Raw genomic sequence first — 57,125 nt, forward strand, 5'->3', positions numbered from 1 at the left:
AACCCAAGTGCTCACTGATGGATGAATGGATAAAGAAGATGTCATATATGTGTACACACACACAAACACGCACACACACACAAAAAATACACAATGGAATACTACTCAGCCATAAAAAAGCCAAAATCTTGCCATTAGTGACAACATGGATGGATATTAAGGGTTTTATGTTAAGTGAAATAAGTCAGATGGAGAAAGACAAATACTGTATGATTTCACTCATGTGGAATAAAAAGAAAAATGAACAAACAAGACAAAACAAGACAAACACATAGATACAGAGAACAGGGTAGTGGGAGAGGGGAAGCACGGATACAGGCCCATTGCAATAGGCTCCAATATAGCTCATCACAGCACTGGTCAGAACCCTAAATTGTTGATAAAACGGGCAGGGCTGTCTCCTGAAAGAAGTAGGTAGAGGGGTTGGGCTGGGAAGTCAGGCTCTTCCTTCTGAGAGAGAGAGTAGCAGGTGACCCCCACAAGAGGGTCAGGCTCAAGAAGAAACAACTAAGGCTAATCTGGCATCAGCTACTAACGAATTAAACACACACATTCCCTTCAACCCACATATTCCCTTCCTTCGAATCTATTCCATAGACCTTTAAGGAACAAAGTGATTTAACTGACTGCTTCCTGGAACCTGAATGGGAAAAGGGATGTCCAGGGGGTCTCACCTGGGTGAAGATGACACCAAGGGAGATGAGAGAAGCTGTGTCTTGAACGCCCCAATTCACCATTTCTTACTTTTAATTTTTAACTGTAACTTTCAAATCCATTTCTGTATACATTTTAGAACTGTCTTTACATGCATTAAAGAGACATATCATCCAAGCTTTTTAAGCAAATTATTTTTTGTTTATCTGAAATTCAAATTTAAAAATACTTTGGGATGGGTATAAACAAAAACACAATATACCAAAACTTATGGGATACAGAGAAAGAACTGCTAAGAAGGAAATTTATAGCTGTAAATGCATTCATTAAAAAAGAAGAAAGATCTCAAGTAAATCACTTTACACCTTATGAAACTAAAAATGAAGAGCAAATTAAACCCAAAGTCAGCATAAGGAAAGAAATAATAAGGATTAGAACAGAGATAAAAGAAATAAAGATTATAAAAAAATAGAGAAAATCAACAAAACTAAAATTGGTTCTTTGAAAAGATCAATAAATTCAACAAAACTTTAAGCTAAACTGATTAAAAACAATGAGAGTGCTCACTTTAGCAGCACATATAATGTAATTAGAATGATACAGGGATTAGCATGGCACGTGTGAAAGAATAACATGCAAATTTGTGAATTGTTCCATATTTTTGCTATGAGTGTAGAGCTTTAATATTCTTACCATAACAACAGCAACAGCAAAATGGTAATTGTATGAGGTAGAGGATGTGCTAACTGATCTTATTGTGGTAAGCATTTCACAATATTTACATGTATCAGATCACCACATTGTACACCTTAAACTTACACCATGTTATATGTCAATTATATCTCAATAAAGCGGGAAAAAATGCCCCCAAAACCCCTAAATGTCATAGAAATGTATCATTTAATATGTATTATCCAGTTTACGTACAGAATGCTTTGGATATTAAAGGAAAGTATTTCGGCCTCAAAAAATAAAAGAGAAAAGTCTCAAATTACTAAAATCATAAATTAAATTAGGGATGTTACTACTGAATTTACAGAAATAAAGAAAAATATGAGAGAATATCCTGAACAATTGCATGCCAACAAATTAGACAGATGAAATGGACAAATTTCTAGAAACACACAAACTACCAAAAATGACTCAAGAAGGAATAAAACATTTGAACAGGCCTATAACAAGTAATCAAAAACTTCCCAACAAAGAAAAATCCATGACCAGATGGCTTCACTGGTGAATTCTGCTAAACATTTAAAGAATTAACAACAATCCTTCTCAAACTGTTCCAAATATTGAAGAGAATGGAACACTCCCAGCTCATTCTATGTGGTCACCGTTACCCTGATACCAAAGCCAGACCAGGACATCACGAAAAAACAAAACTGTAGATTAATATGCTTTATGAATATAGATGCAAAAATCCTCAACAATATAGTAGCCAACTGAATGCAGCAGCATATTAAGAGGATTATACACCATGGCCAAGTGGGATTTACCCTAGGAAAGTATGGATGGTTCAACATCTGAAAAATCAATCAATGTTATACACCATATTAATACAATTAATGAGAGGGAGTTCCCTGGTGGCCTAGTGGTTAGGATTCTGGGCTTTCACTACTGTGGCCCGGATTCAATCCCTGGTCAGGGAACTGAGATCCTGCAAGCTGTGTGGCATGGCCAAACAAAAAAGAAACAAAAAAATAAATAAAAAATAAATAAAATTAAGGAGAAAATAACATATAGTCATCTGCATCTCAACATGATTCAGAAAAAACATTTGATATAATCTAACACCCTTTCATCATAAAAGCACTCAACAAACTAGGAACAGACAGGAATGTCCTAAACGTGATAAAGGTCATTTGTAAAACAAAACAAAACAAAACTATAACATACTCAATGGAGAAAGACCAAAAGGTCTCCCCCTAAGATCAGGAACAGTACAAGGATGCCTGCTTTCACTACTTCTATTCAACACTGTAAGTTCTAAACAGGGCATTAGGCAAGAAAATAAAAGGCATCCAAATTGGAAAGGAATAAGTAAAACAATCTCTATTCAGAAATGACATGATCTTACATATATAAAATCCTAATGAATATACAAAATAAACCGTTAGACTTAATAAATGCATTCAGTTCTGTCTTGTACTCATTGAGTTGTGGTCAGTGAGCATGGCACCCTATACTTTACACTTTTGGGGGAAAGTAGAGCAAACAATACCAGCACATTCTCTTTCTCTGTTTTTCCTTCTCTTTGTTGGGGAAAAGGATGGGAAAGAAGAGGAATATACAAGGAAAGACTCAAAGGAATGAAACAACCTACATCTTGACTGGTTGTATTACTACAAATCAACTATTGTTTCTTGTTTATTTCCCTCAGCAAGTAACAACAACCAAAGAGAGTGTGGTCTTGTTTTCAGAGGCAGCAAGGAATGGGTGATCTGGGGAGAGAGTGTCCTACTCCATAGCCAGGCTTATGGAGATGATGTCAGCTATACAAGGAGAGGCAAAGCAGCTGAGGCCCTGGGCTTGCTGTAAGAAAGGATGGGACAGCTTAGGAACTTACTGAATGTTGTAGGGCACAGTACTAGGATTGAGTACCCCATACACAGTGAAGCCTTTATAGAGAGGGTTCCTGAAGTCTGGTTTCCTCTGAACCAAGAAAGGCCACACGGAATGGGTTTTCTCATAGATTCTGTCAGAAAAAAAAAAGCCAAAAAATTAAAAGCAGCAAGCAAGTAAAATCAACAGTCCTGTTGAACTTGATAATCATCCAAATTTTATTAACAATTAACCTAATTCAAGACAGAGGGACAGGGGGCTTCCCTGGTGGCGCAGTGGTTGAGAATCTGCCTGCTAATGCAGGGGACACGGGTTCGAGCCCTGGTCTGGGAGGATCCCACATGCCGTGGAGCAACTGGGCCCGTGAACCACAACTGCTGAGCCTGCGCGTCTGGAGCCTGTGCTCCTCAACAAGAGAGGCCGCAATAGTGAGAGGCCCGCGCACCGCGATGAAGAGTGGCCCCCACTTGCCGCAGCTAGAGAAAGCCCTAGCACAGAAACGAAGACCCAACATAGCAATCAATCAATCAATCAATCTTTAAAAAAAAAAAGACAGAGGGACAGGATATGATAGAAGGAAAGTGAAAATAAGTGGTAATGAACACTGATAGAGTAACAAATTATCTGGGCTTCAACTTACCAATCTTTAAATGAATTAGAGGTTAGAAAGACTTCCACATTGAAGAGCAACAGATGCTGAGTATAGTCTCTACCATGGAGTAGCTATGTAATCTGAGGAATGTCCCTAGCTCTTTCTGGGCCTATTTCCTCATTTGTAAAATATGACCTTTAAGGTCTCTTCCAAATCTCAGATTCTATGAACTAATGACCTTTCCAGTTTTAAAAAATCTAGAATTGCTTTTAAAAATCTGGTAAGTTAACAGAAAGACTAGAGGGTGAATTTCTGGCTTTTCTATATTTTATTTTATTTCAAGCCAGCTTCTCCTCCTCTCAGAAGGTATAAGACAGTGAAAGACAATTAGCAATTTATATTAGCAAATATTTGTGAGTTATCTAGGTGAGCAGCACAGACTGTGACATTTATATTGCAAGACTGATTCTTCTTATACCTTAGTTGAGTCCTTGGGGAGCCACTTAGTTAACACTGCAAAAAACATGGGATCCATTGTCCCAGTGAGAGCTGCTGCGTAACAATGCATGGGAAGTTCATTTACTCACACAGTGTCAAAGAAAGCTCAAGGAGGACAACAAAGAGAAGCAGTATGGGTTGTAGGACCTAAACACTGTAGTCTTGAAACTTTTAGAATCCTCAGACCATTTCAATGAGGTCAAAGGACTTGTATATCCATCTTTCTCATTTGTTTTTGGTTGAAAAAAGAAAAAAAATATTTCAGAGGTAAGGTAACTAGTATTTGTTGAGTATGTACTATGTGTGAAACACTGGTCCAGACTCTACCTAAAATACCTCATTAAATTTTCATAATAAAATCCTGTGAGATATTTTATCCCCAAAATAATAATGAGAAAATGAGACAAAAAAATAATTTGAAAAAAGTCACATAGCTAGTAGTTGACAGAGCCAAAATTTGAACCCAACTCTCTCTGACTCTAGAGTCCATGCCTTTTCTTTTATGGATGAATGATATTTCTGTTTATTTTATGCAATCACTATTTTAACATGTTAAAATTTTCAACTTTTGTACTTTTACATGGAGATTCAGATTTGTGTGGGGAATGGGTCTAGGATATATTAGCCTCATTTTAAGAGGGCGGAAAAAAGAATATGGAAAAGATCTTAGATTTTAATGCTAGAAGAGCAGGTCAGAGACAGAATGAATGTGTCTGAAAGCATCTGCGAAGAGGGTAAGAAAGGTCTAGTTGCAAAATGAAACAGAAATGTGCATAGAAGCTACCAAGTAAGCACAAATGTTAAAGCAGCAAGATCCATCTCTGTGTTGACAAGAAAACAGAATTAGAGATGTCATCCGATTCATCCAGGATACATCATAGAGGGGCCTGAGAACTTGAGCTAACCAACCAACAGCTATGAAACAAGAGTGGGTTGGGTTGTGTGACAGCTACTTCCCTCTCTATTTCTTTTTCTCTGACTCTAAAACAAGGAGAATACTATTCACAGAAACTCTATCTTGTCAAGTTCAAAAATTATTTACGTTTTATATATTGTGAGGATGTTAGAGTTTTAAGTCTGGTGCAAATTCAACCACCTATAGGAGCTGGGAAGATAACATTAGAAGTGCGCTGAGAATAAACTATAGAGAGGGGTGAGAACTGGCAAACGAGAGTGAGTTTGCTTCATTCAAGTGGAGCAGCTGTTATTCAGCTCTAGCTGATTACTGCCATTAGAAAATGCAGGTCAGGTATTGCCAGAGCTCCTGATTTTGCAGAATATCTTGGCACAACAGCTTTTTGATTTAGGAAAAAAATCCTAAAATAACTGGATTTTTGTGTGAAATATCGTGATATTTAAATGTTGACATCTTATTCACAGTTTAAAAAATACTCCACAGACTAAACAAAATATACCTGTTAAGCTAGATTTGGCCTATGAGCTGCCATTTGGTGATCTTTGACACAAATGATAAAGGACTGTAGCTATTGACTACTCACACATGATCTTTGACACAAATGATAAAGGACTGTAGCTATTGACTACTCACACCTGCACAGTAATTCATTCCTTACAAAGTCCTTGCACATCCATTGTTTTACTGGTTCCTCAGGATTGCTCTGAAAAGTAGGTATTATCCCTATTTCACAGATAAAGAATCTGAGGTTTTGAGGAATCTCCATGGAAACACTGAGTGATTTATGCTTCAAAAGTTATTTTTATAGTTGTCATCTCCTCCCCTTTCGTGAACTGCTGTCCCAAATTCAGGGTGGTGGGTAAATTTCTTTTACACTGATCCCCTCTCCCTATTCAGTGTTTTTTCACAAACTGAATTCACCTCAGATCTTCTCGATCCTTCTGGCAGTTTCCAAGGAAGTTCCCAAACTGGCAGGAGAAGACATGGTCATGAATTTCCAGCAAGAAATTTTCATTAAACTCAAAGGCACAAGGAAATTGTTCCATTAATTGCCAGATACAGTCTAGGAACTGTGTGAAGATAGGGGATACTTCTTTAGAGTCCCCATCCAGGTGGCCACACCTGAGAGATGCAAATAAAGGTAAAGAAAGACAATGATTAACATCAGGGATTACACTGTTTGGAATAGGCTATAGCAAGGTCACCTTTTGTCTCTGTTGGCATTGGTAAGGAAATGCCTAATGCCAAAATGCCACCCAGAATCTCAAAGTTAATTAATCCCAATGGACCTCTTAGCCACTAGCATCCTTCACTATTATCCAGATTGTAAGCCCTTGGTCATCTATTCTATTTCCTTTTACATCCTCTACAATAGAACTTTCTGCAATGATCAAAATGTTCCATATTTGTGCTGTCCAATATGGTAGTCACTAACTATTAAGCACTTGAAATGCAGCTAGTGTGACTAAGGAACTGAATTTTCAATTGTATTTAATTTTAATTAATTTAAACAGCTACCTTTAGCTTCATGTGAGCAAGGACCATATCTATCTTGTTTATTGGACAGTGCCTGGCATGAAAAGGGTATTTAATAAGTTTATTAAATGAATGAAAAAACCTCATCCCAGAATTGTTTAATGTTTCCTCTCCCATGATGTCCTCTTTCCCAACTCTACCATCCATTAGAAACCCTATTCCACTAGAAATAAACATGGCATCCTTAGCTTTTACACTGAATGTTCTACCTTTTGATTTAATTGAAATCCATCCCACCAACGACACTACTTCTTCTTGGGGCCCAAATCAAATGGAGAATGCTCATCATTCCACTCTCCATGTATAATAATCCTAAAACAGAGCAGAAGTGGGATCGGCTTTCTCCTTTCTACTACTCCTTTCACTCTCTTAAAAACACTTCCACTATGGGTCATGCTGTTGTTCACTTTCCTCAATGTTGTGTTCCACAATCTTTGGGTTACTTCTCTACATTTTCTGAAGAATCTGACTCCAGTCATAAGTACTTATCTTTGGAGTCGATGCAGATGACCTACACGTGGCTTAGCAGGTTCCTTAACTAACTCAAATCTAATTATCTTCACCGATCTTTACCTCTACTTCACATCAGCCTCTCGTATCCATGGCTGTTTCTTGATGTTAGCTAAAGGTCCTTCCTCCACTTTGAAACCTTAATCTCAATATCCTACTCTGATCACCATATATTATATTTCCAAAGGCTGCTCATCTTATCTCCTCCAGCCTCATCTCTGGACCTCTCACCTTTCCAGATTCCTACTAGCTTCCCTTTCTTCCTTACCCAGACTATATGCTATGGTCTGCCCCATCAACTATTCTCTCCCCATTTTCTTCAATTTTCTGGTCATTTTTTTGGTCATTATTCTCCTTCAAAATCCAACCATTGATGAGCCTAAGAAGCTATGTTCTCTACTCCCACATCCTGACTGATAAATGCTGCTTGAGAAAATTATAAAACCATGCAAATTGATATCATAAGTCTCCATACTCAGCTGGAACTTAATTGCTCCCAAATAACCTTTATGAATATCCTTAACACAGTTTTCCCATTAACCCTTACAGCTCTTGCAAATTTTAAGCTATCTTCTTAAACCCTAACCCATTTCACATTGACGTCTACAGTGTTAATGAAAAAGATCAAGGCTATCAAGTAAAAATATCTAACTTCTGCCTTGGACACTCACAAACTTAGTTCCTTCTCCTCCTGTCCTTCCATGTGGAGAAAAGGGAAACATCCTACACTGCTGGTGGGTATGTAAATTGGTGCAGCCACTGTGGAAAACATTATGGAGATGTCTCAAAAACTAAAAATAGAATCAACCTCATCTTCTTAATGTTCTAAAATGCCATCAGTTCTAGGAAGCTTTCTTTGCCCAGAATAGGTAAGGTTCCCTTGTATATGTTTACCTTTGACTTAGCACTTATCATACTATACTATCATCATTGATTTTATTTTCTATAAAAGAAGGGACAGAGACCATATCTGTTCTAATACAGTCTCCTTAAAACCTGGCATATTGCTTGGCCCAATGTTTGTTGACAAAGGAAGAATGAATGGATGGACCCAAATAGCTAGAGAGCGACAATCAAATGAAATTAAACGGATACACACAGATGCAGGAGAATAAGACCTGAATAGTAACCTCCTTGAGGGTAAAACTCACATTTTATGTGCCTTTGGCACCAGCTCAGTGTCTGATATAGTATACAGCATACTGTTAGGTGTTCGGTAAACATTTGTTATTGTTCTCATAACACACATAAAGTCTCAGTGAGGCTGCTTGGCTTATAGCAGCATTAGGTCACTAAATAAATGTAAGTCCTTGCATCCACCTCTTACCAAAGAACAGAAATCCGCACATGCCTTTTCTTCTTATACAAGGTTAAAAAGTACATTGTCTTAGATATTATTCCCTCTGCCTGAATGCCCACCGTTCTCTCTAGCAAACTCCTATTCATTCCCTAAAATTCACTTTTAAATACTGCCTATTCCTGGAAGGCTATCCTGTCTTCTTCAAAAACAGTTAAGCACTTTTTCCTCTGTAGCCCGTGATGTCTGTTCTTCCCTGAAATATTTAACAATTTGATATAATCATTTGCTCACTTTGAAGGCAGATATGATATTCTAGTCACCCTTGTAGCCCTAGTCCCTTAGCATAGTGTCTGGAATATGTGTTTCTTGATGAAAAGAGATTTATGCCATGTTCAACCTACTCTTCCTTCTTTCACAAGAACATATTGGGGTTTTTGATAAATCTCACCCTAATAAATTCTCCTTAGCCTCTACCTTTAAAGTAATATTTTTACCTTTGGGAGAACTTGTGGCCCATGGATATCCATTCCTTCTCTATCAGGATCTTCATTTTTATACAAAAAGAAAACTTTGCATTAGGAAAACCATAAAATTAATTAACCATACCTATAAAATATCAAAACACTTTGCTGAAGTGGACTTTGTACAAATTTGCGTTGAACTGATCATAAAGTTAATTTCCCAAATGATAAATAAGTAACTTGGATTTCATTTAAAAGCCTATACAGGCTGCCTTCAAATTTCAAAGCTCTCAGGAGAAATTATTCTGGATTTGTATCCATTGTCACATTTCTTTTGGCTTTTACATAATGTGTGATAAGCCATTTGAGCCATAACTAAACGCAATCTTGATAAACACATTACATTCAACCTATGAAAAAACAGGAATCCAAAGGCAGTACTTGAGTTTATATCAGGAACAAATCTTGATATAAACACATTTTCAACCATTAAAAAAAATAAAGCATTTCCAAAAGAAAAATGAGGATAAACTCCTACTGTGAGTTCTGTTTCATAGAAAGACAAACTAAGAAACCTTGGATTCAGCACCAGAAAAAAATCATGAGTCTGACATCCAGACAGCTGATGTTGAAGATGATGAGCCCATCAGTCTGCTTATTTAAGTCATCCATTCAACTTTGCAAACTTTTGGAGTCTTTCCTACCCCTTACATCAGCCTATTACATCCAACTTATCTTCTGATGGGTAAGAAACTATGTTGAGTGTGCAATGGAAAGTATATAGACTGTAAATGCCTAGTTTAGTAGAAAGAAGCTAAATTGAAAAACAGAGCTGTTTTTGTAGACCTCTTTCTTGTAGAAAACAAGTTGGCTGAGAGTTATTTTTGACCTATTCACAATCTCCCACTTGTGCAAAGTAAAATCCAATCACTTGTTCTCTTACCATGAGTCCTTTGAATGTCCTATAAAATGGATCTAGGAGGATGCTGGCCACAGAGCAGACCTGTGCTGTGCGGTCCCACCCATCAGAACAATGGACTAAGACATTGGTCTTTTCTACCTTCACTGCCTGTTAAGACAAGAGGCAAAAAGTAGCGTAGACAATTTTTCATAGTATGCCGGGTTAATAAATAGGGTTACCATCCCTACAGCAGAGAACTTGGTCTTACTGGGCTACATTAATTTCTTCTCAAAATATTAGCATCCTGTATGGGAATGACAAAGAAAATAAAGGAGTGTAACAGAAGGTGAGCTTACCTAATAAGGAAAAGAAAATCAAAATCAACACATGATACAGGGTAAAAAGAAAAACAAAAGGAGGTCTACATTCATAAAACTTCTGAAGAAGACATGGATCAATTCTCAATTCTCAGAGAGAGAGGTGGGCAAGAGGAAGAATTCATGCTCAAAAACAGACAGGACAGTTCTGCGTTCCAGTCCCAGACCTGACAATAATTTCCTCTGGAAGCTTTAGCCATTTAGCCTTACTAATACAAATCCTTCCAACTTAAGATGGAGAGGTTTATCTGTCTTAGGTCAGTTTCTATACAATCAGAACTATGTAAAAATATGGGCAGTTACTCAACCTGTGCAATTTTGGCAATGGTAGATATTGAGCATTCACTTATTCATTCTAACACTTAATTATGTATATACCTCTGTGCCAGGTATGTGTTAAGGATTAGAGATACAAAGATGAGACTCAGTTTCTGACTTCAATGAGCAAACTAGTCAGGGTGACCAAAGGTAAATAAATAAATACAATGCAGTGGAAAAACTGCTGCTATAGGGTAATGTGTAGTAATTATATCCTTTTGTAGGAGCCAGGGAAGCTTGAGCCTTGAAGAAAATGTAGGATTTTCTCAGGTGAGGAAGGAGAAGGAAATTTATTCACTCATTCATTCATCTACTCACCTAGCCAATAATTACTGAGTGACTACACAAGATGCACTATTGTGTGCACTAGGTACATAAAAAAAGACAAACATTTAAATGAATGACTACAAACCAATGATAACCAAAACAATAAAAGTTAATACCAGGTACAACAAAGGCACACAATAACTAAAGAAGAGGAGACAACTAAAGTGGGTCTTGTCAGATGAGTAGGCATTTGTCGGATGGACCAGGAGGAAAGGACATTCCAGGCAAGGGGCATAATATGACAACATGTACAAAGGCAAGGATGCGAGGCATAGGTGAGGAATTCTTAGCTAGCTTGGTGGTTGAGGCTAGGCTGGGAGTGAGGGAGTGAGGAGAGACAGGTCTGGCCAGGAGGGCAAGGGTCAGACTGACAAGTGTGCATTATATCTGGTGGCAACAGGGAGTCACTGGAGTGTTAAAAGCAGAGGAGTGCCATGATCAGATGTACTCACTGTGGTGACAGTAGGAGAATAGAGGACATAAATTTGGATTTAGGAAGACCAGTCAAAGAGTTACTAAAATTGTGAAATGCAACAAGGACCTGAACTAATGCAGTAGCAGTGGGGCTGAAAAGGAGAAGAGGGATGTTAAGAATGAAGATTTAACAGGACATAGTAAGAGAATGGATGTGGAATGAAGGAGAAGGAAAAGCCAAAGATGACTCTTAAATGTGTCACTTAGTAACTAGGTGGATTACAGTACCATTAGCCTGAACAGTGAACACAGAAGAAGAAACAAGTTTTAGTTGGTGTTGGGAGTAGATAAGATTTCATTTGGGGCCATGGAGATTCTGAGGTAGTTGAAGGACATCTAATGGAGCATCCAGTGGACAACTGCATATGTGGGTCTGGAGTTCAGGAGAAGGAGGAATCTGAGCCAGAGTATAGATTTGACCACTATATGAACAGAGATGGTAGTGGATACTGTGTATGGCTGGTGCTGTCCAGGCAGAGACCAAAGTGAGAAAAGGAAAGACCTTAGAAAGTAGTAACGTTTAAAGGGAAAGTAGAGGAAGGGGGGCGGGCTATTACAGGAGTCAGCTTATGAAAAAGAAGCCTGAAAGGTAGAAAGAGAACCAGGAAGTAGCAGTGGGATTAAGGTCAGAACTACAAAAATGGTTCAAAGAGAAAGGGGATAACAATGTCAAATGCAGCAGAGTGGTCAAAATAGAATAAAGATTAAAGAGTGACCCTGAGATTGACAAGTTAGGGGTCATTAGTGACCTCAGCAAGAACAGTAGTAATGGTATGTAAACTGGATCACAGTGAACTGAAGAGTGAAGGGAGGTGAGGAAGTAAGAATAGGGAAGGCCAATTACTTTCAAGAAAGCTCTAAGCAAGAGGAAAGAGAACAGTAACTAGAAGAGAATAAGAAAAGTTCTTTTTCTTAGGAATAAGAAAGTATTGAGCATATTTCTGAGGGATGAAGCCAGTGAAAGGAAATGTTTGAAAATGTAGGGGAAAGAGGCTCCTTGAAGAAGGAGGGGAAGGGATTAAGAATAGAGGTAAAGGGATTAGTCTTACACAGAAGATGAGGCACCATTTCCTCTGAGATAGCAAGAAAGGAGCAAAAAAAGTTGGTAAGAATAGTAGTGGGAAGATGAGAGATTACCTTTATTTTTCTATAAAGAAGAAGACATGTCTGAATATGTGCTTACAGAGAGGGGAGTAACAGTGGTGTAGCCAGCTTGAAAGTAAAATACAAATTAGGAATATCTGCTTGGTGGAACAGGGCTGGAACCAACCAGGGACACATAAAATGACTGTTAAGTGGTCCTAAGACTATAGGACTACAGTCAATATTAGAGACCATAAATCTGTAATTATACCAAGTAACATGGCTATGGGATTTATTTCTTTGTGGTAATGTTTAGTTTTCAGGGCATAAGAGCAGAGAAAGTAGAGAATGAATGGGATTAACAGGGCAGGTAGAGTGGAAGGATAAAGAGGCAAGGTGGAATAGATGAGGTGCTACACCACTAGGTTTTGGCTCGATAGGGAAGAAGGTAGGAAAAGGTGGAAAAAGTGGAGTTAAAAGTGTAGAGGTCTCCATGGGATAGAAGAACCAGGTTAGCTGGAGTAAGAGTGTAAGAACTGGAGTACAAAAGCTCAAAGAACTATCAGTGCAGAGTGTTTTATAGGTTGTACATGGACATTCAAATCTCCTGGGATTGAGAGGAAGAATCAGGATGGAGAGGAAACCACCTACCTAAAGCGGTTTCCAAAGTCCTTAATGGAGAAAGAAGAGTCACTAGGAGAGGTATAGAGTGGTATAGCTAACTGCAGTAGACCTAAAAGGAGGAAGGAGTTTTGTAAGGAGCAAGGGGAACACTGAACCTGTCATGGACCGTGCGGTTCATGGGGTGTGGGAAAATGAGTAACCTTTGTAGTAGAAGGTAAAAGAGAAATTATATTCCTAGAAGGATAGTTAGGTTGCGAGTAAGACAAGAGTTAGAGAGATCTGGAAAAAAGTTTCTCAACCTTTGAAACTCTTCAGTTAACCAGATACCTCAGATAGTATCAGAGGCCTAATAGTAGCGAGTATACTCTTTCCTTAGGACTCCAAATGGAGTGAAAAGTCACTGGTGAACAGGAAAAGATGCTCAATTTCACTAATGATTAAAGAAATGCAAAATAAACATGACATAAAATGCATAACCTATCAAATTGGCAAAGATTAAAAAGATGGATGATAACCATTGCTGGCTATGTGGAGAAAGAGGCATTGTTGGTGGGAATGGAAACTGGTGCATCCTATTTGAAGGGCAATTTGGCCACATCTAGTAAAGTCTGAAATATTCATACTCTTCAACTGAAAATCCACTTTTAAGAATGCCCACACATATAAAGATATATGTTCAAGGATATTTGATGCAACAATGTCTGCATTTGTGAAAAATGTGAATAACTGAATTGCCCATGAACAGGGACCATGATAAATTCACTTAATGGAATATTATACAGTCACTGAAAAGAATGAGGTCACACTGACTGAACTGACCTGGAAAATGTTCATCATACATTAAGTATAAAAAGTTAGTTGCAGAAAAATATGCACAACATAATCTCATTTTTACAAATTAGTAATAATATATGTAATTATATATATGTTGAAAAATTCTAGACCTGTACTGTCCAATATGGTAGTCACTAGCCACAAGTGGCTATTTAAATTTAAATTGATCAAAACTAAATAAAATTAAAAATTCAGTTCCTCACTCTCACTAGCCACATTTCAAATGTACAACTGCCACATGTGGCTAGTGGCTATTGTATTAGTACAGATCCAGAACATTTCCACCATCACAGAAAGTTCAAATAGTGCTGATCTAGCAGCATACATTAAACTATTAATAGTGTGTGTTGTGGGGCAAACTACAGGGAATATTTACATTTTATATTATATATTTCTGAAATGTTTACTTCTTAGATAACATACATGTATAACTTTTGTAATGAGAAAAAAATAAATAAAATAAAGATAATGAGAGACAAAGCAAGAGAGGGAGGGATACTATAGTGTTTTTGAGAGCAACAAGAATCTCACTAATTACCAGGGTCTTACGGGCAATGGGGAACCAATGGAGGATTTTGAGTTTAAAGTGACATTATCATATGTGCTCAAGAAATATGGCTTTAGAAGCAATCTGGTGGCCATACTGGGGGGAGCAACTACTAGAGACAAGTAAACCAGTCAGGAAGTTATTATAGTACTTAAGGCAGAGGTGGGGAAGAATGGATATTTGAGAAACGCTTTTGAGGAGAACTGACAGGATGAGGCAATTGCCAGATGGAGGGGAAGAGAGAGAATTCAAGGTTGACAGAGTTTTCAAGCTTGGGATACTGGATAGGTACTGATGGAGATGGGAAGCACAGGATAGTCGTGCAATCAAAAGCCTATCTTTTTCATCCACTCATTTAAATTCAACCAATATTTATGAGGTTGTACGGTCTATCAAATCTATCCCTCTTCTCCATTCTCACTCTCTTTGGTCTAATGAAGTCAGTTTCAGAAAGGAAATACAAATGTATGGGTATAGGGCATGCGAAAAAGGAACAGTATAAAGAATGGCTAGAACAGTGGGCTTGAAATGACCAAGAGGGTCACATAGTAAGCACTAATAATAAATTACAGTGAAAAATGTAGGCAACAGGACTAGGAAGTTGGAAAACAATAGGGCTGGATATTTAAGATAGTTAATTACACACGCTCTCTAAAAACCTTTTAAGCCAGAAGCTATAAATCTCATTATCTTCAACTGAAAAAATGACAGCAGAGAGGTGAAGAGTGATTCTCTCCTTTTCTTTACTTCTACCAAATAATAGGGGTGTGGTGAAAAGAGCAAGTTCTCATGTAGGAATGTATAAACAAAACTTCAAAATGAGAAAATGTACACTCCAAATTTCTTCTTCTGTTTTTTTTTTTTAAACATTACCTAACAAATGATACAGAAGCCAGGGTTCTGAAGGTCAGAAAATAAGTGAGTCAGCATAAATGAGTGATGAAGCCTACTTAGACTGCATTCAGAGGCAGACCTATACAAAGAAGTCAGAAAATTGTCGGCTTTATACTCAGAGCTCTGAAATCCCATAGAAACACAAGCTCTGCATTTATTTTACACCCAGTCTTACTTCCACTTGATACCTTAGAATCAACACAAAAATACATCAGAGTATTTGAGCTGGAAAGACCATGAGAATATTTGAGCTGGAAGGACCATGAGAGATTATCTAAGAGTTTTTAACTTGAGATCTGGGGTCTGTGTACCCCATGAAATTAAGGTCTATTTTCTGTATGTATAGCCATATGTACATTTTTCTAGGGGCAGAGGGTCAATCATATTCTCAAAGAGCTCAGTGGGCCCCCCAAAACTTATACCATTAGATTCTAGTAGAACCACCTTGTTTTACAGACAGAGAAACTGAGGCCCAGAGAAGGGAAGAGATTTTCCAAGGGCACGCAGTAAATTAGTGGCAGACCTGAATCTAGAAACCAGGTTTTTTTTCAATATTCTTTCTACCATGAATATACTGCTACCTCAAGAGATCCCATAATTAAGTCAGTACAAGTTCTTAAAAGTCCTGATTATTAACTGTGGTGGGGTGGGGATGGTGGTGTGCTGAATTGGGCGATTGGGATTGACATGTATACACTGATGTGTATAAAATTGATGCCTAATAAGAAAAAAAAAGTCCTGATTATTACCTTTGCAATGAAAATTCCAGCATCCATAATAGCTTTAATGTGTCTCAACCACCCTGAGCTCTCCAGGCCGCTAAGAAATTCACTCATTGTTGGAGTTTTCAATTCACAAACTAAGGTAGAAAAGGAAGCAGAGATTGAAATTCACAATTACCTCAGTTTATTCACCAAGAAAGGGGACAAAGTGGATCCCCATTTTGTAAATGAGGAAGCTGAGGCACAGAAAGGTTAAATGATTAGTTGGAAACCGCACAGTGAATCAGGGACAGGACTAGGGCTAGAGCCTACCGTATCTCCTAGCTCGGGTCTCTGCTTTCTTGACTTGTAGAACCCACCCCAAGCCCACAGAGATCTCTGAAGAACAGAGCCAGAAGACTGAGTCAGCATCCACAGGAAAATACTCACATCTCCTCTGATTAGAAAACACATTTGATTCCCATCTTAACTCCTCCTACTCAGCCTAACTTTGTAGACCCTTAGCATCTGTCTCTGCTTCCACATCCCCACCTACTCCCTTGCAGCCCTGTGCTGTCTCAACAGGTTGAAAAAAACATCAGTTAATTTTCATGCATTTTGCACTGGTTATCCAGCAGAGGGCAATCTTTTGCCTCAAAAAATCTGCAAAAAGTCCTCTTACACTCCTACTATAGAATATTCTGGGACAAAAAAGAAAGGAGGAAGAGACCCAAGGAAGAGGAACATTAATATCCTAAAAGGGCTGCAGACTGAGAAGACAGGATCTGGTAAGGGTTGTGTAAGGGAGAGGTCCTGGCAGAAAGCATAAGTGAACAATTGAAGAAAAGAGAGGAAGAACACGGAGTTCACTTAATGAGGGCAGGTTTTCCCTATGTGTGCCTGAGATGACATACCATATCATGGAATCCTGGGTAGTGGCTTTGGGAGAAATGTTCTAGACTCAAGAGTCCTGTAAAGCCCTGATCTCACCTTGCCCCCATTCTGATCCCAATTACATTGCGGTGATGACAGATGACCCAAATTGTCTGATAGCAGCTTTATTCCTTTGAAGTCTAAATTCGCCCCCTTCATCAGCACAGTGATGAAATTGGACTGACTCCTTACAGCAGATTAAATGAGGAAGATGAAATAAATCCCAATTCATTTGTATTTATTTTGACCTACCCACCCCTATACAGCAGTCTCTGTAATTCTATAGAGAGAAATTATTTCCATAGCCACTAAACCCAGATGAACTCCACAGAGTTATGAAAACTGAACATTGTAGTTCCTCTGTCAGACCAACACTGCTATAATTCAGTACTATCTATGCAAACTGGATTTATACTATAGTCAAAAATCTTATCACCTGTTGATTCTGCTCACCTGGTTGCTTTTATGTTTCACCACAAAATCAGGCATACTTTTTGCTTACATAATTATGCAAGCTATATAACCTCTGGCCAAGCCCAGGTGAAATCCCTGTACCTTCCAAGAGTTTCTGCAGGCTGCTCCGCATCACATGGATGTTCTCAATGCCCATGAACCTGAAGCGAATGTTGGAATAGTTGTCTTCTTTTTCATACCCCTTCCCAGCTGCTCGGTTGGCCATGGCATTTAACTGCAATATAAAGGACATAACAGAACAGATAGGGCAGATGATAAAAGAACATGGTTCATCAATCTCAATGCTTCATTCTAAACAGTTTTAAATCTTACCCATTTAAAAAGAAGTTAGATCACATAGGGCACATTCTGGAATGAAGAGAATCTCACTGGCATTTAGATCAGGTATCTTAAGTAACAGAGTAGTATAGGGAAAGAGAAGGAGATTTAGTGTTTTTATTTTATTACTAAAACCCTGCTTAAGAGATTGATTGAAGGATATGGCAGCTATGAGGATATCTGATCTGAAGAACTAAAATAATAATTTTGAGCTTCCTATCACAAACAAATGGGCTTTATACTGAGAAACATGTGAAAGTTCAAAAATCCTTATAACTGAAAAGCTCTAGAAAGAAGTCTAAGAACTTCAGGGCCAATTAATTATAAATAGCTACTCTAGAAAAATGTCTAAAACATGACTGCATAAGATAAATGACTTTCATTCACTGATAAAATTGAAATGGAGATACCAAGAGCTGTTTTAACACTATATTCAGCTTGTGGTAATCAGAATACTTCTAGGTCATATGAAGAATGTTGGGTGGGGTAGTGAGTAAATGAGACTTGCAGAGAGGAGATATTAATCCAAAAACTAGAAAGGGGCTTCCCTGGTGGCACAGTGGGTTGAGAATCCACCTGTCAATGCAGGGGACACGGGTTCGATCCCTGGTCTGGGAAGATCCCACATGCCACGGAGCAACTAAGACCGTGCGCCACAACTACTGAGCCGGTGTGCTGCAGCTACTGAAGCCTGCGTGCCTAGAGCCCGTGCTCCGCAACAAGAGAAGCCACCGCAATGAGAAGCCCGCGCACAGCAACGAAGAGTAGCTCCCGCTCGCTGCAACTAGAGAAAGCCCATGTGCAGCGACGAAGACCCAACACAGCGAAAAATAAATAAATAAAATAAATTTATATATATAAAAAAACTAGAAAGCAGCCAAGATATCTTCTATGATTATAACCATCTTACTAATTAAATGTTTTTCTGTTGTCTGGGCCTATTTTCTAATCTCCCATTGTTGTGCATTTCAGAAGGTAGGAGGAGAATGCATATGGATAGGGTGTAGTTTTTGTATTAATAAAAAAGAATGCCATTAAAAACCTCAAAAGCACAAACTATTCACATTAACACATGCAGGGAAGAAAAATCTACATGTCAACATATTCTATTTAGAATGCAGGATATTTGTTAAAGGGAGAAACATGATGGTAATTTTGATCTCTTATCACACAAAGAATGTCACTGAGCTTTCATTAAATTAAGGACAAATCAATGAGACACCTGAGGAGGTGTAAGCAACAGCCACCTAGTAACAAAAAAGTTTGTTATGACTGATGGATGCTTCAGCAAATGAAACAATAATTACAGCAGTCCCTACCCAGGTCTGGGCAGCAGTAGAAAGGCCAGCTACTACAGATAGCTAGCTACATCATACCAGTATACACTCTTTGGGAACAGGACTGGCATATCTGAGAAACTGCTACATATTAGCAGCCTAATGTTCAAGTAGGAAAGAACATATAATATTTACTGAGCCCCTAGTATGTATGTGCCAGACACTGTGCTAGATCCTTCACTTATATTATCTCATTTAATCCTCATGACAGCTCCTAAAGATAGGTACTATTATTATTCCCATAAGGAAACAAGTTCAGAGAGGTGAACCAATTTCAACCAGGATCATATGGATAAAAGCTGAAGGCAGGATCTGACCCCAGATTTGACTGACTCCTAAGAATGTAACTTTGTCACTACAATACAGTTTCTACTAAAAGTATATATCTAGCCATCCAGAAGAGGAGTGTTGCTAGATATTTCTAGGCTCTCTGAGAGAGGAAAAAGAGACCTATCAAAAAGGACTTTTTGGTCTTTCATTTGGACAAAGGGCATCAATCCTTTAGTTTTTCAAAAGCTTGGTACTTCTCTTTACCATTTTAAGACTAATACTGATGGAAGACACAGATTTGATTAAACTCCTTCTAATCCCAGAATGTCAAATGCAGTTATAGTTGAAGCCAGACAGCAAAGTTCTGAGAAACTGAAGGATGGTACCTGAGCAGAAAGGGAAATTATTTTCTCTATTGAGCCCAGTCAGTTCTAGGTAGCCCTGCAGAATAGTCAGTGAGAGATCCCCAAAATAGGCAGACATCTGTCTAAGACCACTATCTGGTTTCAAGCACAACCAATTGCTTAACTCTGAAGTCACAACCACCTGGTTTAGGCTTAGAATATAAATCACTGACTTAGCAATCCCTAGTTAGCAATGAAACCTCCTAATCATCCACAGTCAACATATCAAAGTATAAGCAAAATTATTTCTTTCTGGGGCTGTTTGTAAAAAGAACAGCCTTTAAGAAAAGGAAATCTGTCCTTTACTTGCCTTGTGGGGCACAATTAATTCCTCTACGATCCCTTATTAAAGCTAGACAAAATGTTGAGGGTCAAGGAATTAATGCAGAGAGTTTAGGTTGATCTGAGGACCCTCCTCTCTGTGACATTCACAGGCAGTGGCAAGACTAAGTTGTTCAAAGTACCTTCTCATAGTCTTGCTTGACAGTGACAGCTATGATAAAAGGAGTTCCAAATGGCTTACTCAAATGACTTTACACAGTTATGACATAATAAGCCCATATACACAAACCTAACTTTCCCATTAACACTGCAAAGCTCAACATGTGGGGAAGGCGATTATAACATGAGTAAAGTAGGAGTATTAGAGAGGTCATTGATACATAGATACCTTTGGTCTGGTGTCTACAACATACATAAACTGGCTCCCTGGGTTCGTCTGGCTAATAGCCTCTAGCAGGAGCTCATCATCTATGCAACGAGTATAAAATCCAGACAGAGGCTGGCTACAGCGGCAAATGGCAGCCTGTAAGGAAAAAATGTATCAGTTGAGTGGTCAAATGTACAGGTGGTCAAAAATCCTCCTTGATCCCATGTTCAGTGAGTAGAAGAAGAGGATGAAACAACTCAGGATAGTGAAGTAAAAAGAAATGTAGCTCTGAAGCCCAGGCATTCCAATGACGTTGGGCTCAGCCTCCTGCCTCCCTCCCCACTCCAGCATGTGGGCTGTATTACAACAAACTGTTGCTCAGATAGTCTTTTTTTCTTCTACATGGCTATGATTCCCAACCCAGTCTCGGCAAATCCAGACTACAAGAAAATCACACCCTGAGTGTTTCCTTAATAAAATTCTATCTATTTTCAATATGTATTAGGCTAGTATTTACCTGAAACTTTCTTGCTTTTTATAGTCCCAGTAATATCACCCATATAAACCAGAGGCTCACAGTGACAGCAGAATTCAAAGACCTAGAGTCTCTTAAGAGAACAGGGTTCATTCATTTCAGGAGTTAATGCCAAATCAGACGGCTGGTTTGTTTCAAGCCATTTCAATAGGAAAACAACATAGCTATTTAGCAGATACATCTGGTAATAATTTGTTAGTGAACTGCATTACACTTTGGTGTGTTTTTTATGGAGTCTGCTTACTTCAATAGTTTGACACAAAGACACCCACTTGTATTACTGTACTTTTTAGCACTTGATAGTTGCCTACCTGAGAACTTGACTGTTTGTGTAATTCCAGATCTCAGAGAGACCACAAGAGGCAAGAACTATTATCCCTTCCTATGGAAGGGGACTCAGAGGATTCAAGCGAAATTTTCCCCTACTACCTTAAATTGTATGAAAAATAGTGAGAAAGAATCAAGGACATCTGTGTTCCAGTGGGAGGCCACAGTCCCCAAATATCCTTTCATACAGCTGTTCTCTTTTATTCAACAACTTGCCATCAAGCAGGAGTCCACAGAGAAGAAAAGAAATAAATGAACACACTACAAATGTCACTTAACATCTGCACAACACTTTACAATTTACAAAGTACACATACATTTTTCTCTCATATTACACACTTAAAAACTCTCAGAAGTACTAAAGTTCAGAGAAGTAACTTGCTTGAGGTCACATAGCTAGTAAGTGGCAATGGTGTGACTTAAACCCAGGTCTTCTAGCACCAAGTTAAGTTCTCATGAGAGAAGTTTGCTCAACTCACATTGTTCTCTTTGTAGAGGTAGGAGAGCACAGGCACACGTTCTTTACTTCTGAACTTCGAACTTCCAACCACCGTTCCCAATGTAACAGATTTAGGAACCACAATGTCAGGAGGGTAGGTACTGCATATCTAAAACAAAATAAACTCAATTTTTTTTAAACTCAATTTTTTTTACATATTTTTACCTGCTAGCAACAGGTTAGAATAGTAATCACTCAAGAATTAGCTGTCTGTTATTTATCATCTAGAATCATCCATTCCTCAGAAATAAGAACAAACTTATCCTTGATGGGAGGACATTCAAGATGGCAGAGGAGTAAGACGTGGAGATCACCATCCTCCCTACAAATACATGAAAAATACATCTACATGTGGAAAAACTCCTACAGAACATCTACTGAACACTGGCAGAAGACCTCAGACTTCCCAAAAGGCAAGAAACTCCCCACTTACCAGGGTAGGGCAAAAGAAAAAAGAAAAAACAGAGACAAAAGAAAAGGGACAGGACCTGCACCTCTGGGAGGGAGCTGTGAAGGAGGAAAAGTTTCCACATACTGGGAAGCCCCTTCACTGGCAGAGATGAGGGTGGTGGGGGGGAAGCTTCGGTGCCACAGAGGAGAATGCAGCAATAGGGGTGCAGAGGGCAAAGCAGAGAGATTCCCGCACAGAGGATCAGTGCCGACCAGCACTCACCAGCCTGAGAGGCTTGTCTGCTCACCTATTGGGGCGGGTGGGGACTGGGAGCTGAGGCTTGGGCTTTGGAGTTCAGATCGCAGGGAGAGGACAGGGGTTGGCTGCGTGAACACAGCCTGAAGGGGGCTAGTGCGACACAGCTAGCTGTCAGGGAGTCTGGGAGAGAGTATGGAACTGCCTAACAGGCAAGAGACCATTGTTTCAGGGTGCGCAAGGAGAGGGGATTCGGAGCATCTCATAAATGAGTTCCAGAGATGGGCGCAACTGCGGCTATCAGCGTGGACAACAGAGACGGGCATGAAACGCTAAGGCTGCTGCTGCCGCCACCAAGAAGCCTGTGTGCAAGCACAGGTCACTATCCACACCTCCCCTCCCAAAAGCCTGGGCAGCACGCCACTGCCAGGGTCCCGTGATCCAGGGACAACTTCCCCGGGAGAACACATGGCACGCCTCAGGCTGTTGTGATGTCACCTTGGCCTCTGCCACTGCAGGCTCACCCCACATTCCGTACCCCTCCCTCCCCACGGACTGAGTGACCCAAGGCTCCCTAATCAACCACACCTTGAACCCCCTCCTGTCTGGGCAAAGACCAGATGCCAGAGGGGGACCTACATGCAGAGGTGGGGCCAAATCCAAAGCTGAACCCCAGGAGATGTGCGAACAAAGAAGAGAAAGGAAAATTTCTCTGGGCAGCTTCAGGAGCAGCAGATTAAATAGCAACAATCAACTTGATGTACCCTGCATATCTGGAATACCTGAATAGACAATGAATTATCCCAAAATTGAGGTACTGGACTTTGGGAGCAACTGTAGACTTGGGGTTTTTGCTGTATGTGACTGACTAATTTCTGATTTTATGTTTATCTTAGTATAGTTTTCAGCACTTGTTATAATTGGTGGCTTTGTTTATTGGTTTCGTTGCTCTCTTCTTTTTTCTTTAATTACTTTTTAAATATTTTTAATTTTAATATTTTTTCATTTTTTATTTTAATAACTTTTTATTTTATTTTATTTATTTACTTTTTCTTTCTCTTTTTTTCTCCCTTTTCTTCTGAGACGTGTGGCTGACTGGGTCTTAATGCTCTGGCCGGGTGTCAGGCCTGAGTCTCTGAAGTGGGAGAGCCAAGTTCAGGACATTGGACCACCAGAGATCTCCCGGCCCCATGTAGTATCAATCAGCGAGAGCTCTCCCAGAGATTTCCAACTCAACGCTAAGACCCAGCTCCATTCAAGAACCAGCAAGGTCCAGTGATGGACACCCCAGGACAAACAACAGCAAGACAGGAACACAACCCAATCCATTAGCAGAGAGGCTGCCTAAAATCATAATAAGGTCACAAACACCCCAAAACACACCACCAGACGTGGTCCTGTCCACTAGAAAGACAAGATCTAGCCTCATCCATCAGAACACAGGCACCAGTACCCTCCACCAGGAAGCCTACACAATGAACTGAACCAACCTTATCCACTGGGGGAGGACACCAAAAGCAAAAGGAACTACGAACCTGCAGCCTGCGAAAAGGAGACCCCAAACACAGTAAGTTAAACAAAATGAGAAGACAGAGAAATATGCAGTAGATGAACGAGCAAGGTAAAAACCTACTAGACCAAACAAATGAAGAGGAAATACGCAGTCTACCTGAAAAAGTATTCAGAGCAATGATAGTAAAAATGATCCAAAATCTCTGAAATAGAATGGAGAAAATAAAAGAAATATTTAACCTAGAAGAACTAAAGAGCAAACAATGAGGAACCACACAATAAATGAAATAAAAAATTCTATACGAGGAATCAACAGCAAATTAACTGAAGCAGAAGAACAGATAAGTGACCTGGAAGATGAAATAGTGGAAATAACTACCACAGAGAAGAATAAAGAAAAAAGAATAAAAAGAATCACGACAGTCTCAGAGACTTCTGGGACAACATTAAACACACCAACATTGGAATTACAGGGGTTCCAGAAGAAGAAGAGAAAAAGAAAGAGACTGACAAAATATTTGAAGTGATTATTGTTGAAAATTTCCCTAATATGGGAATGGAAATAGTCAATCAAATCCAGAAAGCACAGAGTCCCATACAGGATAAATCCAAGGAGAAACACGCCAAGACACATATTAATCAAAATATCAAAAATTAAATACAAAGAAAAAATATTAAAACCAGCAAGGGAAAAGCAACAAATAATATACAAGGGAATCCCCATAAGGTTAACAGCTGATATTTAGCAGAAACTCTGTAAGCAAGAAGGGAGTGGCAGGACACATTTAAAGTGATAAAACGGAAAAACCTACAACCAAGATTACTCTTAACGAGCAATGATCTCATTCAGATTCAACAGAAAAATTAAAATCTTTACACACAAGCAAATGCAAAGAGAATTCAGCACCACCCAACCAGCTTCACAACAAATGCTAAAGGAACTTCTCTACACAGGAAAGACAAGGGAAGGAAAAGACCTACAATAACAAATCCAAAGCAATTAAGAAAATGGTAATAGGAGCATACATATTGATCATTACTTTAAATGTAAATGGATTCAATACTCCAACCAAATACACAGATTGGCGGAATGGATACAAAAACAGGACCCGTATATATACTGTCTAGAAGAGACCCACCTCAGATCTAGGGACACATACAGACTGAAAGTGAGGGGATAGAAAAAGATATTCCATGCAAATGGAAATAAAAGAAAGCTAGAGTAGCAATTCTCATATCACACAAAATAGACTTTAAAATAAACACTATTACAACAGACAAGAAGGACACCACGTAATGATCAAGGAATCAATCCAAGAAGAAGATATAACAATTGTAAATATTTATGCACCCAATGTAGGAGTACATCAATACATAGGGCAAATGCTAACAGACATAAAAGGGGAAATTGATAGTTACACAATAATAGTAGGGGACTTTAACACCCCATTTTCACCAATGGACAGACCATCCAAAATGAAAATAAATAAGAAAACACAAGCTTGAAATGACACATTAAAAAAGATGGACTTAATTGAAACTTATAGGACATTCCATACAAAAACAACAGAATACACTTTCTTCTCAAGTGCTCATGGAACATTCTCCAGGATAGATCATATCATGGGTCACAAATCAAGCCTTGGTAAATTTAAGAAAATTGAAATTGTATCAAGTATCTTTCCTGACCACAACGCTATGAAACTAGATATCAATTACAGGAAGAAAACCATAAAAAACACAAACACATGGAGGATAAACAGTATGCTACTAAATAACAAAGAGATCACTAAAGAAATCAAAGAGGAAATCAAAAAATACCTAGAAACAAATGACAATGAAAACACAAAGAACCAAAAACTATGGGATGCAGCAAAAGCAGTTCCAAGAGGGAAGATTATAGCAATAGAATCCTACCTCAAGAAACAAGAAACATCTCAAATGAACAGCCTAACCTTACACCTAAAGCAATTATAAAAAGAAGAACCAAAAAAACCCAAAGTTACCAGAAGGAAAGAAACCATAAAAATCAGATCAGAAATAAATGAGGTCCTCTAGAGAAGATGGCGGAAGAGTAAGACGCGGAGATCACCTTCCTTCCCACAGATACAGTAGAAATACATCTACACGTGTAACTGCTCCTACAGAACACCCACTGAACGCTGGCAGAAAACATCAGACCTCCCAAAAGGCAAGAAACTCCCCCCGTACTTGGGTAGGGCAAAAGAAAAAAGAAATAACAGAGACAAAAGAATAGGGACGGCACCTGCACCAGTGGGAGGGAGCTGTGAAGGAGGAAAGATTTCCACGCACTAGGAGCCCCTTCGCGGGCAGAGACTGCGGGTGGCAGAGTGGGGAAGCTTCGGAGCCACGGAGGAGAGCGCAGCCACAGGGGTGCGGAGGGCAAAGCGGAGAGATTCCCGCACGGAGGATCAGTGCCGACCAGCACTCACCAGCCCGAGAGGCTTGTCTGCTCACCCGCCGGGGCGGGCGGGGCTGGGAGCTGAGGCTCGGGCTTCAGTCGGATCGGATCGCAGGGAGAGGACTGGGGTTGGCAGCGTGAACACAGCCTGAAGGGGTTAGTGCACCACAGCTAGCCGGGAGGGAGTCCGGGAAAAAGTCTGCAGCTGCTGAAGAGGCAAGAGACTTTTTCTTCCCTCTTTGTTTCCTGGTGCGCGAGGAGAGGGGATTCAGAGCGCCGCCTAAACGAACTTCAGAGACTGGCGCGAGCCGCGGCTATCAGCGCGGATCCCACAGCAACAGGGGCGCAGAGGAAAAAACGGAGAGATTCCCGCACAGAGGCTCGGCGCCGAGCAGCACTCAGCAACCCGAGAGGCTTGTCTGCTCACCCGCCGGGGCAGGCGGGGCTGGGAGCTGAGGCTCAGCTTGGGTCGGATCGCAGGGAGAGGTCTGGGGTTGGTGGCCTGAACACAGCCTGAAGGGGTTAGCGCACCACAGCTGGCTGGGAGGGAGACCGGGAAAAAGTCTGCAGCTGCCGAAGAGGCAAGAGACTTTTTCTTGCCTCTTTGTTTCGTGGCACGCAAGGAGAGGGGATTCAGAGCGCCACCTAAACGAACGCCAGAGACTGGCGCGAGCCGCGGCTATCAGTGTGGACCCCAGAGACGGGCGTGAGACGCTGGGGCTGCTGCTGCCGCCTCCAAAAATCCTGTGTGCGAGCACAGGTCACTCTCCACACCGCCGCTCCCGGGAGCCTGTGCAGCCCGCCACTGCCAGGGTCCCGTGATCCAGGGACAACTTCCCCGGGAGAACACACTGCAAGCCTCAGGCTGGTGCACCGTCACGCTGGCCTCTGATGCCGCAGGCTCGCCCCGCCTCCTCTGTACCCCTTCCTCCCCGCGGCCTGGGTGAGCCAGAGCCCCCGAAGCAGCTGCTCCTTTAACCCCGTCCTGTCTGGGCGGGGAACAGACGCCCTCAGGCGACCTACACGCAGAGGCGGGTCCAAATCCAAAGCTGATCTCCAGGAGCTGTGCGAACAGAGAAGAGAAGGGGAAATCTCTCCCAGCAGCCTCAGAAGCAGCGGATTAAAACTCCACAAACAACTTGATGTGCCTGCATCTGTTGAATACCTGAATAGACAACGAATCATCCCAAATTCAGGAGGTGGACTTTGGGAGCAGGATATATTAATTTTTCCCCTTTTCCTTTTTTTGTGAGTGTATATGTATAGGCTTCTGGGTGAGATTTTGTCTGTATAGCTTTGCTTTATAATAGCTTTATTTTACTTCACTATATTATAGCCTCTTTCTTTCTTTCTTTCTTTCTATTTTTTCTCCCTTTTACTCTGAGCCGTGTGGACGAAAGGCTCTTGGTGCTCCAGCCAGGCATCAGGGCCGTACCTCTGAGGTGGGAGAGCCAACTTCAGGACACTGGTCCACAAGAGACCTCCCAGCTCCACGTAATACCAAACGGCAAAAATCTCTCAGAGATCTCCATCTCAACATCAAGACCCAGCTTCACTCAACGACCAGCAAGCTACAGTGCTGGACACCCTATGCCAAACAACTAGCAAGACAGGAACACAGCCCCATCCATTAGCAGAGAGGCTGCCTAAAATCATAATAAGGCCACAGACACCCCAAAATACACCACCAGACGTGGACGTGCCCACCAGAAAGACAAGATCCAGCCTCATCCACCAGAACTCAGGCAGTAGTTCCCTCCACCAGGAAGCCTACACAACCCACTGAACCAACCTTAGCCACTGGGAACAGATACCAAAAACAACGGGAACTACGAACCTGCAGCCTGTGAAAAGGAGACCCCAAACACAGTAAGATAAGCAAAATGTGACGACAGAAAAACACACAGCAGATGAAGGAGCAGGGTCAAAACACACCAGACTTAACAAATGAAGAGGAAATAGGTAGTCTACCTGAAAAAGAATTCAGAATAATGATAGCAAGGATGATCCAAAATCTTAGAAATAGAATAGACAAAATGCAAGAAACATTTAACAAGGACGTAGAAGAACTAAAGAGGAACCAAGCAATGATGAAAAACACAATAAATGAAATTAAAAATACTCTAGATGGGATCAATAGCAGAATAACTGAGGCAGAAGAAAGGATAAGTAACCTGGAAGATAAAATGGTGGAAATAACTACTGCAGAGCAGGATAAAGAAAAAAGAATGAAAAGAACTGAGGACAGTCTCAGAGACCTCTGGGACAACATTAAACGCACGAACATTCGAATTATAGGGGTCCTAGAAGAAGAAGAGAAAAAGAAAGGGACTGAGAAAATATTTGAAGAGATTATAGTTGAAAACTTCCCTAATATGGGAAAGGAAATAGTTAATCAAGTCCTGGAAGCACAGAGAGTCCCATACAGGATAAACCCAAGGAGAAACACGCCAAGACACATATTAATCAAACTGTCAAAAATTAAATATAAGGAAAACATATTAAAGGCAGCAAGGGAAAAACAACAAATAACACACAAGGGAATCCCCATAAGGGTAACAGCTGATCTTTCAGCAGAAACTCTGCAAGCCAGAAGGGAGTGGCAGGATATACTTAAAGTGATGAAGGAGAAAAACCTACAACCAAGATTACTCTACCCAGCAAGGATCTCATTCAGATGTGATGGAGAAATTAAAACCTTTACAGACAAGCAAAAGCTGAGAGAGTTCAGCACCACCAAACCAGCTTTACAACAAATGCTAAAGGAAGTTCTCTAGGCAAGAAACACAAGAGAAGGAAAACACCTACAATAACAAACCCAAAACATTTAAGAAAATGGGAATAGGAACATACATATCGATAATTACCTTGAATGTAAATGGATTAAATGCTCCCACCAAAAGACTCAGGCTGGCTGAATGGATACAAAAACAAGACCCATATATATGCTGTCTACAAGAGACCCACTTCAGACCTAGAGACACATAAAGACTGAAAGTGAGGGGATGGAAAAAGATATTCCATGCAAATGGAAATCAAAAGAAAGCTGGAGTAGCAATTCTCATATCAGACAAAATAGACTTTAAAATAAAGACTATTACAAGAGACAAAGAAGGACACTATATAATGATCAAGGGATCGATCCAAGAGGAAGGTATAACAATTGTAAATATTTATGCACCCAACATAGGAGCACCTCAATACATAAGGCAAATACTAACAGCCATAAAAGGGGAAATCGACAGCAACACAAACATAGTAGGGGACTTTAACACCCCACTTTCACCAATGGACAGATCATCCAAAATGAAAATAAATAAGGAAACACAAGCTTTAAATGATACATTAAACAAGATGGACTTAATTGATATTTATAGGACATTCCACCCAAAAACAACAGAATACACATTTTTCTCAAGTGCTCATGGAACATTCTCCAGGATAGATCATATCTTGGGTCACAAATCAAGCCTTGGTAAATTTAAGAAAATTGATATCGTATCAAGTATCTTTTCCGACCACAACGCTATGAGACTAGATATCAATTACAGGAAAAGATCTGTAAAAAATACAAACACATGGAGGCTACACAATACACTACTTAATAACGAAGTGATCACTGAAGAAATCAAAGGGGAAATCAAAAAATACCTAGAAACAAATGACAATGGAGATACGACGACCCAAAACCTATGGGACGCAGCAAAAGCAGTGCTAAGAGGGAAGTTTATAGCAATACAAGCCTACCTCAAGAAACAGGAAACATCTCGAATAAACAACCTAACCTTGCACCTAAAGCAATTAGAGAAAGAAGAACAAAAAAACCCCAAAGCCAGCAGAAGGAAAGAAATCATAAAGATTAGGTCAGAAATAAATGAAAAAGAAATGAAGGAAACAATAGCAAAAATCAATGAAACTAAAAGCTGGTTCTTTGAGAAGATAAACAAAATTGATAAACCATTAGCCAGACTCATCAAGAGAAAAAGGGAGAAGACTCAAATCAATAGAATTAGAAATGAAAAAGGAGAAGTAACCACTGACACTGCAGAAATACAAAAGATCATGAGAGATTACTACAAGCAACTATATGCCAATAAAATGGACAACCTGGAAGAAATGGACAGATTCTTAGAAATGCACAAACTGCCGAGACTGAACCAGGAAGAAATAGAAAATATGAACAGACCAATCACAAGCACTGAAATTGAAACTGTGATTAAAAACCTTCCAACAAACAAAAGACCAGGACCAGATGGCTTCACAGGCAAATTCTATCAAACATTTAGAGAAGAGCTAACACCTATCCTTCTCAAACTCTTCCAAAATATTGCAGAGGGAGGAACACTCCCAAACTCAGTCTACGAGGCCACCATCACCCTGATACCAAAACCAGACAAAGATGTCACAAAGAAAGAAAACTACAGGCCAATATCACTGATGAACATAGATGCAAAAATCCTCAACAAAATACTAGCAAACAGAATCCAACAGCACATTAAAAGGATCATACACCATGATCAAGTGGGGTTTATCCTAGGAATGCAAGGATTCTTCAACATACGCAAATCAATCAATGTGATACACCATATTAACAAATTGAAGGAGAAAAACCATATGATCATCTCAATAGATGCAGAGAAAGCTTTCGACAAAATTCAACACCCATTTATGATAAATGCCCTGCAGAAAGTAGGCATAGAGGGAACTTTCCTCAACATAATAAAGGCCATATATGACAAACCCACAGCCAACATTGTTCTCAATGGTGAAAAACTGAAACCATTTCCACTAAGATCAGGAACAAGACAAGGTTGCCCACTCTCACCACTATTATTCAACATAGTTTTGGAAGTGTTAGCCACAGCAATCAGAGACGACAAAGAAATAAAAGGAATCCAAATCGGAAAAGAAGTAAAGCTGTCACTATTTGCAGATGACATGATACTATACATAGAGAATCCTAAAGATGCTACCAGAAAACTCCTAGAGCTAATCAATGAATTTGGTAAAGTAGCAGGATACAAAATTAATGCACAGAAATCGCTTGCATTTCTATACACTAATGACGAAAAATCTGAAAGTGAAATTAAGAAAACACTCCCGTTTACCATTGCAACAAAAAGAATAAAATATCTAGGAATAAACCTACCTAAGGAGACAAAAGACCTGTATGCAGAAAATTATGACACTGATGAAAGAAATTAAAGATGATACAAATAGATGGAGAGATATACCATGTTCCTGCATTGGAAGAATCAACATTGTGAAAATGACTCTACTACCCAAAGCAATCTACAGATTCAATGCAATCCCTATCAAACTACCACTGGCATTTTTCACAGAACTAGAACAAAAAATTTCACAATTTGTATGGAAACACAAAAGACCCCGAATAGCCAAAGCAATCTTGAGAACGAAAAATGGAGCTGGGGGAATCAGGCTCCCTGACTTCAGACTATACTACAAAGCTTCAGTAATCAAGACAGTTTGGTACTGGCACAAAAACAGAAATATAGATCAATGGAACAGGATAGAAAGCCCAGAGATAAACCCACACACATATGGTCACCTTATCTTTGATAAAGGAGGCAAGCATACACAGTGGATAAAAGACAGCCTCTTCAATAAGTGGTGCTGGGAAAATTGGACAGCTACATGTAAAAGTATGAAATTAGAACACTCCCTGACACCATGCACAAAAATAAACTCAAAATGGATTAAAGACCTAAGTGTAAGGGCAGACACTATCAAACTCTTAGAGGAAAACATAGGCAGAACACTGTATGACATACATCACAGCAAGATTCTTTTTGACCCAGCTCCCAGAGAAATGGAAATAAGAACACAAATAAACAAATGGGACCTAATGAAACTTAAAAGCTTTTGCACAGCAAAGGAAACCATAAACAAGACCAAAAGACAACCATCAGAATGGGAGAAAATATTTTCAAATGAAGCAACTGACAAAGGATTAATCTCCAAGATTTACAAGCAGCTCATGCAGCTCAGTAACAAAAAAACGAACAACCCAATCCAAAAATGGGCAGAAGACCTAAATAGACATTTCTCTAAAGAAGATATACAGATTGCCAACAGACACATGAAAGAATGCTCAACATCACTAATCATTAGAGAAATGCAAATCAAAACTACAATGAGATTTCATCTCACACCGGTCAGAATGGCCATCATCAAAAAATCTAGAAACAATAAATGCTGGAGAGGGTGTGGAGGAAAGGGAACACTCTTGCACTGTTGGTGGGAATGTAAATTGATACAGCCACTATGGAGAACAGTATGGAGGTTCCTTAAAAACTACAAATAGAACTACCATACGACCCAGCAATCCCACTACTGGGCATATACCCTGAGAAAACCATAGGTCAAAAAGAGTCATGTACCAAAATGTTCATTGCAGCTCTATTTACAATAGCCAGGACATGGAAGCAACCTAAATGTCCATCGACAGATGAATGGATAAAGAAGATGTGGCACATATATACCATGGAATATTACTCAGCCATAAAAAGAAATGAAATGGAGGTATTTGTAATGAGGTGGATGGAGTTAGAGTCTGTCATACAGAGTGAAGTAAGTCAGAAAGAGAAAAACAAATACAGTATGCTAACACAAATATACGGAATCTAAGGAAAAAAAAAAAAAGGCCATGAAGAACCTAGTGGCAAGACGGGAATAAAGACACAGACCTACTAGAGAATGGACTTGATGATATGGGGAGGGGGTGGGGTGAGATGTGACAGGGTAAGAGAGTGTCATGGACATATATACACTACCAAATGTAAAATAGATAGCTAGTGGGAAGCAGCCGCATAGCACAGGGAGATCAGCTCGGTGCTTTGTGACCACCTAGAGGGGTGGGATGGGGAGGGTGGGAGGGAGGGAGATGCAAGAGGGAAGAGAAATGGGAACATATTGTATATGTATAACTGATTCACTTTGTTATAAAGCAGAAGCTAACACACCATTGTAAGGCAATTATACTTCAATAAAGATGTTTAAAAAAATAAAGAAATAAATGAAAAAGAAATGAAGGAAACAATAGCAAAGATCAAAAAAACTAAAAGCTGGTTCTTTGAGAAGATAAACAAAATTGATAACCATTAGCCAGACTCATCAAGAAAAAAAGGGAGAAGACTCAAATCAACAGAATTACAAATGAAGAAGGAGAGGTAACAACTGACACTGCAGAAATGCAAAGGATCAGGAGAGATTACTACAAGAAACTCTATGCCAATAAAATGGACAGCCTGGAAGAAATGGACAAATTCTTAGAAAAGCACAGCCTTCTGAGACTGAACCAGGAAGAAATAGAAAATATAAACAGACCAGTCACAAGCACTGAAATTGAAACTGATTAAGAATCTTCAAACAAACAAAAGTCCACAACCTGATGGCTTCACAGGCGAATTCTAGCAAACATTCAGAGAAGAGCTAACACCTATCCTTCTCAAACTCTTCCAAAATATAGCAGAGGGAGGAACACTCCCAAACTCATTCTACGAGACCACCGTCACCCTGATAACAAAACCAGACAAAGATGGCACAGAAAAAGAAAACTACAGGCCGGTATCACTGATGAATATAGATGCAGAAATCCTCAACAAAATACTAGCAAACAGAATCCAACAGCACATTCAAAGGATCATACACCGTGATCAAGTGGAGTTTATCCCAGGAATGCAAGGATTCTTCAATATATGCAAATCAATCAATGCGATACACCATATTAACAAACTGAAGGATAAGAACCATATGATAATCTCAACAAATGCAGAAAAAGCTTCTGACAAAATTCAACACCCATTTATTATAAAAACCCTCCAGAAAGTAGGCAAACACGGAACGTATCTCAACATAAAATAGGCCATATATGAAAAACTCACAGCCAACATTGTTCTCAATGGTGAAAAAATGAAACCATTTCCTCTAAGATGAGGAACAAGACAAGGTTGCTCACTCTCAACACTATTATTCAACATAGCTTTGGAAGTTTTAGTGACAGAAACGAGAGAAGAAAAGAAATAAAAGGAATCCAAATCAGAAAAGAAGTAAAACTTTCACTGTTAGCAGATGACATGACACTATATATAGAGAATCCTAAAGATGCTACAAAAAACTACTACAGCTAATCAATGAGTTTGGTAAAGTAGCAGGATACAAAATTAAGGCAAAGAAATCTCTTGCATTCCTATACACTACTGATGAAAAATCTGAAAGAGAAATTAAGGAAACACTCCCATTTATCATTGCAACAAAACGAATATAATACTTGAGAATAAACCTAACGAAGGAGAAAAAAGACCTATATGCAGAAAACTGTAAGACAGTGACAAAAGAAACTAAAGATGATACAAATAGATGGAGAGATATACCATGCTCTTGGATTGGAAGAATCAACATTGTGAAAATGACTATACTACCCAAAGCAATCTACAGATTCAATGCAATCCCTATTAAACCACCAGTGGCATTTTTCACAAAACAAAAACAAAAAATTGCACAATTTGTATGGAAACACAAAAGACCCCAAATAGCCAAAGCAATCTTGAGAAAGAAAAACAGAGCTGGAGGATTCAGGCTCACTGACTTCGGACTATACTACAAAGCTACAGTAATCAACACAGTACAGTACTGTCACAAAAACAGAAATATAGGACAATGGAACAGGATAGAAAGCGCAGAGATAAACCCACCTACATATGGTCACCTTATCGTTGATAAAGGAGGCAAGAATATACAATGGAAAAATGACAGCCTCTTCAATAAGTGGTGCTGGGAAAACTGGACAGTTACATGTAAAAGAATTAAATTACAACACTTCCTAACATCATACACAAAAATAAACTCAAAATGGATTAAAGCCCTAAATGTAAGAACAGACACTATAAAACTCTTAGAGGAAAACATAGGCAGAACACTCTCTGACATAAATCACAGCAAGATCCTTTTTGACCCACCTCCTATAGAAATGGAAATAAAAATAAAAATAAACAAATGGAGCCTAATGAAACGTAAAAGCTTCTGCACAGCAAAGGAAACCATAAACAAGACGAAAAGACAACCCTCAGAATGGGAGAAAATATTTGCAAATGAAGAAAATGACAAAGGATTAATCTCCAAAGTTTACAAGCAGCTCATGCAACTGAATATCAATAAAACAAAGAACCCAATCCAAAAATGGGCAGAAGACCTAAATAGACATTTCTCCAAGGAAGATGTACAGATTGCCAACAAACACATGAAAGAATGCTCAACATCACTAATCATTAGAGAAATGCAAATCAAAACTACAATGAGGTATCACCTCACACCAATCAGAATGGCCCTCATCAAAAAATCTAGAAACAATAAATGCTGGAGAGGGTGTGGAGAAAAGGGAACCCTCTTGCACTGTTGGTGAGAATGTAAATTGATACAGCCACTATGGAGAACAATATGGAGGTTCCTTAAAGAACTAAAAATAGAACTACCATACGACCCAGCAATCCCACTACTGGGCATATACCCTGAGAAAACCGTAATTCAGAAAGAGTCATGTACCACAATGCTGACTGCAGCTCTATTTACAATAGCCAGGACATGGAAGCAACCTAAGTGTCCATCGACAGATGAATGGATAAAGAATATGTGGCACATATATACAATAGAATATTGCTCAGCTATAAAAGGAAACAAAATTGAGTTATTTGTAATGAAGTGGATGGACCTAGAGTCTGTCATACAGAGTGAAGTAAGTCAGAAAGAGAAAAACAAATATGCTAACACATATTTATGGAATCTGAAAAAAAAAGGGTTCTGAAGAACCTAACGGTAGGACAGGAATAAACACACAGACATAGAGAATGGACTTGAGGACACAGGGAGGGGGAAGGGTAAGCTGGGACGAAGTGAGAGTGGCATGGACATATATACACTATGAAACATAGCCAGTGGGAAGCACACGCATAGCAGAGGGAGATCAGCTCGGTGCTTTGTGACCACCTAGAGGGGTGGGATAGGGAGTGTGGGAGGGAGACGCAAGAGGGAGGGGATATAGGGATATATGTATACGTATAGCTGATTCACTCTGTTACACAGCAGAAAGTAACACAACGTTGTAAAGCATTTATACTCCAATAAAGATGTTAAAAAAATATCCTTGATGTAAAAAGCTCTTCCAAGTATGCTATTATTTTCTAGAAAGGAAGATATTGAGATATATAAGAACAAAATGTACCTTTACAATAACTAACTTTATAGGTAGAAATGAATGTATAATCTACCCTGAAACTCCTACACTTGCCTAACTGAGAAAACAATGTATATTATAAGCAAGTAAATTAAAACAAATAGACTCAAATGCAAGCCAGACAGGTAAAGAAGGGGGAAACATGATTTACCCTTTCTTAAAATGCCTACTAGGTTCGTAATATGCACGTCTTGAGGACCTTTAAAATCCTAGTCTTGGGGTAGAAGTATTGACATTTTAGGTAGGACTTACTCTATAAGACTGATAAACTATCTCTAATTTATCAGCTTTTAGTGGTTTCCAAAATATATTGTTCCAAAGAGACAGTGACAAAATATTATAACAGCACAGACCTGATATTGGCATATTAATTCTAATCCTTCCTCTAAGAATGGATCAAACAAATTAAAAAATGAATACGCAAAAGAAGTTCAAGGTGGAATAGATCAGGAATGGCTCTACGTAAATCGTTAAAGCCAGTGTCTCAGAATGCAGAACATTTGAAAGAGAAAAAGTTCTCTACCCATCCCCTTACCTAGATGTAGGCTTTGGATAAGCTGGTCATAAAAAGAGAAATAAATGTAGTTTCCCTTTCAACTCAGAAGGCTACACGTGTGAAAGGTGCCAAAGGAGCTATTTCAGACCTCATTTGGGGGATTTAGACACATATTTGAACTGGAAAGAATCCACCTCATCTCTTCTCATTCCTGTTAATTATGACTCTAACCAGCCACCTCACCCTGCTGAGTGATAGCTCATCAGTCCAATATCTAGTGGATATTCAAAACGTAATTACCAGAGAAGGACCTTCAAGATGACAGAGGAGTATGACGTGGAGATCACCTTCCTCCCCACAAGTACATCAAAAATACATCTACATGTGGAACAACTCCTACAGTACACCTACTGAAGGCTGGCAAAAGACCTCAGACTTCCCAAAAGGCAAGAAACTCCCCATGTACCTGGCTATGTGGCTGACAGGATCTTGGTGCTCCGGCCGGATGCTTGAATCTCTGAGGTGGGAGAGCCAAGTTCAGGACACTGGACCACCAGAGACCTCCCACCCCACGTAATATCAATCGGCGCGAGCTCTCCCAGAGGCCTCCGTCTCAATGCTAAGACCCAAATCCATTCAACGACCAGAAAGCTCCAGTGCTGGACACCCCATGCCAAACACCTAGCAAGACAGGAACACAACCCCACCCATTAGCAGAGAGGCTGCCTAAAATCATAATAAGGTCACAGACACCCCAAAGCACATAACCGGATGCTGTCCTGCCCACCAGAAAGACAAGATCCAGCCTCATCCATCAGAACACAGGCACCAATCCCCTCTACCAGGGAGCCTACAAAAACCACTGAACCAACATTACCCAATGGGGGCAGACACCAAAAACAACAGGAACTACAAACCTGCAGAGTGCAAAAAGAGGACGCCAAAAACAGTTAGTGCAGCAAAATGAGAAGACAGAGAAATACGCAGTAGATGAAGGAGCAAGGCAAAGACCCACCAGACCAAACAAATGAAGAGGAAATAGGCAGTCTACCTGAAAAAGTATTCAGAGTAATGATAGTAAAGATGATACAAAACCTTGGAAATAGAATGGAGAAAATACAAAAAACGTTTAACATAGAATAAATAAAGAGCAAACGATGAACAACACAATAAATGAAATAAAAAATTCTCTAGAAGGAATCAATAGGAGAACAACTGAGGCAGAAGAACGGATAAGTGACCTGGAAGATAAAAACGTGGAAATAACTACTACAGAGCATAATAAAGAAAAAGGAATGAAGAGAATCGATGACACTCTCAGAGACTTCTGGAAAAACATTAAACACACCAACATTCGAATTATAGGGGTCCCAGAAGAAAAACAGAAAAAGAAAGAGACTGAGAAAATATTTGAAGAGATTTTAGTTGAAAACTTCCCTAATATGGGAAAGGAAATAGTCAATCAAGTGTAGGAAGTGCAGAGTCCTATACAGGATAAATCCAAGGAGAAACATGCCAAGACACATATTAATCAAACTATCAAGAATTAAATACAAACAAAAAATGTTAAAAGCAGTAAGGGAAAAGCAGCAAATAACATACAAGGGAATCCCCATAAGGTTAACAGCTGACCTTTCAGCAGAAACTCTGTAAGCCAGAAGGAAGTGGCAGGACATATTTAAAGTGATGAAAGGGAAAAACCTACAACCAAGATTACTTTACCCAGCAAGGATCTCATTCACATTCGATGGAGAAATTAACATCTTTACACACAAGCAAATACTAAGAGAATACAGCACCACCAAACCAACTTCACAGCAAATGCTAAAGGAACTTCTCTACGCAGAAAAGACAAGAGAAGGAAAACACCTACAATAACAAATCCAAAGCAATTAAGAAATGGTAAGAGGAACATGCATATCGATAAATACTTTAAACAAAAATGGATTAAATGCTCCAACCAAAAGACACAGATTGGCTGAATGGATACAAAAACAGGACTCATATATATCCTGTCAACAAGAGACCCTCTGCAGACCTAGGGACACATACAGACTGAAAGTGAGAGGATGGAAAAAATTATTCCATGCAAATGGAAATCAAAAGAAAGCTGGAATAGAAATTCTCATATCATACAAAATAGACTTTAAAATAAACACTATTACAACAAAGAAGGACACTACATAATGATCAAAGAATCAATCCAAGAAAAAGATATAACAATTGTAAATATTTATGCAGCCAACATAGGAGTACGTCAATGTATAAGGCAAATGCTTAGAGCCTTAAAAGGGGAAATCGATAGTTACACAGTAATAATAGGGGACTTTAAACACCCCACTCTCAACAATGGAGACATCATCCAAAATGAAAAAAAATAAGGAAACACAACCTTTAAACGACACATTAAACAAAATGGACTTAATTCATATTTATAGGACATTCCATCCAAAAACAACAGAATACACTTTCTTCTCAAGTGCTCATGGAACATTCTCCAGGATAAATCCTATCTTGAGTCACAATTCAAGCGTTGGTAAATTTAAGAAAACTGAAATTGTATCAACTAACTTTTTTGACCACAACTATGATATCTCTAGCTAGGAGACTAGATATCAATTACAGGAAAAAAACTGTAAAAAAACACAAACACATGGAGGATAAACAATGTGCTACTAAATAACCAAGAGATCACTGAAGATATCAAAGAGGAGATCGAAAAATACCTAGAAACAAATGACAATGAAAACACGATGACCCAAAACCTATAGGATGCAGCAAAAGCTGTTCTAAGAGGGAAGTTTATAGCAATACAATCCTACCTCAAGAAACAAGAAAAATCTCAAATAAACAACCTAACATTCCACCTAAAGCAATTTAGAAAGAAAAACAAAAGAAACCCAAAGTTAGAAGAAGGAAAGAAACTATAAAAATCAGATCAGAATAACTAAAAAAAAATGAAGAATATGATAGCAAAGATCAATAAAACTAAAAGCTGGTTCTTTGAGAAGATAAACAAAATTGATAAACCATTAGCCAGACTCATCAAGAAAAAGAGTGAGAAGACTCAAATCAACAGAATTACAAATGAAAAAAAGGAACAAATGACACTGCAGAAATACAAAGGATCATGAGAAATTACTACAAGCAACTATATGCCAATAAAATGCACAACCTGGAAGAAATGGACAAATTCTTAGAAAAGCACAACCTTCTGATACTGAACCAGGAAGAAACAGAAAATATAAACAGGTGAATCAAAAGCACTGAAATTGAGACTGTGATTAAAAATCTTCCAACAAACAAAAGCCCACAACCTGATGGCTTCACAGGCGAATTCTATCAAGCATTTAGAGAAGAACTAACACCTAGCCTTCTCAAAATCTTCCAAAATATAACAGAGGGAGGAACACTCCCAAACTCATTCTATGAGGCCACCATCACCCTGATACCAAAACCAGACAAAGATGTCACAAAGAAAGAAAACTACAAGCCAATATCACTGATGAACATAGATGCAAAAATCCTCAACAAAATACTAGCAAACAGAATCCAACAGCACATTAAAAGGATCATACACAATGATCAAGTGGGGTTTATACCAGGAATGCAAGGATTCTTCAGTATATGCAAATAAATCAATGTGATATACCATATTAACAAACTGAAGGCTAAAAACCATATGATCATTTCAATAGATTCAGAAAAAGCTTTTGACAAAATTCAACACCCATTTATGATAAAAGGCCTCCAGAAAGTAGACATAAAGGGAATTTAACCTCAACATAATAAAGGCCATATATGACAAACCCACAGCCAACATTGTTCTCAATGGTGAAACTGAAACCATTTCCACTAAGATCATGAACAATACAAGTTTGCCCACTCTCACCACTATTATTCAATATAGTTTTGGAAGTTTTAGCCACAGCAATTTAGAGAAGAAAAATAAGTAAAAGGAGTTCAAATCGGAAAAGAATTAAAACTGTCACTGTTTGCAGATGACATGATACTATACATAGAGAATCCTAAAGATGACACCAGAAAACTACTAGAGCTAATCAATGGATTTGATAAAGTAGCAGGATACAAAATTAATGCACAGAAATCTCTTGCATTCCTATACACTAATGATGAACAAACTGAAGAGAAATTAAGGAAACACTCCCCTTTACCACTGCAACAAAAAAAATAAAATACCTAGGAATAAACCTACCTAAGGAGACAAAAGACCTGTATGCAGAAAACTATAAGATACTGATGAAAGAACTTAAAGATGATACAAATAGATGGAGAGATATACCATGTTCTTGGATTGGAAGAATCAACATTGTGAAAATGACTATACTACCCAAAGCAATCTACAAATTCATTGCAATCCCCATCAAACTACCAATGGCATTTTTCACAGAACTAGAACAAATAATTTCACAATTTGTATGGAAACACAAAAGACCCTGAACAGCCAAAGCAATCTTGGGAAAGAAAAATGGAGCTGAAGGAATCAGGCTCCCTGGCTTCAGACTATACTACAAAGCTACAGTAATCAAGACAGTATGGTACTGGCAGAAGAAAAGAAATAGAGATCAATGGAACAGGATAGAAAGCCCAGAGATAAACCCACCCACATTTGGTCACCTTATCTTTGATAAAGGAGGCATGAATATACAAAGGAGAAAAGACAGTCTCTTCAATATGTTGTGCTCGGAAAACTGGACAGCTATGTGTAAAAGAATGAAATTAGAACACTCCGTGACACCATACACAAAAATAAACTCAAAATGCATTAAATACCTAAATGTAAGTCCAGACACTATAAAACTCTTACAGTAAAACACAGGCAGAATACTCTATGACATAAATCACAGCAACATCCTTTTTGATCCACCTCCTAAAGAAATGGAATTAGAAACAAAAATAAACAAATGGGACCTAATGAAACTTAAAAGCTTTTGCACAGCAAAGGAATCCATAAACAAGACGAAAAGACAACCCTCAGAATGGGAGAAAATATTTGCAAACGGAGCAACTGACAAAGGATTAATCTGCAAAATATACAAGCAGCTCATGCAGCTCAATATTAAACAAACAAACAGCCCAATCCAAAAATGGGCAGAAGACCTAAACAGACATTTTCTAAAGAAGATATACAGATTGCCAACAAACACATGAAAGGATGCTCAACATCACTAATCGTTAGAGTAATGCAAATCAAAACTGTATTGAGGCATCCCCTCACACCAGTCAGAATGGCCATCATCAGAAAATCTACAAACAATAAATGCTGGAGAGGGTGTGGAGAAAAGGGAACCCTCTTGCACTGTTGTTGGGAATGCAAATTGATACAGCCACTATGGAGAACAGTGTGGAGGTTCCTTAAAAAACTAAAAATAGAACTACCATACGATGCAGCAATCCCACTACTGAGCATATACCCTGAGAAACCCTTAATTCAAAAAGAGTCATGTACCACAATGTTCACTGCAGCTCTATTTACAATAGCCCAGACACGGAAGCAACCTAAGTGTCCATCAACAGATGAATGGACACAGAAGATGTGGCACATATATACAATGGAATATTACTCAGCCATAAAAAGAAATGAAATTGAGTTTTTTGTAGTGAGGTGGAAGGACCTAGAGTCTGTCATACAGAGTGAAGTAAGCCAGAAAGAGAAAAACAAATACCGTATGCTAACACATATTTATGGAATCAAAAAAAAAGAAGGTTCTGAAGAACCTAGGGGCAGGGCAGGAATAAAGACACAGATGTAGAGAATGGACTTGAGGACACAGGGAGGGTGAAGGTTAAGCTGGGACGAAGTGAGAGAGTGGCATGGACTTACATATACTCCCAAATGTAAAATTGATTACATTTGATTACATTGATTTCACATAGCATACATGTGCTATGTTGGAAGCAGCCGCATAGCACAGAGAGATCAGCTCGTGCTTTGTGACCGCCTAGAGGGGTGGCATAGGGAGAATGGAAGGGAGATGCAAGAGGGAGGAGATATGGGGATATATGTATACGTATAGCTGATTCACTTTGTTATAAAGCAGAAACTAACACACCATTGTAAAGCAATTATACTCCAATAAAGATGTTAAAAAGAAAACAAAACTGAAATACCAGAAAGTCATTAAATTTACTGTCTTTTTATGATAGTAAAAAGCTGGAAATGAAGATCCAACAGTTCAGAAATACCACTTAAACACCCTATGCAGAAAAGTTATCATAGCAGGCCTGACTGCTGTCCTTGGAAAGGCCAACTTGCAAGGTTGCCCCTTGGCTGATGCCTGTGAGCTTGAATTTTGGAAAGGTTCCCTCCATTCCCTAACTGATAAGAGTGACTCACTGTGCCTAAACTGTACAAACAATGTGGTTTATGCTAAATACTTGCTTTCCTTGTGAGCATCTAGAACTTTGGTATACACCAGGCAGAGTGCTTATGTGACCAACCCCCAATAAAAATCCTGGCACTGATTCTCCAATGAGCTTCTCTAATAAAAAACGTTTTTCACATGTTGTCACAATTTGTTGCTAGAGGAGTTAAAGCACATCCTATGTGACTCCCCTGGGAGAGGGCTCTGAAGTTTGTGCCTGGTTTTCTCCAGACTTCACCCCTTTTCCCTTTGCTGATTTTGCTTTCTATCCTTTCACTGTAATAAATCACAGTCACAAGTATGACTATATGCCAGGTCCTGCGAGTCCTCCTAGTGAATCAATGTGCTTGAGGGATGGTCTTGGGGACCCCCAACACATTCCCAAGCTTCTATATTTGGCTCAGGGCTCTTTCTTGAGACCTAGACTCAAATGCTTGATAACAAATACCTGATATGTTTTTAATCACCTTGAATTCAAGTCTAAAACTGAAGACACTGTCTGTCCTTCTCCTTGTGCTCCTTATCTTGCTAACATATCCATAACCACTTGGGTCACCTAAGCCAGAAACCAGGAACCCTGGGATGCATACTAAACTTCTCCCTCTTTCTCCCAACCACATTAATGTGTCACCAGGTTCTTTTAATTCTACCACCTAAATATCTCTTAAAACCATCTCCTCCTCTCCATCCACAGTCATTGCCTTAGTTCAGGTTCTCATCACTTCTCATATCACTCTCCTGCATTCTTAGTTCCAGCAAACCAATTCTCCATACCAAAACCAAAGTCATCTTTCTAAAATAAAAAATATACTTACAGTCCTTTCCAGCTTAAAATAAATACTCTTGTGATTGCTCTCTTCAGGATAATGTTCAAATTCCTCAATCTAGCCATGAAGCCTTTCATGATCTGAGTTCACTTACTGACCTCTTTCCTTCTCTCTCTGTGTAGGTTAGGATAGAATTCGTTCTCCAGGCTATTACCCAAAGCATAAGGCTGTTTCTGGCTTCCCAGTCTGAATTCCATATTCTTCATCTATGCTCCCATAGCACCCTATGCTTTAGACTATGAGAACTCTGACTCGGTGTTTTGAGTGCACTAGTTATTTAAAAAAAGCTTGTTGAATTGCTGAATGTTGAATGAAAAGGAGAGATCATGAGTTGTTTTTTCCCTTTTCTTAAAAATTTGCTGGTATTCTTCTGTTTTAATTAAATGAACCAAAAGAAAGCAACAATGAAAAAATTACCTCATAGTTTCTGTTGGCGTCTGTTATGGTCCAGTACCTGTTAGGAAGTCCCATACGTCCAAAGTCTGATATTGGGTCAATCAGCTTCCATCCATTTTCCCTCATCTCTTTTGAGGATTTGGGATTGTAAGAAAAAGCATACAGATCTTCATGTAATGCTAGAGAAGAAAGATAGGCATGAAAACAAAGTAATAATGAGTGAAACTTAATACCAAATAGTGCAAAAAAGCCTAGATTTTCTTCTCTCTAAGGGAATGTTTGTCAACAGCCCCTGAAAAGGACAATAGTTTGTGTACAAGGTTGCCTTTATTTGTATACAAGGCATAAGAACTGAAATATTGCTTCAGAGTCTTCTTTTAAAAATATTTAAATTTATATGATCCCAATACAAAGCAGGAACATTCTGCCTGGTTTCCTGTGAATTGCTGGATAATGGACTGAACTCAAGCTTCCAGGTTTCATTCACATCCTAAGAAAGTGGTCCTTACCATAAGTTTTTAACTGAACTTCAATGTCCCAATTGCACTGTTTGTTGTAACATACTGCAAAACATTAACAGTGTTCTTGCATTCTACTCGTCAGGTCAATACCTGTTTCTGGCTGATAAATGGCCATTTCTTCTCTTCTTCCGGTCAACCCCACTTCCTCCCTTCACAAAGTTCAACATGTAATCAATAACTCATTTGACCAACTTATGTGGCAGTAACTTTTCCAGAGATGGATGGAGTCTTCCAGAGCCTTTTACAAAGTGTTGGGCCAGCTAACAGATAGCCTCTGTCAATAGAGCACCAGCAAATTCTAAGAAATTATTCTAGGGAAAGGGTAGAAGAAAATGGGGAGGGAAATGTAATTTTAATCCACAGACTAGGACATTAGTCCACAGACTAAAATCAGAGGAAGCTGATGGGTTAGCAACCTGGAGTTGGGGCTGGAAGATGAGAGGGTGAGGCTGGAGGAAGCAGGGATAACTGCATTAAGGACTCTGATAAACGTCCCTAGTTTGCTAGTTGGAACTAAAAGTAGGGGTAGGAACAATAGGCCAAACATAAAGCTTGCAGGACAACAGTAAACAAATTTTGCTCCAAAGCAGTCTTACTTCCAGAAGTGTTGAAAAATTTACAAGTTGATACTTAAGAGGAAAGAGGGAAAGAGAAGGAAATAACAGCTGTTAAACATCTACTATATACCAAGTACAGAGTAAAAATGCACACATGCATTTAAACCTCAAAACAACCACCACAGGGAGCTTATACTATCATTATTTTTACAGGTGAGGAAGCTGAGTTCAAAGGTTATGTATCTTGTCCAAATACCATGGAGCTGTAAGAGGCAAAGCCCAGATTCAAACTCTGCTCTATTTAACTCCATAACCAATGATCTTTCCATTATGCCATTCTGGGAGAAAAAATTACAATGGTTTTAGATAAAAATACTATCATAACTACCTGGCTGAGAAAGCTTTAACAGTGAAATGTAAACCTCATGGCACACAACGTCAGATTCTAAAACAAAGTGGGCCACCCGGAAGTTCTTACAGCGGAGGATCAGGGGACAACCCAGGCTAGTGATGGACAACTTCTCCACAGTGGCAATATGATGCAGTGCAATCTACAAAACAGAAAAGAACCAAAATAATTCACAGACATGCACTAGATCTATCACTCTCAGTGTGCCTGACTCTCAGTAACGGTAACAGCATGGCCAGAGATGTGATCACATCTACAGCCTACAACCATCCTTTGTAAGGTACAACTGGGTTTCTTTTAAACAGAAGTAAATAGTGGTAAAGCAATGAAAAGCAAATTACAATATTATAAAACTTCCCTCTCCTTAGGGATATAAGGTTAAGAGATTTACGGGGCAATTGTGATGAACTGGCTCAGAACAAATGGCTTCTAGCATGCTGTGGTGGAGTTTAAAAATCATAGTAGAATGATTGTCAGGAAAATAGAACTTCCTTTTTTTCTACCAAATTACTAATTAAAATGATTAATAATTGGTATTGTGCTTTACTGCTCATGAGGTAGTCCATGATCATTAACTATTTAATCCCTGTAACAACACTTTGACGTGTAATCATCCCATTTCAGGAATGAAGAAACCAAAGCTCTGAGAAGTGAAGTCTTCATCAGAGGCCACACAGCCAAAAAGTGGCACAAACAGGATTTGAACCATGGCAGTCTAACTTTGTTCAGGGTTATTTCTCTAGAAATTCTAAACTCTAGTCCTGGAATTAGGATTTAACTAGAAATATTACAGGGAAAATTTACCTTCCACATTTTAGACTCTAGTGACAGTGAAGCAAAGAATGAAATGGGGGAAATTTTTACCTAAGTGACTAAGGGAAAGAGTAGAGACTATAAGACTAAGGACTAAAGGAACTATACATAAGCACTGTACTGCAGTTAATAAAGTTGTTTCCCATGGCAGTACAGGTTAATAATTCTGATTTTTTTAAAAATGAAGGATTATTAAATTTTTAGTCTCATGATTCCTGCTCATGCTGATGCCAGCAAAACAGAAATGCATGGAAAGGGAACCGGTACAAGAAACTGTATACAAATAATACAAGTCTCTCTTTATAATTTCAAAAAGACATGGAATCATGGTTTTACATTTTAGTCTTTGATGTTCTCCTCCTATCTGTGTCTCTGATGTTTCCTACAACTAGAGCCTGAATGTACTCTTTTCATTCTCTGGACTCCCTGTCCTGTGCCTGGAATGGCCTTCTGATCATCATTGTCTTTTCTTTTCCTCCATCTCACACAGTCTATGCCCCAGTCCCCATTTATTTGGAAAAGAAATCTCTTCCTGGAAATCTTTCAATCATATCCATCATCTAAGAATGGGGTAGATGTAGGGACTATTCACATATTCTGAGAAGGAATTTTCCATCTTAATTTCTGTCTTAACTATTCTGTCAAACTCAATTCCTGTTATGGCAGTTTTGAAGGGCCATAAAAACTATTGATAATGTAACAGGAATTAATGTATCAAATTTCAAGAAAATCAAAGCCCTGTTGATCAATATGGGAGACCTGTGTTTGGGTAGTAAAACAGTGATCATCGAGATCAGGTGCCAGGCAAAAACTGGTGAATTGGAAAGAGGCAGAAAGTGAAGCAGACTAAGGATGGAAAGAGCTTCATTAATAGTACTAATTGGGTAAATATGCCTCCTTTGACATATAGAAATAATTAACATAAGTTCTCCCTTCCCAATCTAGTCCATTAGGTTTGAAATAATACCCAGTAGAAACAAATCTGGAGACATGTGCTGTCTGTAAATGCAGGTAGAAAGGGGAAAGGCTCATGACACAGTACTAAAGAACTGGTTCCCAAACTGTTAGAAATGGAAGAGTCCTTACTAATTATATAATCTAACAACCTCATTTTACATATGAGGAAACTGAAGCCCAGAGAGCAAGAGTCACTTACCCAAGGTCATATAGCCAGTTAGTGCACAACTGAGTCTAGCTAGAACCAACTCTCCTGATTCCTCTTTTCTCATTCCTTTCATCATAACAAAGTGAACAAGATACAATGTCATATGGGGAAAGCTCACAGTGTTTTTAAAAAGGAAGTATTAAAATGCTTCTTTCAAATGTATATTCTGTTTAATTCATTTTATACTTATATAATCATATCTATCATGTGCCAAACACCATTTTAAGCATTTACAACATTAACTTTTTTATTCCATAACCAGGTATTATTTCCTCTATTTTAGAGATGAGGGAAGTGAGCCTCAGAGAAGTTAAATAACTTGCCCAAGGTTACAAAGGTAGTAAATGTTGAAGCTGGGATTTCACCCTGAGCAGACTGGCTCTAGAGTCTGTGATCTTAATCACTATGCTATGCCATATACCAGAAGCATGTTTTACTTGTTACAGAGGGCTAAGCATAAGTCTGACTAATGATTAAGATTAAATGGTCCTACTTTAGGATGAGGTAGGCATAAAGTAACATTAGCGGTGCTAAACTAATTAGACAACATTGTTTAAAGGTATAACAAAACACACACACATACACACACACTCCCACACACACACACACCCCCACACACACACACACCACCCTGTCTTAGGTCAGAGTGTTGGTCAAAATTATTGATACTCAAAATGTAGTCCATGAGCCACCAGCATCACCTGAGAGCGCTTTAGAAATTTAAAATCTGAGGCCTGAGATTCTGCATTTTTAATAAGCTCCCAGGTGATACAGATGTTCTTGGTTTTTGGACCACACTTTATAGGTAGCAAGGCTTTAAATTACTTCGGGATGCTTACCAAGTAGGCTCAGAAAATGAGCAGAGACTACTTTACCTAAAAATATTGAGGAAAAGTCCCATGTAGCTTAAGATGACTATAGTCAACAACTTGAGGGACGAGAAATCATATGATTCAATCTCTGAAAAGACCCTCCCCCAGAATAGATTCTTTGAAGAAAAGGTTTTACAGCAATTTAACTGTTAACTGAAATTTAACCATGTTAGAAAGCATGTATACACAACTCTTCCAGACCCTTTGATATTTCTGCTCATGAACATACCCATGTCTCTTTTCGGGCTGCACCAGAAGCCTCCATATAGATCAGGTGGGTTGCAGTAAGATATAGACTCCCATTAGCTGGTTTCTTACCTACATAACGATCCAGTAATTTCACGTTTTCTACCTGTTATATGAGGGGGGAGAAAAATACAGATTAAGTTATCAACTCACCACCTGTGATTAAAGTGGTGTAATTCACAGCAAGATAAATGCTGTTAATTTGCTATAAAATTTCTTTGAGGCTTTCTAGGTCCTGTCAAAGTGGCAAACTGGTATGATCTGTGTTTCCTTTTCCAAAATCAGCCCTGAAGAAACTATAAAAGTGAGAGGGAAACGTGGATTCTTAGAAGGATTAAAATTCTAGATGATGTTACTATGATGGGGTAGATGTGTGTGGAAGATAAATAGGACATAAGAGCCTGCTGAGGTACTAATCTTGTTAGAGGGAAGTGGCAGTTACTGTATGTGGAAAAATCAATAGGTGTAAATAACGTGAGATTAGATCTTAAGTTAAAGGGCAAGAAAATAGAGTATATAACTTTCTAAAAAGCAGGAGAAAACTTGATCTATCCAGTGGAAAGTAGGAAAGAAAAAAAAAAGAAGCAAACAAAAAAACCCCAAAAAGAGTACCATAAATGGAAAGTATAAAATTAAATGCCAGAAATAAGTCCCAATATAAGAGAAACAACAAATGTACACAAATTAAACTTACCACTTAAAAGACAGACTTAGAGACTGAATTAAAACAAATACTCAACAATATTCAGTCTAGAAAATATATACCTAAAATAAAGAGATGTAAATAAGTTGAAAATAAAAAGATAGAAAAGATATACTAGACAAATATGAACAAAGCTTGAGTAGATTTAATATCTGACAAAATAGAATCAAGAGACAAAGAACAACAGGACAAGAAGATATATTGATCATAAATATATATGCATCTTACAAGACAGTTTCAAAATACATCTTGCTTGATGTACTTGCTTGTAGCAGAACTGCAGAGAGAAAAGAAACACTTGGATACTTTAACACTTTAGTTAGGAATTGATAGATCAAGCATACAAAAATAAAAAACAAAAATGAATAGAGATACAGTATACTTGCACAGTACAACTACAAAGTTCAAGCTATTAGACATACAGAGAACTCTATATCCAACAAATAAAGAACATAAAGTCATTCAAGACAACTAATAGAACATTTCTAAAAAGACATCATGATAATGGCTGTAAAGGAAGCCTCAATAAATTCTAAAGGTTCAATATCACACAGTCTACATTCTCCAACCATGACACAATGACATTAGAAATTAATAACAAAATAATAGGCAAAGTTAGCATATGTTTGGAAACAAAATAGCATACTATTAAATTAACCTTGGGTTAAAAGGAAATCATAAATAAAATTAATAAACATTTAGAAGTGAATAGTAATAAAAACACAACAAATGAAAATTTGTGGGGCACAGCTAAAGCAGAACTAAGAAGGAAATGTATACCTTTAAGTAAACTTATCATTAAAGAAGAAACGTTGATAAACTAGTTAAGCATTCAATGCAATGAAGAAAGCAAAAGAACAGAGAAACAAGGAAGAAAAAGGACAGAAATTAAGAAGCAGAGAATTGCCCCCCCCCACATACACACACACACCAAAAAAACCAACAGAAAAGATGAACAAAACTAGAATTTAATTATTTTAAAAGGTTAATAGACCTTTTTAAATTAATTTTTATTGGAATATGGTTGCTTTACAATGTTGTGTTAGCCTCCACTGCACAACAAAAGCCATACACATACAGATATCCCCTCCCTTTTGGACTTCCCTCCCATTTAGGTAGAGTTCCCTGTGCTATAGAGTATGTTCCCAACAGTTGTCTATTTTATACATAGTATCAATAATGTATATGTGTAAATCCCAGTCTCCCAATTCCTCCCACCACACCCCTTTCCCCCTAGGGATCCATACATTTGTTCTCTACGTCTGTGTCTCTATTTCTGCTTTGCAAATAAGATCATCTATACCATTCTTCTAGATTCCACATATATGCATTATTAAATGATATTTGCTTTTCTCTTTCTGACTTACTTCACTCTGTATTACACTCTCTAAGTCCATCCACGTCTCTACAAATGACCCAATTTCATTCCTAAAGGTTAACAGATCTTTGACAAGACTGATCAGGAAAAAAAGGGAAAAGAGGCAAATACACAAGCTACAGAATGAAAAAGGGAAAACAATGTAACAAATTTCTTTAAATAAGAGTATTATGAACAATATGCTAATAAATTGAAAAACCTACATGAAGTGAAAAAATTCCAAGGAAAATACCTCAGGATGACTTATTAGTGAATTCTACCAAACTTCCAAGAAACAGACTACATTATCCAATTGATTCCAGTTATTAGAAAAAGAATGACAGTCTATTTTATGTATGAGGCTAGCGTAATCTTGATTCTAAAACCAAATAGACAACTATAAGAAATGAAAATTTATATCCATTTCACTTAAGAAATGTAGATGCAAAAAAATCCAAATAAAAATTATTTAGTGAATCAACAGTATATTTTTAAAAATACATTTGATCAAGTAAATTTAACTCAAGAAAGCAAAGATAGTTCAACATTGAAAAACTTCAATGGAAAACATCACATTAACAGATTAAAAGAGAAAAATCAAATGCTTTATCTCAATTAATAGAGAAAAATACTTTTGAGTTCACTTCTATTTATGTTAGCTCTTAGTGAATTAGGAACAGAAGTAAACATCCTTAACTTGGTAAAGATTATATATCAAGAGCCTACAAAGAATGTCATGTGTAATGGAGAAACTAAATGCATTAATTTAAAATCACAAAAAAGACAAACTGGACCCATCTATCACTGCTACTCTTTTAGATATCCTAGCCAATACAATAAGAAAAAACAGGGGGAAAATTAAGACATGAAAGGATTGGAAGTGAAGTGCTATATCTGGCACAATTTACTGGGAAGATAATTTTCCCAATAAAAACATAATAGAAGATCTTCTACCAAGCAAAAAACAAAAGAATCAACAAACTATTAGAACTTAAATCAGAGGAATTCAGCAAGGTTGCAAGATAAAATATCAACCTACGAAACTCAAGTGTTTCTCTAAACCAGCAATAACCATTAAGAAAATACCATTCACAGAGGCAACAAACACCATGTTGAATCCAGGAATTAGCTTAACCAAGCATATATGAGACTTTTACAGAGAAAACTTTAAAACTCTAATAAGAAAACTGAAGACAACTTAAAGAAATGAAGAGACATCCATGCTCTTGGATGGGACAACTTAATTTTGTAAAGTTGGCAATTATCCCCCAAATTAATCTATAAAGTTAATGCAACTACAATTAAATTTCAAAGTGGATTTTCCACAAATGTATTCTAAATTTAAGTAGAAGACTATACCCCATAAGTAGCTAAATAAATCTTCAAAGAGAACAGTGAAGAAGGGAAGATTTGCTCTACTAGATATTAAGACATACCCAAAGCCATGGGGAAAAAAAAAAAAAAAGCCTGAAGTACTAGTGTAAGAATAGACAAATAGACCACTGATAAAGGACCATAGCTCAAAGACAGACTCATGTATGAATGGGTGCTTCATATAGGATAAATGTGGCACTACAAATTATGAACAAAAGATAAAAGTACTTACTAAATGTGTTGGGGAAACTGTATGAATACATGGAGAAAAATAAAACTAGATCCCTGTAACACCATATACAAAACTGGAATCTAGATATATCTATATGTAAGAAGAAAAACTATAAAATTACTAGAAAAAATGCAAAATACCTTGGGTCTAGAGACAGGAAAAGACTTCAAAACTTAATAACAGAAAGGAAGAAAATATATAAAATGTCTGAAATTAACAAGAGATTATTAGGGAGGAACCAAGATGGTGGAGTAGAAGGACATGCTCTCACTCCCTCTTGTAAGAACACCAGAATCACAACTAGCTGCTGGACAATCATCAACAGGGAGACACTGGAACACAGCAAAAAAAGATACCCCACATCCAAAGATAAAGGAGAAGCCACAATGAGACGGTGGGAGGGGCACAATCACAGTAAAATCAAATCCCACAACTGGTGGGTGGGTGACTCACAGACCGGAGAACACTTATACCACAGAAGTCCACCTGCTGGAGTGAAGGTTCTGAGCCCCACGTCAGGCTTCCCAACCTGGAGGTCCGGCAATGGGAGGAAGAATTCCTAGAGAATCAGACTTTGAAGTCTAGTGGGATTTGAGTGCAGGACTTCGACAGGACTGGGGGAAACAGAGACTCCACTCTCGGAGGGCACACACAAAGTACTGTGTGCATCGGGACCCAGGGGAAGGAGCAGTGACCCCAGGGGAGACTGAAACAGACCTACCTGCTAGTGTTGGAGGGTCTTGTGCAGAGGCAGGGGTGGCTGTGGCTCACCGTGGGGACAAGGACACTGGCAGCAGAAGTTGTGGGAAGTACTCCTTGGTGTGAGCCCTCCCAGAGTCCACCATTAGCCACACCAAAGAGCCCGGGGAGGCTACAGTGTTGGACTGCCTCAGGCCAAACGACCAACAGGGAGGGAACTCAGCCCCACCCATCAGCAGTCAACCAGATTAAAGTTTTACTGAGCTCTGCCCACCAGAGCAACAGTCAGCTCTACCCACTACCAGTCCCTCCCATCAGGAAGCTTGCACAAGCCTCTTAGATAGCCTCATCCACCAGAGGGCAGACAGCAGAAGGAAGAAAAACTACAATCCTGCAGCCTGTGGAACAAAAAACACATTCACAGAAAGATAGAAGGGATGAAAAGACAGATAGCTATGTACCAGATGAAGGAACAAGATAGAACCCCAGAAAAACAAGTAAATGAAGTGAAGATAGGCAACCTTCCAGAAAAAGAATTCAGAATAATGATAGTGAAGATGATCCAGGACCTCGGAAAAAGAATGGAGGCAAAGACCGAGAAGATGCAAGAAATGTTTAACAAAAACCTAGAAGAATTAAAGAACAAACAAACAGAGATGAACAATACAATAACTGAAATGAAAACTACACTAGAAGGAATCAATAGCAGAATAACTGAGGCAGAAGAACGAATAAGTGACCTGGAAGACAGAATGGTGGAATTCACTGCTGCAGAACAGAATAAAGAAAAAAGAATGAAAAGAAATGAAGACAGCCTAAGAGACCTCTGGGACAACATTAAATGCAACAACATTCGCATTATAGGGGTCCCAGAAGGAGAAGAGAGAGAGAAAGAACCCGAGAAAATATTTGAAGAGATTATAGGCAAGAAGTTCCCTAACATGTGAAAGGAAATAGCCAACCAAGTCCAGGAAGCGCAGAGAGTCCCATACAGGATAAACCCAAGGAGAAACACACCGAGACACATAGTAATCAAATTGGCAAAAATTAAAGACAAAGAAAAATTATTGAAAGCAGCAAGGGAAAAACGACAAATAATATATAAGGGAACTCCCATAAGGTTAACAAGTGATTTCTCACCAGAAACTCTACAAGTCAGAAGGGAGTGGCATGATATACTCAAAGTGATGAAAGGGAAGAACCTACAACCAGGATTACTCGACCCAGAAAGGATCTCATTCAGATTTGATGGGAGAAATCAAAAGCTTTACAGACAAGCAAAAGCTGAGAGAGTTCAGCACCACCAAACCAGCTCTGCAACAAATGCTACAGGAACTTCTCTAAGTGGGAAACACAAGAGAAGAAAAGGACCTACAAAAACAAACCCAAAACAATTAAGAAAATGGTCATAGGAACATATATATCGATAATTACCTTAAACATAAATGGATTAAATGCTCCAAACAAAAGACACAGGCTTGCTGAATGGATACAAAATCAAGACCCATCAATATGCTGTCTGCAAGAGACCCACTTCAGATCTAGGGACACATACAGACTGAAAGTGAGGGAGTGGAAAAAGATATTCCATGCAAATTGAAATCAAAAGAAAGCTGGAGTAGGAATACTCATATCAGATAAAATAGACTTTAAAATAAAGAATGTTACAAGAGACAAGGAAGGACACTACATAATGATCAACGGATCAATCCAAGAAGAAGATATAACAATTATAAATATATATGCACCCAACATAGGGGCACCTCAATACATAAGGCAACTCCTAAAAGCTATGAAAGAGGAAATTGACAATAACACAAAAATAGTGGGGGACTATAACACCTCACTTACACCAATGGACATATCATCGAAAATGAAAATAAATAAGGGAACAGAAGCTTTAAATGACACAATACACCAAATAGATTAAATTGATATTTATAGGACATTCCATGCAAAAACAGCAGATTACACTTTCTTCTCAAGTGCACATGGAACATTCTCCAGGATAGATCATATCATGGGTCACAAATCAAGCCAAAGTAAATTTCAGAATATTGAAATCATATCAAGCATCTTTTCTGACCACAACGCTATGAGATTAGAAATGAACTACAGGGAAAAATATGTAAAAAACACAAACACATGGAGGCTAAACAATACGTTACTAAATAACCAAGAGATTAATGAAGAAATCAAAAAAAACCTGGAGACAAATCACAATGAAAACACGACGATCCAAAACCTATGGGATGCAGCAAAAGCAGTTCTAAGAGGGAGGTTTATAGCTATACAAGCCTACCTCAAAAAAAAAGAAAAATCTCAAATAAACAATCTATCCTTACACCTAAAGGATCCAGAGAAAGAAGAACAAACAAAACCCAAAGTTAGCAGAAGGAAAGAAATCATAAAGATCAGAGCAGAAATAAATGAAATAGAAACAAAGAAAACAATAACAAAGATCAATAAAACTAAAAGCTGGTTCTTTAAGAAGATAAACAAAATTGATAAACCATTAGCCAGACTCATCAAGAAAAAGAGGGAGAGAACTCAAATCAATAAAATTAGAAATGCAAAAGGAGAAGTTACAACAGACACCGCAGAAATACAAAGCATCCTAAGAGACTACTACAAACAACTCTATGCCAATAAAATGGACAACCTGGAAGAAATGGACTAATTCTTAGAAAGGTATAACCTTCCAAGACTGAAGAAGGAAGAAACAGAAAATATGAACAGAGAAATCAAAAGGAATGAAATTGAAACTGTGATTAAAAATCTGCCAACAAACAAAAGCCCAGGACCAGATGGCTTCACAGGTGAATTCTATCAAACATTTAGAGAAGAGCTAACACCCATCCTTCTCAAACTCTTCCAAAAAATTGCAGAGGAAGGAACACTGCCAAACTCATTCTACGAGGCCACCATCACCCTGATACCAAAACCAGACAAAGATACTACAAAAAAAGGAAATTACAGACCAATATCACTGATGAATATAGATGCAAAAATCCTCAACAAAATACTAGCAAACAGAATCCAACAACACATTAAAAAGATCATACACCATGATGAAGTGGGATTTATCCCAGGGATGCAAGGATTCTTCAATATACGTAAATCAATCAATGTGACAAACCATACTAACAAATTGAAGAATAAAAACCATATGATCATCTCAATAGATGCAGAAAAAGCTTTTGACAAAATTCAACACCGATTTATGATAATAATGCTCCAGAAAGTGGGCATAGAGGGAACCTACGTCAACATAATAAAGGCCATATATGACAAACCCACAGCAAACATCATTCTCAATGGTGAAAAACTGAAAGCATTTCCTCTAAGATCCGGAACAAGACAAGAATGTCCACTCTCACCACCACTA

The 57,125-nt window shown here is 38.5% G+C and overlaps 1 protein-coding gene and 1 non-coding gene across 2 annotated transcripts; one reads left to right on the top strand and one right to left on the bottom strand.

The window, feature by feature from the left end:
* The first annotated feature begins 1,213 nt into the window (after positions 1-1,213).
* On the top strand, positions 1,214-1,317 carry LOC118889516. The gene has a single exon (XR_005018555.1). It is a non-coding gene; the product is annotated as a U6 spliceosomal RNA (small nuclear RNA).
* Positions 1,318-3,216: 1,899 nt separating this feature from the next.
* MTMR8 (myotubularin related protein 8) lies at positions 3,217-50,298 on the bottom strand (the record flags this gene model as incomplete). The annotated part of the gene is made up of 12 exons (XM_036841261.1): positions 3,217-3,349; positions 6,144-6,344; positions 9,063-9,112; positions 9,973-10,098; positions 16,158-16,267; positions 17,598-17,730; positions 20,516-20,650; positions 21,836-21,964; positions 44,811-44,968; positions 46,256-46,418; positions 49,356-49,478; positions 50,211-50,298. Coding segments are annotated over 12 exons (1,549 nt in total), but the record flags the coding sequence as incomplete, so codon positions are not given.
* Positions 50,299-57,125: the final 6,827 nt, after the last annotated feature.

This window comes from Balaenoptera musculus, unplaced genomic scaffold, assembly GCF_009873245.2.
Source record: "Balaenoptera musculus isolate JJ_BM4_2016_0621 unplaced genomic scaffold, mBalMus1.pri.v3 scaffold_78_arrow_ctg1, whole genome shotgun sequence".
NCBI classification, from domain to species: Eukaryota; Metazoa; Chordata; class Mammalia; order Artiodactyla; family Balaenopteridae; genus Balaenoptera; species Balaenoptera musculus.